The sequence below is a fragment of the Pinus tabuliformis genome, chromosome 1_2, assembly GCF_031772625.1.
Source record: "Pinus tabuliformis cultivar Carrire ecotype Pingquan chromosome 1_2, CPIR1, whole genome shotgun sequence".
In the NCBI taxonomy this organism is placed as follows: domain Eukaryota; kingdom Viridiplantae; phylum Streptophyta; class Pinopsida; order Pinales; family Pinaceae; genus Pinus; species Pinus tabuliformis.
This window is the reverse complement of record NC_142298.1, coordinates 869959883-870031971: the sequence shown is the minus strand read 5'-3', so window position 1 is coordinate 870031971 and position 72089 is coordinate 869959883. Positions and strand designations below refer to the sequence as shown.

At 40.2% G+C, this 72089-nt stretch overlaps 1 pseudogene; it reads left to right on the top strand.

Annotated features, from left to right (window-relative positions):
• The first annotated feature begins 37853 nt into the window (after positions 1–37853).
• Positions 37854–38906, top strand: LOC149208704 (putative receptor-like serine/threonine-protein kinase At5g57670 pseudogene; annotated as a pseudogene).
• Positions 38907–72089: the final 33183 nt, after the last annotated feature.

Genomic DNA, 72089 nt, shown 5'->3' with positions numbered 1-72089 from the left:
TTTCTGAGGAGCTTGGGAAACTTTAAAAATGTCAGGAACTTCAGGGATTTAGGACATTTGAGGGTCCCTCGAGGTAATGGAAGACAACCACCTCACACTAGTGAAGGATCTAGCTCAGGCATTGAAAGTGATTATGAAGGAATCTCCAACCACGTCATATTCCCTCCACTGCTAAGAGCTAAGCATTGACAAATTTTAGCCTAGATGGCCTAGTCCCCTTTAGGCATCCGCGATACCCTTCACGACATGCCCCGTCACCTTGAGAAACACCTCCCAAAGTTTGACCCTGAAAAGGGAACCACGAATGAACATCATATCTGTAACTTCTACTTAGCCTTGCAAATGATGAAGGTGCAGTATGATGATGTTGCTTGTAGGATATTTCCAAACACCCTAGAGGATAAAGTCGCAACATGGTACCACTTCTTGTCAGTGGCCTCCATACGCAGTTGGGATGAGTTCCGAAAGACCTTCCTCAAAAAGTTCTCAGATGATAAGACCCCATTTATGCTCCTCACTACATTAAGCATTTTAAAGTTCCATAAGAAGGAGAAGGTAAAGGACTTTAATCAACTATTCACCACCATTTTGAATAAATTCCAAATGGATGTGGCTCTTGATGATTCTATCACTGTCGATTATTACACCATATCCCTCCCGCACGATATTGCCGTGTTTTTCAAACAAGAGGCTAAAGCTACTTTAGTGGAAAACTTCATTGAAGCTCTCACCATAGAAAAGGATTTGTTGTCCATAGGGGCACTGGAACATGATAACTGAGAAGAGTCTAAGTTGACATGTAAGAAGGATCAGGCTTCAACTGGCAAGTCTAGTGATAAGGATAAGGATATTTTTGATTTTGAGGGGTTAGCCAAATCCTTGAAGCAGTTAACCAACAAAGTCTCTGAAATGAAGAGGAAGTCAAGCGAGGACTCATCAGGTAGTAAATAAATTTAACCTTTATTTAGGAAGAACACCAATTCGCCCCCAAAATCAACTCAAATCTCTAATTCGAACTTCAGTGTAGAAGTTCTAGGTAGGAAAAATACTGCACCTTTCACCAATATGCTCATTCGGAAAAAATCTGTCCGTAATGGTTACAAAATATGATTGCAATAGTTTCCAAGGTGCTTGATGAGTAGATCATTAGAGCTAACAAGGAAGAATCCAACGACCCTCAAGAAAAAACCACTCCCCCTGATGAAAATTCAGGTTCTGCTATTCTAGATTTCAAGGTCGTTCGCGTAGGGTAAGTCCAATATGTCCAAGAAGTCAACATAGGACACACCCCTCCCCCAAAGCCACCGAAGACCTATAACTTGAGGAGTAAGGGGCCAATACTAGATCCTACACTGGAAGAGAAGAAGAATGCATTCTTAAGGTGAATTATTCCCTCGAATAACTCAAATCAACCCTCAGTATCCACCCCCAGGAATTCGTTGAGCCAAACTCCCAAAGATGCTTCAGTTAGTAGTAAGGACACCTCCTCAATTCTTGAAACCTTAGCCAAGTATGCGTAGACCCCTTCCATCTCGCAAGCATCTATAGAAGGCAATGATAAGTCACACCTCGGGTACAACATCATTGAAAATATGAAGAAAACATGGGATGATATTTCGTTGTATGAGCTTGACAAGATAGCCAACCAACGTGAGTTAATTGTTAAAACCTCAGCTACCTAGCCTTACACCAACAATTCCACTTAATCCTCGAAATTTAACTCACCAGGCCAGTCCTAGACCTTGGTTAACCTCTAGTCCATTGTTAATGCCGTTAATGCAAATCCGAGAGGCTCAACCTCCCTATTTCTCCTAATGTTTCAGATCTTTTACTACAACATGCACAACTGTCTTGTTGATTGCGGCGCATCAACTAATGTCATGCCTTTATCGGTCTGTAAAAGGTTGAACATCTAGCCTAAGAAGACAGATGCCAAAATCATTCAATTGTATAGATCTCAAATTCCCACAATCAGAGAATTAAACAATGTGATAATTAGGCTATCTTCTAATTCTAGGGTGCATCAATGCATTGACATAGTGGTAGTTGACATCCCATAGGCGTATGGGTTATTTCTTAGTAGAGATTGGTCGAGTAAGATCTAGGGATATTTTACGAATGACTAGTCCCACTTTTGGCTGCCTTATAAAGGTAAGAAAAAACAGATCATAGTCAACAGCAAGCCATACATAAAGCATACGATCACTGATTTGGAAGCCTCAAACGGGCCAATTAGTTTCACTTAGGAAGAGATAGGAATGTGATTTTTGGAAACAAGTACTAGGTGCTATGAAGCCATGTTATCGCCTATTCGACTTGACACGCAGTTGGAACTCTTTCCTTGCCTTCCAGTTGATGCAATTAACCCTGTATTATAAATGTAAATACTCTTAACATTGATGTAACTAAGAATGAAATTTGAACTTTATATTATGAAGGATCTAAACCTCATGATGAAGCCGGTGCCCACTGTATCCTTATGAACCCTCCAAAAAATAAATTTTTAATTTCTTGTAGGTTAAAATTTCAGTGCACTAACAACACTATAGAGTATGAGGCGCTGATCCTTGGGCTAGAAAAGGATATTGACCTAAAAGTTGAATGTTTAAGGTGATCGATGATTCTAATATTATAACAAGGTAGGTACTAAATACTATTCATTCTTTGTCACCACATCTAAAAAATTACCTGCAGGAGGTATGGCACTTAATTTATTCTTTTAAAGATTTTGGTATCAATTCTGTCCTTAGGGTCAATAATGTCGTCGCTGTCACTTTGCTAATGTCACAACTAGGTTTACACCTTTAAGAGATGATTTTTCTATTGAGATTGTTTATAAGCTTGCTATCTCAGGTAATGTAACTAATCTACATGTTTTCAATGATGATAAACAGATACTTGATTTTATGGATAACACCGAGGTTTTCAAGGATGCGGCAATAGATGAGGAAGAGCACGAAAAAAAATTACAAGGATAAGCAGAAGAGTGCAAGGGAAATCCCATGGCCAAAGGTGTTCTTATGCTGGAGAAGTTATTCGATCTGCATAACCATTTCAACGGTCCCCTGAATACCAAGACTCAAAGCTCCACACTCTCTCATGAAAAAATTAATCTCGGAACTAAAGCTGACTCTAAGTTTATCAACCTTGGTATTGGATGTTCGCCTGACGAGAGGAAATAATTATTAGCTTGTTCAGAAAGTATCGGGATGTGTTTGCTTAGACGTATGATGACCTAAAGACGTATGAAACCCACATCATTCAACATGTTATACCTATAAAGGAAGGAGTCAAACCATTCCGACAAACGCTAAGAACAGTACACCCTATGCTAGACCTCTTATTCAGAAGGAGTTGAAGAAGCTATTGGATGCACACATCATTTTTAGAGTCAGGCACTCCACTCAGGTCTTGAATTCGGTTCTTGTATGGAAGAAGTTAGGTGAAATCTAGTCATGCATCGACTTTTAGAACTTAAACCAAGCTTCAGATAAAGATAACTACCCGGTCCCCTCCATGGAATAGATTCTTCAGACGATATTTGGTTTGGAAATGTTTTCCATGCTTAATGGATTCTCTAGATACAACCAGGCGCTGGTCACCAAACCAAATTGTTTAAAGACAACTTTCAAGACCAAGTGGGGGACATTTTAATTTTGGCACATGCCTTTTAGCCTTATCAACGCTGGAGAAACATTCCAGAGGGCAATGGACATCAATTTTAGAGGACTAATGGGTTAGAGCATAGTGGTGTCTTTGGACAATGTCACTGTGTTTTCGAAGAAGAGATCAGATAAACTCCACCATCTGAAGAAGATATTCGAGCGTGGATTTCATAGTATCAAAAGGGAACCTCCTCGGGCATATCATAACCAAAGGTGGAATCACTGTGGATCCTAAATGCTTAAAAGCTATCACGGAAATTCCGCTCCCCAGTAGCAAGAAAAGTATGCAATCTTTCCTGGGTAAAATCAACTTTCTCCACAAATTTATTTCCGAATTTTCCTAGATTGTTAAGCCCTTGCAAAACATAATGAAGAAGGATGCAATATTTAAATGGAACCATGAATAGAAGGAAGTATTTGACTATCACTAAAGCCCCCTGTCTGCACATCCTAGACTTCGAAAAAGATTTCATCCTGTACACTTTCGCCTCAGACTTATCCCTGGCTACTGTGCTTACTAAGAAGGATGGTAATAATGATGAGCAACCTATATCCTTCATGAGCATGAGATTGTAAGGTCTGGAACTTAACTAACCAGACATGGATAAGGAGGCATACATGATTTACAAAGTGGTTAAACATTTCAAACCCCACATTCTAAAAAAACAACGTGACGGTGTTCGTCCCTCATCTGAATGTTAGGTAACTATTCATCTAATAGGAGTTGGGTGAACGAAGAGCTAATTGGATGACTTGCCTCTAGGAGTATGACTTGAAATTCAAGCTGGCTCACACAATTAAAGGGTATGGATTATGTAAATTGGACGCTCAAGCTGCAAATCAACAAGATGAAGAGCAATAAGGTTGGAACCATGAAATCAAGATGTGCCAAAACAACTTGCTCACGACTTCTCAACCTGGAATGCCAACCTAAAACAATTTTTAGGAAAGGGGAGCTTGCCTCCTACCTTGTCCACGAAACAAAAGAAGGTTGTGAGACTCAAAGTCACATCTTACCAATTGATAGAAGGTAACTTGTTTCGCAAACACCACAATGGCGTATTACTCAAATGTTTGGAATTTGACAAAGCCCAATAGGTGTTAATGGAGCTACATGAGGGGATGGCAGGATGTCATTATGTTGATGATACCACAACACATAAGATCACGAGGGAAAGTTTTTAGCGACATACCCTTTTCAAGAACGCACATGTGTACGCTAAAAAATGCCCCATTTTCCAAAAGTATGATGGAAGAGAATCTCGGTTGGCCGCTCCACTCCAGTCTATAGTAGTAGAAGAACCATTTCAATAGTGGGGGCTATATGTCATTAGAGGGATCGTGCCACACTCATCGAAACAACATGGGTATATCCTCATCACTACAAACTATTTCACAAGGTGGGTGGAAGCCTTTCCATTACGACAAATCAACGATGAAGAGGAAATATATTTTGTCAATCAATACATCGTGATCAGGTTCAGTGTTCCAGCGACCCTTGTTTTTTATAATGCTACTTATTTCTTGTCTTTAAGGTTATATGATTTTTCTTTGGAAAATGGAATTGTTTTGAAACATTTAACTAACTTTTATCCCCAGGAAATGGCCTAGCAGAGTCCACCAACAAAAACTTGATCCGGATTATCAAGAAAACCTTGCTGTCACACCAAAGGAATTGGAACAATGCCCTGAACAATGCATTGTGGGAGGATCCTGTCACCCCGAAACGCTCTCTTGGAACATCCCCTTATTTCCTAGTCTATTGGAAAGAAGCCATTTTACTGCCGAACTTGTACCTACCTGCTCTCCAGTTGTTGCAAGAGTCGCGAGGAATGCCTTGCCCTACTATGCAAAACCGAATCGATACCCTTCACAAACCTGAGGAGGAAAGAAAAAATGCTAGGGTGAAGTTTTCCGTTCACCAACGTTGAATCAAGAGGTGGTTTGATAAAAATTCTGCTGGGAGTAATGAGTTTAACATGGGTAACCTAGTCCTCAAATGGGATAAGGCTCATGAGGACAAAGGTAAACACACCAAATGTCAAGCCTTGTGTATTGGTCCCTTTCAGGTTAAGGAAAAGATTGGCCAGCATACCTACAAACTGCAAAACTTAAACGAGAGGGTCAAACACCTCCCCGTGAATGGACATGACCTCAAATTTTACTTCACCTAGCAGCGCATGCAGCTACTTTTCCACCCTCATACTATAATTTATTTTCTCTTTGTTTTCCACATTTTTATTAGCTTAATCCCTCCTTTTGCCTTTGCATTTCCACCTTATTTACACTTTTTGATCATTGTATGTATGTTCTTTAATAAAGATTATGCCCTGAATAAAATATTCCGGAACATTGCCTGAGTCAAACACCCTAGGGTCGAGGTAGCCTCTACGCCAATGACTGAGTTGTACATATTTATGTGCCTGCACTTGATCATCCCTAAAGTCACTACCAAGGTGAAGTGTGGAGATATATTTCAATAGGTAAATTTGGTCATCCATAACACACTATCTTTCAACAGTTAAACCCTACTATTGAATTGGATATATAGCTTGAATGAATTGGTTTATCCAGCTGGCTTGAGAAGGGGGAAGGAAAAATTTAATGATCAACACATATTTCGGGAAAACAATAGTCTCTGAAAAATAAGAAACAACCTCTCTTGCAAAATAAAATAAGTCGAGATCCCTTAACTTCCCAGGGAAATAAGTACCTAAGAAATAAGTGCCAATGAGCACATGAATAAGAGAATCAAATAAGGGAAAAATGACTAAGAAAGGCTTCATGCATAGAGAGGCGATGCAACGACTCCGTCGAGGTACTGTCCAAGCTCGCTGGTAGTGGAGCAATGTTTGTGATTTCTAGGTAGTGACTCCGCCGAGGTACTTTTTAGGCTCGCTAGTAGTAGAGTAACACTGGAGACCTATAACCACAATACTAAAAACCTTTACAGCTCATATCATTATCAGACCCCTATTTCGAGCTATCATAAATGTCTTTTCTCTTTGTGGTAACAAGCTGAGTCAAAGTAGAAAGGGACTTCTGATTAATATTAATGTTAACCTGGAGGTGTCACTGGGACCTGTGATCTTGGAACGATGCACTCACAAAGGTCCACTTCATCTTGACATTAAGTGTAGGTAGAGATACTAAGGTTCTACTAGCGAATTGCCAATTGTTGTAGCCGCTGTAATAACCCTCCAAAATTCTCGACCTTTTGAAAATTTTTGGCCCCCTACACTAATTTCATACCTGTCACTCACTTCCAAAGCTCTGTATTGACATTTCTATAGTAAGTCGTGCCCCCTAGGTCCCTTCACAAGTCTAACTTTCGGGGACTCAAAGTTCCTTTTCTTTAGGTCGCAGGTCACATGAAGTAAGCTTTAATGTGCTTAAAATTTGCGACCCTGCGACTTGCCTCCTTTTGACTAAGTAAAGTTGTTAGGTTACAATGAATATTTTGCGACCTCTCACTAATCAATCGAATACATGACCTCGTGACTTTGCCCTAATGGGGTCACTGGGTCACAAGGTCGCAGACTCTCCTCCTCGACTAGTCTTGCGACTTTGAACTTAGAAATCTCATTGCTGGAGTTCGCTAGGTCGCTAAATCACAAAGGAATGAATACACACCCCTTGCGACCTATTCGATGCCACTTAGACCTAGCACGTGTGAATTTTTATATAGAGAGGTTGCCCGACTAGTCATTTGGCAATTGTATTTGGGCGTTCACGTGACAAAGGAGCTTGGTGACTCAGAGAGGTGCACGACCCTTCCAAGTAAGTGACCTTTCTGCTCCCCTAATATCATTATTCATTGCCACTTTCCCTTTTATACCCCCTGACTCTGCACCTTCCCTGATTTGGGGGCTTTTATCCGCCTTTCATGACCCCCCATAACTTATTTCAACCTTGCAACCCTCTAGTCAAGTATTCACCCATCTGAACTCCTTTTTCTCGAATTTCAAGTCCCATATCTCTCCCAAATATGCTTCCCCTCTCAGTGACTTAGAATTTAGGCCAAGTAAATCCCTAAGGCCCCATTTTGATCCTTGTCCCTTTCACCAAGCCGCCCTGAAGAACCAGTCACACGACCAAAATCTGCGATCAAAAAAATTATGTGACCTCGCGACTAAAGCGACCTTGTGACCTCCCTTACCTCGTAACCCATCGACCTTCGTGACCTAATGATCCTTGTGACTTCAGCGACTCACCCATACTTGGGACCATGCGACCTACCTAAAGCTACAATCTAACCTACCCTAGTCTCTAAGTTACACATCTTACATTCTCAATTCCAGCGACCCCTGACCTATGTGACCTAATGACCTCTCCTCCCCGGGACCTTTTCAGGAGCTCTAAAGCATTGATTTGTGTTTTTATTCTAGTTTTAAATTATTCATGCCATCTCTCTCATCGTCGGATTGTTTGTTTGACATAGGTGACGTCGATCTCGAGTGCATTTCAATCTCCTCTTTCTCTAGTGATATGGAACGTCTGGTAGTCAAGCATTCCCAAAGAACACCAAAAGAAACATATAGGAGAGCTATCAACGTCCACCACCTCCTATTTACTGGGACACATCATGTAACCTCAACAATACCACCAAGATCTTCTGGTTCAAAATTTAAGCAGTTTTCTAAGATGGACATCCCTGAGGACCAGGAAGAATTCTAGGTATATATCAATGTCAAGAGGTCTTAGCTCCAGCAAGTGGTCTCGCATCCGCCTATCTTCCCATGCACAAAGACCATCGATTAGATTATACAAAACACAAACACATATTGATCGGTAGTAAGAAATCATACAGGTGAACTTTTCACAGCCATCTCTTCGGTAGACATTGCGGCTTATTACAGGTTACCGAAGAAGGAGGAATCATTCAATACCATATGGCTGTCAGATTTCTCGGTTCCAACTAAGGACATTTTAATGACTTGGTTGAAAGACCCTTCTAAGTTCTGGGTAAGGAATAACCAAGTATACAGAATATAAGGTCTGAAGAAAGTCTACCAACTCATTTCCGCAATGATGAATCGATTGTACGATAGGACTGACATCGATACCTTCCACGGGACATGGGTCCCTATCATGTATGCCATTGCCACTAGAGGTACAATCTTCAACTTGGCCAGTATCATGGTTTCCGAATTAAGGACTAACTTAAATGAAACAAAACATCCTGAGGCAGACCAACCATTAGAATCATACATGGCCTCATACGTATTGGATGCAGTCTATGCGAGATGTCAGTTTGACCATTGGAGCTACAACCAGACTACAACTACAACAAAACCTCTACACCAACACTATAAGATCTTTTGGGACCCAGGTTATAAAAGTGTACATGAGTTCGCCTCTGAGACATTCATCGCCCCATTATACCAGTTTCTTTTCGGAGAGGATCCTCCTTGCATGTCGAAGAGGGCCATGGAAACTATCACTAAAGTGGCAGATTGGTTCCCTATCTAGGAGGGCACATTCATCAGGGTCTTTGGCTCATACAAAACCCCTCACACACTTCCCAGGTTTGCCATAGACAAATTATTGTTGTAGGAGGTATGTTATCAAATGACTACAAGTTTTTCAAAGACGATGAGTAAGGGGAAGAAGAAGCCTTGAACTTCCCTCCCTCTCACTATTAGGGCATATACTATTGAAAATTTCAAGTTGAGGTGGAAGCTAAGGAGATAAAGGGATGCCATTTTGTGACCTTAAATCACCATACCTATTGTTGTAGGGATTAATGCATAGGTGGTTGTAGACAAAAAAACCCTCTTGGGTCTCTTGGGACCCAAGGCAGACGAAATCAGATGACTTGAAACTGTTCAAAGATACATGCATATATTCATGTTTCTCTTATAATAAAAAAAGCAAAAGAGAAGAGTTACCTCTTTGTCTCGAGTGTAGCTTCGCCAAAGATCTTAGTGTGGTAAAGGGAGGACCGCTTCACCCACTCCTTGGAGGAGAACCTGCACATAGACAAGAAAAGTAGTAACATTCACAACATATACATCTCAATGATTAAAATAATTTAACATATAGGAATATACAAAGCCAACATGCATATAAGATAAACATCAATTTTGAATCCGCATCAACATATACATAAAAGAATTTTCAACATCATAAAGTAGTCAAAACTGGAGAAGATCTATATTATTAGACGAAAGAAGAATGATTACAACCATGGTTGCTGAATCAAGTCTTCCCTTAGCTCCTTGGCTCCTTTCGCTCTCTCTCTCTCAACTCTTTGACAACATAACAATACTAATCTCAAAAATTTTGATCCTGGTTACAATGGCCAAGCCTCTAATTTATAGATGAGGAGAGGCTCTCTGTTTTCCAATTCCTTTATGAGTTCCAATTAGGAAAAAACTTAGATGTTTCTTCGATGTATTTTTCTTTCCCTTCTTGTGAAGCTTTGTTAGGAATAACAATGTCCTTAGTTAGGCCTAAGGCGGATGTTTCCTGCTTTTCGAGTCAACATTTGAGTGAAAAGAGAGTGTCAGTTAGTAACCTTGTGCTTTGAGCCGCGTAATCTCATAAATACATAGTAATGCTTTCCTTTAGGCAAAACAATGCATTAACCTAGGGACTAACTCCCTCTGCTAAGTTACAGGGAGCATTATAACTCCTTTTGTTTGTTTATGGGGTGCATTACACTGGAAAATAGGCCTGTAACTTACAAGGAGGTCATTTTGTGTATAACAGATGCCCCCTAAAGTGTGAGGTCAGAGATGGAGACGATGGCCGAAATACTTTATATAAGAGAGAGGATTGGAGCTTAAGAACCACAAGATGTTAATTTTTGAAACTTCGGTAAAATTCCACCCTGGACAACTCAAATGACAAAAATAATGATTTCATTAGATTCCTCTTTTCTAGAGGACCTAAACCGACCTAAAGTTTACCCAATTTGGTCAAGAGGAAGTTGAGTTATGAATTATTTTATTCATACATGTATTATGTAATGGGTCAGCCCTAACCACTTGAGTAATTGCTTAGGTCATCCTTAACCCGATGTGAACCCTCAAGAAAGCCTATAAATAGAAGAGACCTCAAGATCATTTGGACACATCTTCTCTTCTCGTTTTTCTTGGTTCACACAAGTTTGATGGAAGGAGTTCGCTCAAGGGTTCGAAGTCACAGGAAAATGGTTCGCTCTAGGTTAGGGTCTTTTGGATCTCAGTCATTGACACATAACCGAAATTTTCCGTCCACTGTCACAGGCACAAAGTAGGAAAGAGAGCGACTCTGGCTCTTTGGTCGCTTAGAGGTAGTTCAGTTAGAGCGAATCTAGGTTCAGAGGCAAATCAAAAGGTTCCAGTCCCTGGTCAATCGTACAAAGTAGCCCTGGGAGCGACCCTGACATCTCAATCACTCGCATAATAACAATAAGGGAGAAACTTTGGGTTTTACATGTTCAGTGCCATAGTCACTCGCATCAAGACCTCATGAGAGCAATCCTATAGTCACAGTCGCTCGCATACAGTGACAAAGAGAGCGACCAAGGAGTTTCAATCGCACACAGTCAGTCGTGATGAGGGCGACCAAAGTTCAAATCTCAGATTTGACATCTTAGATTCAGTTGACTTCAGTGATATGGTAGATTTGGGTTTCTATCCTGTCATAACAGATCTGTAGATCCGGTTTGTTAGTTTCCTCTGCAAACATATGTATTGGGCTCATTGACAGTGACAATAGTTCTCAACAATGTTCGACATAGTGACAACAATATACAGCAATTGACATCAGTTTGTGATAGCATATTACAACCATCAGTATGAGGGTTCTGATTCCTAACATGATTAGATCTATTTCATAGATATCATTATTGTTTTTCTGCATAGACAAAGTTATGGATCATTGTACTCTGTTTTGCTGCATCATTTGATGACGATCTAAGAAGAAGAAGATTTGCAAGGGTTTCCCCATAGTGGGTTTTTCCCTAGTCTTGGACCAATCCTGGTGTCTCTATATGTGTGCATGCTTTTCTTCTATTGTTCCTTTTATGTTCTGTTGCATTGATGATGTTGGTGATGTTGTTTCTTTCTATGTAATTGCATATGCTGATGTATTATGGTGTAGATCTAAACAATGCAATGATGATATGGGGTGAAATTAATGTATTAATGATGAAATGAAACTATCATAGCAAAGAACAATGTCGCCCTAAGAAAATTTAATAGAGGAGACATGAAAACAACAACATATGTCAGAAATATATAAATCTGTCCCGAGTCAGACATTCCCATGCTCAGTAGCTATATTGGAGTGATTTCCCAGAAGAGGTATGACTGTCATGTTCACCAATAAGCAAATGTGGAAGTTGAGTCATAATATGATCAATCTGAAGAGTTGCCTCCGAAAACAATATATCCAACTTGGGAGAGGAATCAACACTAAGTGATGTAAGCCTCTACCCAAGGTCTTGGTCATCGCCTCTTTAAATGAAATATTTATGCACATGTGAATAAAGGAGTTGAAGTCGAACATGTGAGACATCGTTTGATTACCAATCAATAATGAAACTATTAACAGATGCGAGGATGGCCACCGATAAGGATGATGGTGATCTACAAATGAGATCTAAGACAATAATAAGGTATTACAGACTTATGTGCATGGATTTGTCTATGTCATTTTATGAAATGGATTGATAAGATTGCGAAATGCACAGACAATGAAGCAGTAAACAAAACATAATAGACAACACATAAAACATCAAATTTAATGAGGAGTTCACCCAGTACTCCTGGGCTACATCTCCTGGTCTAGCCTTCAGTGGTGGCCTCTCTATTATGTCTTCAAGCAGAGTTCTTTTTACAACAGTGAGCTTAATTTGAGTCTCACACACAACATAATACAATAACAAGAGCTTTACTTGAACCTCTCAAGTTTTCTCTGAGTAACCTACTCCTTCAATGCTCTCCGTCTCTATCCTAATTTTGTCTCAGCATTTGCCTGCGATACTGCCTCCTCTATTGCGCTCTCTGTCTGTGGCTTTAAAGCCAAAGCTACGCTGCCTGTTCGTTTCAGATTCTCATCTCTTGGTCTCCCCGACCTCTGTCTGCTTTGAATCCCTCTTCCAGCGTTATACAATCATTGCTTAACGCACAGAGAGGAGGTGGCCACCCATTCTATAACGTAAGAGTGCCTCGGGCCTCTGCAACTCCTAAAACAACCACACTCTATTTTCATAGTGAAAATGTATTTTAATAGAGAAAATCCACCAACACTCAATGTATTGGACTTCAAAAGTCCTTAAATCCACCCTATTCTCCCATTAGGTCCACCTATTGGTTGTTGTCGCTTATCGCAATGGCTCTGTCCCTTTGTGTTTCGTAAATATATTAAAAACTACGAAAACACATTAGAAATGGCTTTCCTTCGTACTTGAAACTATATATAATAGCCTTAAGGTACCCTTTTGGGTCCAACTTATTGCATCGACGTTTTCTCCTTCGCATTTCGTTTAACAAATGAAATTGCGAAAATACATTAAAAATGGTGTTTGTCGGATCTCAAGATCCATACTATTATCGGGTTTGGTCCATTGGATCACATATATACATAAACCTCGCTCCTTTGTATTTTCCAATGGCGATTTGGCAATGCAACGTGGGCTGTCGATCTACGCGCTTGATCGACGCTCCTCGTTGACCCCGCCAATCACCATCGCATCTCCTATGAGGTCTCCGCTGATCGCCGTCACAAGCCTTATGTGGATCTCGCTGATATCCGCTGATCACTGTCGCAAGTCTTATGTGGATCTCGCCGATCTCTGCCAAAGGTCACTGCCGATTGCGATCCACCACTCAGATCTGGACCGTTGATCGGCCATATTTGACGGCTACTGTGCATTACTTGTTCCACCTCCGATACTCTGTTTTTTCACTGATTTCACGAGGTTTTGCCTCCCGATAGTGTTTTGAAAGGCTGCCTTATGCGATTTTATTTGGTCTTTGGCATGATTTTTTAGTTTTTGAAGACAAAGAGAGTGTTTCTTGGATCCATTTGGATCAGATGGTCTCCAAGATGTCCAGTACAAACTAGCGAGTGTGAAAAGTTTGTTGTTGTCGAACACTCATAGAATCGTTCAATTGGGATCTAATAATGAAAACCCCCAATCAAACACAGGGTAACCTGCCACTGAGGACTGCAAGTTCCAGGGTATTGATATGTTTATGGATCTGCTTCCTAGATAGGATGTTGAAGTTGATAGGAAGAGATCTTTCAAAAGGTAGGCAATAAGGTGTCCTACATCAGTTGACATGAAACGGGACAAGAATGATTGTTTTGGAGATAAATTAGAGCAATGGGTCAAACAGACGGAGGGAAATTTCAAGCATATGATGGTATGGTTGATACATGAAGCAGAGGATAGATGAATCCCTTGAACAATAGAAGGCACGACATCAAGGTTACAAGACAACTTACACTCATGAACACCAAAGAGTGTTAGGATACAGGGATGCAGGAACATCAAAGTATGAAGGCTAAACTCATAGGATGGTAAGGTTCGATGAGAAGCTGACAAAGAGGTTTGCTGAGGGGGTACCATGTTCAAGGGATTGATTGCTGCCAAAAGATGCTTCACAATATATATATTGAGCCACTGTTTTGTCCAATTTTCCCCCATCTGATTAAGTTTAACAAGTCCAGACGGGTAAACTCGGTGGTATTTTCATATTTAAAAATTATGAAAAGATCGTAAAAACAACTCCAAGGGGGTGCCTTTGTCATGGTTGATGACCAGGTGCGAAAAAGGGTTAATAGTATACCCGACATAGTTACTTTTTGATAAGTTAGTCCATTGAGTTCGGATAAAGTGATAAACCTATGCTCAATGGACGTCTACCTCATTTTGTTATGAGTACGAGGAGACAAAGTGAACTTGATTTTATTCGTGAAATTTTAACGAGTTAGACGTGGAAAAACTCAATAGATCTTCATAAAATTTTAATGAGTTAGATGAGGAAAACTTGATAAATCTTCATAAAATTTTAACGAGTCAGATGAAGAAAAATCGATATATCTTTTTTCAGTTTAAGGAGCGAGAAAAAGAGATAAAAAGAACTGCTTAGGTCTTCTTCGTAGGATTTTTACGAGCCCAAAGAAGATAACTCAGGGGTTTTTTAGTTCAAGAGCGAAAAAAATCTCCAAAAAAGGATGTGCTCATATCTTCTTCATAGGCGTTTTACGAGCCCGAAGAAGGTAAATCGGGGGATTTTCAGTTCAAGCGAGAAAAAGTCCCCAAAAAGAATGTGCTCATCTGGAGTCAAACTTGGTCAACTCTGCATAAAGACACTTAAAATATCATCAGAGCATAAGTAAAATTTGACAGAATATCAATATGGTGCATGTTTAAACAAGATAGGAATGAAAAGCTTCAATTTAAATGACTAGCTAGAGTGAGCCATACCTCGAGAGTGACTATAAGAAGGGTGACAGGCCCTTATTTTCACTATTTGAAGTTTGTGAGAGTGCTCTAGAGAGCAAAAGGAACATAACTTTCTTGAGAAATTGCGAGAAATCCTGGCGACCTTTTGACGTTTCGTTAGTTCCAAGTAGGTGGCTTGATCCCTAACTTGCATTTAAATACTCAATTTAGGTAGTTTGATGGTCAAATTTACAGTTTTGAGCAAGCCCTAGGTGGCTTGGCTAACTAACGTGGTTGCCTTGGCTATGGAGCACGTTAAAACGACCTGCCCATGAAAGGGATGAGCGTTAGCATGCCCTATGGGCACTGGAGGGTCGCGTTAGCCGACCAAGCGCAAGTTGAGCTTGGTTTTCTTGATTTCCTAGGGCTTTCTGCTAGCTAGAGTTCGATCAAGGGTTGTGTTATGTAGGAATCAAGCTTGCAATATGAGTTTGTGGAGATAAAGAGATCATGATACCAAGGAACTACAAATGATAAATGATCCGGTATGTTTGGCTTATTTGAGATGATGTGGGATGCTCAAAGTATTCTAGACTTGACCTGATGAAGGGTCAGGAAGATCTTTTGAGTTGGATTATCTAATGGTGGGATGAATGACAGGGTGTGTTCAAGATTGGGGACCATGAGCTCTCAATCGAGAGAGGCGACATATATTTCTTTACTAGTTTATCCTACAGAGGTGCACACATAAACTTGACAGGAGGGAGAGAAGATCCTATTACCACCATGGAGTTGATCCAAACATATTGCAGAGATGGTAGTTGATAAGTGGGAAACATAATTCCCATAGATCAGATCAGAATAATACCATTGAGGTCTATTCTATGGATGATCGTGCGTCTAGCAAGGTCTAAGTGTCAGCACGTGGCTAGAAATATCTAGTTGTTACTGGCATTACATTGCTTGCAACCGCAAGTGTTCAACTGGTGTGAGGGAGTCCTCCGTGAGGTGAAAGCAGAGTTGATAACGTGTAAGACTCAGGCCCAAAGAGAGTTTAGGTATGGAAATTTGATCGTATCCTTCATACTAGATAGGGTGCCCGTGATGAGACCTTGTATGAGTCTTGGTATAGTCGGTACCAGGGAGCATAGACAGTAGCGATGGAAAAAACAATGTAAACTTTGAAACGGGAATTGATACTGTTACCTGTTTTGTAGAGGTGGCAAAAAAATGACCCGATTTTCAAAAATGTTGATGTAGAATACACATGTTTTTTTAAGAACATGCTTTTTGGAACTTTAATTTTTTTCATGTGCATTAAGTGGGTGAGGCTCGGTGAATGGTAGTGATTTTCATCCTGATTTTAAAAAGTGTGTATTCTGCATCATACCCTTTTTTTAAAAGACCTATTTTTTGACTTTAAATTTTCTAGTGTGTGAAATGTAAAAAATTATTTTCTAAATTTGATAGTTTTTGAAGTCGTCATTGTATTCATATTTTCTTGTTCTCTATCTTATTTTTTTTTTTTTTTAGTGGGCTTTTTATTGTTTTGCGTTTTTAAATTATAAAGTCGATAGTTTGAATTTTAGATAATCTACATATTTAGACATCTTTTCAACCCCCTTAATTAATTTTTCAATCCACATGAAATAATTGTTTCTAAAAAACAACATTTTTTAACAATGGACATAAAAAATAACCATTTTTAACATAAATATAACAAAAAAACTAAACGTTTTGATAATTTTTTGCTAGAATTAACATGTCAAAATCACAATTTTTATACAAAAATATTAACTAAAAATGGTCAAATAATAGTTTTTTTTTATGAATTTCATGTCAAAAAGATAATAATAACTACTTTTTTTTCAAAAAAAAGTGATTAACTTAAAAATCAATGCAAAAATCACATATTACCAATATTGAACGTATAACAACCCTAATTGAGTGTTTATTCTTCTCATAAAATGTCAAAGTCAAAACATTGCAAAGCTTGAGTTACAAGCATAACTTAAATTTAATCAAGAATGTCACGTAATCCAAACTCTTCGTCCTCTAGAGTTTCATCATTGTCCTCTTCCACAATATTTTCTGTTTCATTTTGCTCATTTTGCTCATTTTCCTCTTCTAATGGGTCTTTCATGTCTGCAAATCCCCCAATATGTGTCTTTCCATACATTCCATGTAATGGTGGTTGGGGTTCCTTTGCCTTTTTTGCCACACGTGATTCACTAAAGTCCCCTTTCTTCAACCCAATTTCTTGCATTGCATCTGGAAGAAATTGAAGAGCATTAATTCTTTGCTGAATGAAATTGCATTGTAATGGATCTTTCTCAATTGCAATGCAATTTCTTCCTTTTTGAAGGCAGCATGCTAGTGTTGTACCTAATTATCAAGCACAAAAAAATAATGAAGTAAATTAGTACAATGACATATTAATTAAAAAAAAGAACATATTGAAATTCAATTCCATGTGGCAAAACGTACCTGAGCCAGAAAATAAATCCAGAACCCAATCTCCTTCATTTGAACATATGTCTATAAGATAGTTAATCAATAATTGTGGTTTCTGATAAATGTTAACTATCTCTCCTTTCATTTCTTTGTCTTCATATGTTAGTTTTCTCACAACAGCATCATAAGTCAGTATTTGGCTATGACTCTTTTTGTCCACCCGATTAAAAATCATAGACATATGGCTATCATCTTTTGCCCAACTATCAATATGAATGAACTCACAGTCATTTATAAATTGTTGATCTTCATTGTCAAGAAGATTTGACTTTTGCCTGTAACATAAAATAGTAAAATTTCAATTAACTTGTACATAAATTAATTTTTCAACATTAATCAAATATACCTTTAAACATCTTACCATGTAAGCTGCATCCTTGAATTTGTTTTCCCCTTGAAGCTTGACAATAACATTGCCAACTGTGTGTCTGAATGAAATGTCACAAATCTCCATAATGGTGATGACGTCACTTCCTTAAATCCCGCCACCACTTTATTAAAAGCTTGATAAGTATAAGGGTCATTATCATAGCAAATGTTTGGAATATTGAAACCATGGGGAATATCTGCAATAACGAGGGCATAATCCCTTTTTGGTATGAGTTTCGCAATGTCTTCACAGTCGCCTTGTATTACTTGATATTGAATAGTGTCTAGCCCATTCCAAATGAAATGATTAAGAGTTGGATCAAGTTCAACATTCTTAATACGTTGCTTTCTTAGTCTTTCAATCTTTATTTTTTCAATAAAAGTCTTGAAACTGTCTGGTGCTCCATTATCTTCTTTCTTCATCTTTTACCAAACAAACAAATGTATGTGTAAGTTTTAATTTAAATTAAAAATAGTACACAGATGATTAAAACTGAATGTATAAATCAAGTTACCTTTTTAAATGCAAGATAAAAAGCTTTCAATGTTGATGTAGAACTTGAATCTGGATAGTTGCGTACAACATCATCCCAACTATCTTCATTCAACAATTTAACCATTTGTTCTTGAATTTTCATGTAAACTTTGTGACTGCATAGATAAAGTAAGAAAAAGTTAATATACTGATATGTATAACAAATACTACCAATAACAACATGTTTTAGTTAAAAGATAACTATAATCCTGGAAATAAGTAAAAATAATTCAGAAAACTTACTTTTGAAATTCTTCAGACATTTCTTCCAATGATAATTCCCCCGACTTCACACGAGATAATATTGTTTTGACAATTTTTTCATCTTTCACTCCTTGCATCGCCCTCCAAGGCGTGATGGTCATATCGTCTGGAAGTTGCTTCAGTTCAGGCGCTGATTTATTGTTGCTACATATCAATGGCTTAGACTTTCTGACCTTCTGGTTTTTAATGCCAATGTCTTCCCACATGCTAAAAATGTCATCAATCAAATTCCAAATATCTCCAGTTCTAAATGCCAATTGGAAAATGTTATCAACACCTCTGAATAAATCGCTAGATCTGTTGTCTTTTCCATTTTTTGAATTGCCTTTATCTTCAATTTGATAGCCTATTTCCATACAACATTCCTTTCGGAAATCTGTAGTAATATTGATCTTATCCCCACCACATTTTTCTAGGAATTCACTATGAATAAATCTAACCTTTTGGACCAAAGTCATAGACATCCTATATTCATTATCTGAATTATGATCGCATGCCACTAGCTTTGCTTCTGTTTCATTTAAACCAGCATAAATGATACATTTCATCGTTTCAAAACGTGGGTTATTAGGATATTCCTCCATCAATTGTCTTTGAGCTTCAACAGAATGGTTCCCCCCAAGCACATAATAATTGTATTCAAAACATTTTGACTTATCAAATGCTTCTTTGTTGGGAACTTGAAGTGGATCAACAAGAAGCACATAACTAACCACATGAGCATATGGATTGTACCTCATCAATGTCTTCAAGTTGTGAACATGCAGATGGTGCGGCTTTCTGACTTGATATTGGCATTGTCCTTCACTTGCCTTATAGGTTTGTGTCACATTTAACTGAAATGTACGACCACCATCAACTAAGTTTCTCTTTGTCAAATTCTGTCGAATGGCATTTTGTTTTGTTTTGATAATGCCATCACCTAAATCAGCTCCTGGTGTAATGATTTCTCTGCTTTCTTTTGAAGTTTCACTAGGTTCTTGACTGCTGGTAATGACTACTTCAAGATCTTCAACTCTACTTTTTTTCGTCTTAACATTCTGAAGAGATCTATTCTTGGCCATTGTTACTTTTGGTCTTTTACGACCTTCCACAATTTCAATGTCATCTTCAGTAATGGCAACATATGCTTCATTGTCAACTTCATCGTCCTCAAAAGTAACTTGTTTACCCTTGCTAGATTTATCCACCAGAGGCCTTTTTTTCTGATTCTTTGGATGTAGTTTTGTAACATCATCAATTACTACATTTTCCATGTTTTGCATATCTTCCTCTGACACTGAGTAAAAATCGCTGACAACGTTCATGATATCATTCTCTATGTAATGAATGCCTCCCACCATAATTGAACAGCTTTCAACAAAATTCTGCCAAACAAAATATCATATGTTAATATAATCAAAGTTAAAAAATATAGCGAGACATTTTCAAAACGCAAAATAAAAATACAAATAACAATACTTACCGTGTTTTGTGTCATATCATTTACGATTTGTTTACACAACTTTGTAGATACCTCTCTCCTATCATATAATGAATATGATAGTCGGTATTTAATCCTTTCATGTGACTTGGTAGTTTTTGTAAGTACGTAAACAACTTCAGTGTTTGGTACCGAACACATATCTATGACTTTTCCCATCACCTCCAAATTTTCATTATTATTGCGTGTATCAATGTATAGATATATATTCACAGTTGTGCTCTCTCTTTCTTTCACATACCAGGCTCTTGATGGAAATTTCACCTCTTTTGAACTTTTCCAATCTGAGATTAGCTTCTTATCACTTAAAACAGTTGACATATTTGTAGGTATGAGCTCAGGTGGAGTTCGTTCACCAACGTTTTTTGAAGATACACCTTTAAGACTCCTTGCTCCAGAAAGATTCACAGAAATTTTTCTTGATGCCATTTTCCTAAAAAAAAAACACATAAATTAGTAAATAAAAAAATTGCTGGGCGGGGTGGGCTGGGCGGGCGGGGTGGCTGGGTGGGGTGGGCGGGCGGGCGGGGTGGGCTGGGAGGGGTGGGCGGGGTGGGCTGGGCGGGTGGGCTGGGAGGGGCGGGCGGGGTGGGCTGGGCGGGGCGGGCGGGGTGGGCTGGGCGGGGCGGGCGAGGCGGGCTGGGTGGGCTGGGCGGGGCGGGCGGGCCGGGTGGGCTGGGCGGGGCGGGCGGGTGGGCTGGGCGGGGCGGGGCGGGTGGGCTGGCCGGGTGGGCTGGGCGGGGCGGGCCGGGTGGGCTGGGCGGGGTGGGCGGGGCGGGCGGGGTGGGGCAGGCGGGTGGGCTGGGCGGGGTGGGCGGGTGGGATGGGCGGGCGGGGTGGGGTGGGGTGGGCGGGCCGGGTGGGCTGGGCGGGGCGGACGGGTGGGATGGGCGGGGCGGGCAGGGTGGGCGGGTGGGCTGGGCGGGGCGGGTGGGATGGGCGGGGCGGGCGGGGTGGGCGGGTGGGCGGGTGGGATGGGCGGGGCGGGCGGGGTGGCCCATCCCACCCGCCCGCCCCGCCCATCCCACCCGCCCACCCCGCCCACCCCGCCCAGCCCACCCGCCCACCTCGCCCAGCCCACCCGCCCACCCCACCCGGCCCGCCCGCCCCGCCCAGCCCACCCGCCCACCCACCCCGCCCGCCCCGCCCAGCTCACCCGCCCACCCTGCCCGCCCCGCCCAACCCACCCGCCCGCCCCGCCCAGCCCACCCGCCCACCCGCCCACCCCGCCCAGCCCACCCGGCCCGCCCCGCCCAGCCCACCCGCCCACCCGCCCGCCCCTCCCAGCCCACCCGGCCCGCCCGCCCCGCCCACCCACCCCGCCTGCCCCGCCCAGCCCACCCGCCCACCCCGCCTGCCCCGCCCAGCCCACCCGGCCCGGCCCGCCCCGCCCAGCCCAGCCCACCCGCCCGCCCCGCCCACCCCGCCCGCACAGGGCCACCCCCGGGCCGCCCCGCCCCGCCCGAGGGCGGAGCGTCGATTCCAGGAATCGATGCTCCGCCCTCGGGCGGGGCAGGGCGACCCGGGATGGCGCTGCGTGGGCGGCGCGGTGGGCTGGGCGGGTGGGCTGGGCGGGGCGGGGTGGGCGGGGCGGGCGGGGTAGGTTGGGCGGGGCGGGCGGGTGGGCTGGGCGGGGTGGGCGGGTGGGCTGGGCGGGCGGGCGGGCCGGGTGGGCTGGGCGGGGCGGGCGGGGTGGGCGGGTGGGCTGGGCGGGGCGGGCGGGGTGGGCTGGGCGGGGCGGGTGGGTTGGGCGGGTGGGCTGGGCAGGGCGGGTGGGGCGGGTGGGTTGGGCGGGTGGGCTGGGCGGGGCGGGCGGGGGAGAGCGGGAGAGGGGGATGGGGAGGGGGGAGGGGCGGGCGGGGGAGAGCGGGGGAGGAGGATGGGGAGGGGGGAGGGGCGGGAGAGCAGGAGAGGGGGATGGGGAGAGGGGAGGGGCGGGAGAGGGGGGGAGGGGGGAGGGGGAGGGGGGATGGCCGGGCGGGGGAGGGACGGCTGGGCGGGGTGGGCGGGGTGGGTGAGGGGGAGGGGGGAGGGGCGGGGGAGGGGGGATGGCCGGGCGGGGGAGGGAGGGGGATGGGGAGGGGGAGGGGGCGGGGGTGGCGGCGGCCCGGGTGGGGGGTGGGGCGGCCCGGGCGGGGGAGAGGGTGGGGCGGCCCGGTGGGAGGGAGAGGGTCGGGCGGCCCGGGGGTCAGAGGGGCAGGGGTGGGGGGGTGTGCCGGGCGGGGGGAGGGGGGTCGGGGCGGCCCGTGGGGCCGGAGGGGGAGGGGGGCGTGGCGGCCCGGGCGGGGGACCTAGGGGTCGGCCCGGTGCCGGGTGGGCCCGGGGTGGAGTGTGGGATGGGCAGGGGGCCGGGGTGCGGTGGGGTTGGAAATTTTTTTTGGCTGGGGTGGGGGCGGGTGCCGGGTGGGGTTGGAAATTTTTTTTTTTTAAATTTAAAAAATGGGGGGGGGGGGAAGGAGTTAGGGGGGCAGGGGTTGGAGAAGGGGGGAGGTGTGGCGGGCGGGGTGGGGTAAATAGCAAGATTAGGCTAGACAGTTACCGATTCACCATGTGGTATAAAAAAAAATATTTGGCTTGGAAAATTTTTTAATTTAAAAAAAAATATATTTTTCATTAACGTAATTTAATATGAAAATTTCGAAAAAATAATTGTACTTGCCTTTCAATTGCGACAATTCTTCGTTGTATATATTGTTGATAGCAATATCGTTGCTCCACAAATTCACGAGTCTTTCAAGGAATTTCAGAAAACCTAGATGTGAGGCGAGTAATAGTGATAGCGAAATTTATTATATAAGTGAAATTACGAAGATGTTTTTCCATACGATTAATGTGGGATAATTTGTTTTACATTATTATAGAGAGAATATTGTAGAGTTGTTTTACAACGGATTGAATGTGGGATTAATATGTTTGAGAATATATTATAAAAATTAGAAAAAAAAGAAATTGTTAAGTAAATATGATATACTTTAACTATTAGAATAATTAATGTACAAGTTGTGATTTACAATTGGAATTTTAGTGATTTATTTCATAAAAATAAATTAGTTTATGTTTTTCAATCAATTGTAGAATAAAATAATAAAGGTAAATAAATCTAACAAACTTTTGGAGGGAAATATTTTCGCGAAAATTTTTGGAGGGAAATATTTTCGCGAAATTTTTTGGAGGGAATAACTTTGGAGGGAATATTTCATTCTTTAAGCTATATAATACTCTCAGGAGACTCCATTTGTGTCATTCAACATTTTCTATTTGAAAGTGATGGATTGCTCTGATGGTGAAGTTTCGGTTTATACACCATCAACATCTTCATCGCGTAACAACTCTATTCATATTGATGAATATAGTGGGAATCCTTCCACTATGAATAGAAAGTCAATTCTTCCACTTAGTCCCGATTCTAAGGACTACGAGAGCAACACTGATGAAAGAGGGGATGGAGAATTTAAAGAGTCACAGATTCCACTTAGTCCAAATTCTAAGGACTATGAAAGCAGCGGTGATGAGGAGCATGATGGTGAAGTTCAAAAGAATGGGGTGTCACAATGTCCACTTAGTCCTAATTCTGAGGACTATGAGAGTAGCAGTTTTGAAGAATGTGATGGTGAAGTTCAAAAGAATGGAGGGTCACGATGTCCACTTAGTCCTAATTCTGAAGACTATGAGAGCAGCAGTTTTGAGGTGCATGATGGAAAATTTCAAAATAATGGAGTGTCAAAGTGTCCACTTAGTCCTAATTCTAAGGACTATGAGAGCAGCAGTGATGATGAGCATGATGATGAATTTCAAAAGTATGGATTGTCACAGTGTCCAGTTAGTCCTGATTCTAAGGACTATGAGAGTAGCGGTGATGAAGCGCGGGATGATAAAAAGAACTGCTTAGGTCTTCTTCGTAGGATTTTTACGAGCCCAAAGAAGATAACTCAGGGGTTTTTTAGTTCAAGAGCGAAAAAAATCTCCAAAAAAGGATGTGCTCATATCTTCTTCATAGGCGTTTTACGAGCCCGAAGAAGGTAAATCGGGGGATTTTCAGTTCAAGCGAGAAAAAGTCCCCAAAAAGAATGTGCTCATCTGGAGTCAAACTTAATCAACTCTGCATAAAGACACTTAAAATATCATCAGAGCATAAGTAAAATTTGACAGAATATCAATATGGTGCATGTTTAAACAAGATAGGAATGAAAAGCTTCAATTTAAATGACTAGCTAGAGTGAGCCATACCTCGAGAGTGACTATAAGAAGGGTGACAGGCCCTTATTTTCACTATTTGAAGTTTGTGAGAGTGCTCTAGAGAGCAAAGGAACATAACTTTCTTGAGAAATTGCGAGAAATCCTGGTGACCTTTTGACGTTTCGTTAGTTCCAAGTAGGTGGCTTGATCCCTAACTTGCATTTAAATACTCAATTTAGGTAGTTTGATGGTCAAATTTACAGTTTTGAGCAAGCCCTAGGTGGCTTGGCTAACTAACGTGGTTGCCTTGGCTATGGAGCACGTTAAACGACCTGCCCATGAAAGGGATGAGCGTTAGCATGCCCTATGGGCACTGGAGGGTCGCGTTAGCCGACCAAGCGCAAGTTGAGCTTGGTTTTCTTGATTTCCTAGGGCTTTCTGCTAGCTAGAGTTCGATCAAGGGTTGTGTTATGTAGGAATCAAGCTTGCAATATGAGTTTGTGGAGATAAAGAGATCATGATACCAAGGAACTACAAATGATAAATGATCCGGTATGTTTGGCTTATTTGAGATGATGTGGGATGCTCAAAGTATTCTAGACTTGACCTGATGAAGGGTCAGGAAGATCTTTTGAGTTGGATTATCTAATGGTGGGATGAATGACAGGGTGTGTTCAAGATTGGGGACCATGAGCTCTCAATCGAGAGAGGCGACATATATTTCTTTACTAGTTTATCCTACAGAGGTGCACACATAAACTTGACAGGAGGGAGAGAAGATCCTATTACCACCATGGAGTTGATCCAAACATATTGCAGAGATGGTAGTTGATAAGTGGGAAACATAATTCCCATAGATCAGATCAGAATAATACCATTGAGGTCTATTCTATGGATGATCGTGCGTCTAGCAAGGTCTAAGTGTCAGCACGTGGCTAGAAATATCTAGTTGTTACTGGCATTACATTGCTTGCAACCGCAAGTGTTCAACTGGTGTGAGGGAGTCCTCCGTGAGGTGAAAGCAGAGTTGATAACGTGTAAGACTCAGGCCCAAAGAGAGTTTAGGTATGGAAATTTGATCGTATCCTTCATACTAGATAGGGTGCCCGTGATGAGACCTTGTATGAGTCTTGGTATAGTCGGTACCAGGGAGCATAGACAGTAGCGATGGAAAAAACAATGTAAACTTTGAAACGGGAATTGATACTGTTACCTGTTTTGTAGAGGTGGCAAAAAAATGACCCGATTTTCAAAATGTTGATGTAGAATACACATGTTTTTTTAAGAACATGCTTTTTGGAACTTTAATTTTTTTCATGTGCATTAAGTGGGTGAGGCTCGGTGAATGGTAGTGATTTTCATCCTGATTTTAAAAAGTGTGTATTCTGCATCATACCCTTTTTTTAAAAGACCTATTTTTTGACTTTAAATTTTCTAGTGTGTGAAATGTAAAAAATTATTTTCTAAATTTGATAGTTTTTGAAGTCGTCATTGTATTCATATTTTCTTGTTCTCTATCTTAATTTTTTTTTTTTTTTTAGTGGGCTTTTTATTGTTTTGAGTTTTTAAATTATAAAGTCGATAGTTTGAATTTTAGATAATCTACATATTTAGACATCTTTTCAACCCCCTTAATTAATTTTTCAATCCACATGAAATAATTGTTTCTAAAAAACAACATTTTTTAACAATGGACATAAAAAATAACCATTTTTAACATAAATATAACAAAAAAACTAAACGTTTTGATAATTTTTTGCTAGAATTAACATGTCAAAATCACAATTTTTATACAAAAATATTAACTAAAAATGGTCAAATAATAGTTTTTTTTTATGAATTTCATGTCAAAAAGATAATAATAACTACTTTTTTTTCAAAAAAAAGTGATTAACTTAAAAATCAATGCAAAAATCACATATTACCAATATTGAACGTATAACAACCCTAATTGAGTGTTTATTCTTCTCATAAAATGTCAAAGTCAAAACATTGCAAAGCTTGAGTTACAAGCATAACTTAAATTTAATCAAGAATGTCACGTAATCCAAACTCTTCGTCCTCTAGAGTTTCATCATTGTCCTCTTCCACAATATTTTCTGTTTCATTTTGCTCATTTTGCTCATTTTCCTCTTCTAATGGGTCTTTCATGTCTGCAAATCCCCCAATATGTGTCTTTCCATACATTCCATGTAATGGTGGTTGGGGTTCCTTTGCCTTTTTTGCCACACGTGATTCACTAAAGTCCCCTTTCTTCAACCCAATTTCTTGCATTGCATCTGGAAGAAATTGAAGAGCATTAATTCTTTGCTGAATGAAATTGCATTGTAATGGATCTTTCTCAATTGCAATGCAATTTCTTCCTTTTTGAAGGCAGCATGCTAGTGTTGTACCTAATTATCAAGCACAAAAAAATAATGAAGTAAATTAGTACAATGACATATTAATTAAAAAAAAGAACATATTGAAATTCAATTCCATGTGGCAAAACGTACCTGAGCCAGAAAATAAATCCAGAACCCAATCTCCTTCATTTGAACATATGTCTATAAGATAGTTAATCAATAATTGTGGTTTCTGATAAATGTTAACTATCTCTCCTTTCATTTCTTTGTCTTCATATGTTAGTTTTCTCACAACAGCATCATAAGTCAGTATTTGGCTATGACTCTTTTTGTCCACCCGATTAAAAATCATAGACATATGGCTATCATCTTTTGCCCAACTATCAATATGAATGAACTCACAGTCATTTATAAATTGTTGATCTTCATTGTCAAGAAGATTTGACTTTTGCCTGTAACATAAAATAGTAAAATTTCAATTAACTTGTACATAAATTAATTTTTCAACATTAATCAAATATACCTTTAAACATCTTACCATGTAAGCTGCATCCTTGAATTTGTTTTCCCCTTGAAGCTTGACAATAACATTGCCAATTGTGTGTCTGAATGAAATGTCACAAATCTCCATAATGGTGATGACGTCACTTCCTTAAATCCCGCCACCACTTTATTAAAAGCTTGATAAGTATAAGGGTCATTATCATAGCAAATGTTTGGAATATTGAAACCATGGGGAATATCTGCAATAACGAGGGCATAATCCCTTTTTGGTATGAGTTTCGCAATGTCTTCACAGTCGCCTTGTATTACTTGATATTGAATAGTGTCTAGCCCATTCCAAATGAAATGATTAAGAGTTGGATCAAGTTCAACATTCTTAATACGTTGCTTTCTTAGTCTTTCAATCTTTATTTTTTCAATAAAAGTCTTGAAACTGTCTGGTGCTCCATTATCTTCTTTCTTCATCTTTTACCAAACAAACAAATGTATGTGTAAGTTTTAATTTAAATTAAAAATAGTACACAGATGATTAAAACTGAATGTATAAATCAAGTTACCTTTTTAAATGCAAGATAAAAAGCTTTCAATGTTGATGTAGAACTTGAATCTGGATAGTTGCGTACAACATCATCCCAACTATCTTCATTCAACAATTTAACCATTTGTTCTTGAATTTTCATGTAAACTTTGTGACTGCATAGATAAAGTAAGAAAAAGTTAATATACTGATATGTATAACAAATACTACCAATAACAACATGTTTTAGTTAAAAGATAACTATAATCCTGGAAATAAGTAAAAATAATTCAGAAAACTTACTTTTGAAATTCTTCAGACATTTCTTCCAATGATAATTCCCCCGACTTCACACGAGATAATATTGTTTTGACAATTTTTTCATCTTTCACTCCTTGCATCGCCCTCCAAGGCGTGATGGTCATATCGTCTGGAAGTTGCTTCAGTTCAGGCGCTGATTTATTGTTGCTACATATCAATGGCTTAGACTTTCTGACCTTCTGGTTTTTAATGCCAATGTCTTCCCACATGCTAAAAATGTCATCAATCAAATTCCAAATATCTCCAGTTCTAAATGCCAATTGGAAAATGTTATCAACACCTCTGAATAAATCGCTAGATCTGTTGTCTTTTCCATTTTTTGAATTGCCTTTATCTTCAATTTGATAGCCTATTTCCATACAACATTCCTTTCGGAAATCTGTAGTAATATTGATCTTATCCCCACCACATTTTTCTAGGAATTCACTATGAATAAATCTAACCTTTTGGACCAAAGTCATAGACATCCTATATTCATTATCTGAATTATGATCGCATGCCACTAGCTTTGCTTCTGTTTCATTTAAACCAGCATAAATGATACATTTCATCGTTTCAAAACGTGGGTTATTAGGATATTCCTCCATCAATTGTCTTTGAGCTTCAACAGAATGGTTCCCCCCAAGCACATAATAATTGTATTCAAAACATTTTGACTTATCAAATGCTTCTTTGTTGGGAACTTGAAGTGGATCAACAAGAAGCACATAACTAACCACATGAGCATATGGATTGTACCTCATCAATGTCTTCAAGTTGTGAACATGCAGATGGTGCGGCTTTCTGACTTGATATTGGCATTGTCCTTCACTTGCCTTATAGGTTTGTGTCACATTTAACTGAAATGTACGACCACCATCAACTAAGTTTCTCTTTGTCAAATTCTGTCGAATGGCATTTTGTTTTGTTTTGATAATGCCATCACCTAAATCAGCTCCTGGTGTAATGATTTCTCTGCTTTCTTTTGAAGTTTCACTAGGTTCTTGACTGCTGGTAATGACTACTTCAAGATCTTCAACTCTACTTTTTTTCGTCTTAACATTCTGAAGAGATCTATTCTTGGCCATTGTTACTTTTGGTCTTTTACGACCTTCCACAATTTCAATGTCATCTTCAGTAATGGCAACATATGCTTCATTGTCAACTTCATCGTCCTCAAAAGTAACTTGTTTACCCTTGCTAGATTTATCCACCAGAGGCCTTTTTTTCTGATTCTTTGGATGTAGTTTTGTAACATCATCAATTACTACATTTTCCATGTTTTGCATATCTTCCTCTGACACTGAGTAAAAATCGCTGACAACGTTCATGATATCATTCTCTATGTAATGAATGCCTCCCACCATAATTGAACAGCTTTCAACAAAATTCTGCCAAACAAAATATCATATGTTAATATAATCAAAGTTAAAAAATATAGCGAGACATTTTCAAAACGCAAAATAAAAATACAAATAACAATACTTACCGTGTTTTGTGTCATATCATTTACGATTTGTTTACACAACTTTGTAGATACCTCTCTCCTATCATATAATGAATATGATAGTCGGTATTTAATCCTTTCATGTGACTTGGTAGTTTTTGTAAGTACGTAAACAACTTCAGTGTTTGGTACCGAACACATATCTATGACTTTTCCCATCACCTCCAAATTTTCATTATTATTGCGTGTATCAATGTATAGATATATATTCACAGTTGTGCTCTCTCTTTCTTTCACATACCAGGCTCTTGATGGAAATTTCACCTCTTTTGAACTTTTCCAATCTGAGATTAGCTTCTTATCACTTAAAACAGTTGACATATTTGTAGGTATGAGCTCAGGTGGAGTTCGTTCACCAACGTTTTTTGAAGATACACCTTTAAGACTCCTTGCTCCAGAAAGATTCACAGAAATTTTTCTTGATGCCATTTTCCTAAAAAAAAAAACACATAAATTAGTAAATAAAAAAATTGCTGGGCGGGGTGGGCTGGGCGGGCGGGGTGGCTGGGTGGGGTGGGCGGGCGGGGCGGGTGGGCTGGGAGGGGCGGGCGGGGTGGGCTGGGCGGGTGGGCTGGGGGGGGGGCGGGCGGGGTGGGCTGGGCGGGGCGGGCGGGGTGGGCTGGGCGGGGCGGGCGAGGCGGGCCGGGTGGGCTGGGCGGGGCGGGCGGGTGGGCTGGGCGGGGCGGGGCGGGTGGGCTGGGCGGGGCGGGGCGGGTGGGCTGGCCGGGTGGGCTGGGCGGGGCGCGGCCGGGTGGGCTGGGCGGGGTGGGCGGGGCGGGCGGGGTGGGGCAGGCGGGGGGGGCTGGGCGGGGTGGGCGGGTGGGATGGGCGGGCGGGGTGGGGTGGGGTGGGGCGGGGCGGGTGGGCTGGGCGGGGCGGGCGGGTGGGATGGGCGGGGCGGGCAGGGTGGGCGGGGGTGGGCGGGGCGGGGCGGGCGGGGTGGGCGGGTGGGCTGGGCGGGGGGGCGGGTGGGATGGGCGGGGCGGGCGGGGTGGCCCATCCCACCCGCCCGCCCCGCCCATCCCACCCGCCCACCCCGCCCGCCCGCCCAGCCCACCCGCCCCGCCCACCCGCCCAGCCCACCCGCCCACCTCGCCCAGCCCACCCGCCCACCACCCGGCCCGCCCGCCCCGCCCAGCCCACCGCCCACCCACCCCGCCCACCCCGCCCAGCTCACCCGCCCACCCTGCCCGCCCGCCCAACCCACCCGCCCGCCCGCCCAGCCCACCCGCCCACCCCGCCCGCCCCGCCCAGCCCACCCGGCCCGCCCCGCCCAGCCCACCCGCCCACCCGCCCGCCCCTCCCAGCCCACCCGGCCCGCCGCCCCGCCCACCCACCCCGCCTGCCCCGCCCAGCCCACCCGCCACCCCGCCCAGCCCACCCGCCCGCCCCGCCCAACCTACCCCGCCCGCCCCGCCCACCCGCCCCGCCCAGCCCACCCGCCCCGGGGTGGGCGGGTGGCTGGGCGGGGCGGGGCGGGGGGGGCGGGCGGGGTGGGCGGGTGGGCGGGTGGGCTGGGCAGGGCGGGCGGGGCGGGTGGGTTGGGCGGGTGGGCTGGGCGGGGCGGGCGGGGGAGGCGGGAGAGGGGGATGGGGAGGGGGGAGGGGCGGGCGGGGCGGGCGGGGAGGCGGGGGAGGGGGAGGGGGGGGGGGGGAGGCGGGGGGAGGGGGGGAGGGGGGGGATGGGGAGGGGGGAGGGGCGGGAGAGGGGGGGGAGGGGGGAGGGGGAGGGGGGATGGCGGGCGGGGGAGGGAGGGCTGGGCGGGGTGGGCGGGGTGGGTGAGGGGGAGGGGGGAGGGGCGGGGGAGGGGGGATGGCCGGGCGGGGGAGGGAGGGGGATGGGGGAGGGGGGAGGGGGCGGGGGTGCGGCGGCCCGGGTGGGGGGTGGGGCGGCCGGGCGGGGAGAGGGTGGGGGGCGGCCCGGTGGGAGGGAGAGGGTCGGGCGGCCCGGGGGTCGGAGGGGCAGGGGTGGGGGGGTGTGCGGGCGGGGGAGGGGGGTCGGGGCGGCCCGTGGGGCCGGAGGGGGGAGGGGGGCGTGGCGGCCCGGGGGGGGGACCTAGGGGTCGGCCGGTGCGGGTGGGCCCGGGGTGGAGTGTGGGATGGGCAGGGGGCCGGGGTGCGGTGGGGTTGGAAATTTTTTTTGGCTGGGGTGGGGGCGGGTGCCGGGTGGGGTTGGAAATTTTTTTTTTTTTAAATTAAAAAATGGGGGGGGGGGGAGGGAGTTAGGGGGGCAGGGGTTGGAGAAGGGGGGAGGTGTGGCGGGCGGGGTGGGGTAAATAGCAAGATTAGGCTAGACAGTTACCGATTCACCATGTGGTATAAAAAAAAAAATTTGGCTTGGAAAATTTTTTAATTTAAAAAAAATATATTTTTCATTAACGTAATTTAATATGAAAATTTCGAAAAAATAATTGTACTTGCCTTTCAATTGCGACAATTCTTCGTTGTATATATTGTTGATAGCAATATCGTTGCTCCACAAATTCACGAGTCTTTCAAGGAATTTCAGAAAACCTAGATGTGAGGCGAGTAATAGTGATAGCGAAATTTATTATATAAGTGAAATTACGAAGATGTTTTTCCATACGATTAATGTGGGATAATTTGTTTTACATTATTATAGAGAGAATATTGTAGAGTTGTTTTACAACGGATTGAATGTGGGATTAATATGTTTGAGAATATATTATAAAAATTAGAAAAAAAAGAAATTGTTAAGTAAATATGATATACTTTAACTATTAGAATAATTAATGTACAAGTTGTGATTTACAATTTGAATTTTAGTGATTTATTTCATAAAAATAAATTAGTTTATGTTTTTCAATCAATTGTAGAATAAAATAATAAAGGTAAATAAATCTAACAAACTTTTGGAGGGAAATATTTTCGCGAAATTTTTTGGAGGGAATAACTTTGGAGGGAATATTTCATTCTTTAAGCTATATAATACTCTCAGGAGACTCCATTTGTGTCATTCAACATTTTCTATTTGAAAGTGATGGATTGCTCTGATGGTGAAGTTTCGGTTTATACACCATCAACATCTTCATCGCGTAACAACTCTATTCATATTGATGAATATAGTGGGAATCCTTCCACTATGAATAGAAAGTCAATTCTTCCACTTAGTCCCGATTCTAAGGACTACGAGAGCAACACTGATGAAAGAGGAGATGGAGAATTTAAAGAGTCACAGATTCCACTTAGTCCAAATTCTAAGGACTATGAAAGCAGCGGTGATGAGGAGCATGATGGTGAAGTTCAAAAGAATGGGGTGTCACAATGTCCACTTAGTCCTAATTCTGAGGACTATGAGAGTAGCAGTTTTGAAGAATGTGATGGTGAAGTTCAAAAGAATGGAGGGTCACGATGTCCACTTAGTCCTAATTCTGAAGACTATGAGAGCAGCAGTTTTGAGGTGCATGATGGAAAATTTCAAAATAATGGAGTGTCAAAGTGTCCACTTAGTCCTAATTCTAAGGACTATGAGAGCAGCAGTGATGATGAGCATGATGATGAATTTCAAAAGTATGGATTGTCACAGTGTCCAGTTAGTCCTGATTCTAAGGACTATGAGAGCAGCGGTGATGAAGCGCGGGATGATAATTTTCAAAAGATTGGAGTATCACAATGTCCTCTTAGTCCTAATTCTATGGACTATGAGAGCAGCGGTGATGAAGCGCGGGATGATGATTTTCAAAAGATTGGAGTATCACAATGTCCTCTTACTCCTAATTCTAAGGACTATGAGAGCAGCGGTGATGAAGCGCGGGATGATGATTTTCAAAAGATTGGATTATCACAATGTCCTCTTAGTCCTAATTCTAAGGACTATGAGAGCAGCGATGATGAAGCACGAGATGATGATTTTCAAAAGATTGGATTATCACAATGTCCTCTTAGTCCTAATTCTAAGGACTATGAGAGCAGCGGTGATGAAGCACGGGATGATGATTTTCAAAAGATTGGAGTATCACAATGTCCTCTTAGTCCTGATTCTAAGGACTATGAGAGCAGCGGTGATGAAGCGCAGGATGATGATTCTCAAAACATTGGAGTATCACAATGTCCTCTTAGTCCTGATTCTAAGGACTATGAGAGCAACAGTGATGAAGAACAGGATGATCCAGTTTGTCCTAATTCTAATCAGTATAAAGGTAGCAGTGACAAAGGACAAGATGTAGCATCTTCAATAAGTAAACAACCACATTTTCAACATAGTCCTAATTCTATGGACTATGAGAGCAGCACTGACAATGTACATGAGGAAGAATATCCATTAAACATCGAGTCAGATTTTCCATTTAGTCTGAATTCTAAGGACTATGATAGTAGCATTGAAGAAGGGGAAGATGAAGGGTATCCTCTCAGTCAAAATTTGAAAATCAGAGCAGATCATAGTGTGGATAACGTTCCTCTTAATGATGAAAGTCCTTATAAAAATGAAGATCCAATGATGGAGATGTTGCCAAGAAATATTGTATCAAGGAGTAGGAGTAGACCTTTTCGTATCAATGAAAGCTATTCTAGTTATACAAGGGGTAGAGCAGAATATCTGACGAGAAGAAGTTCTATCAGCGCTCTCATTTCAAGTGAATGTTGCCAAAAAAATTGCTTGAAACGTATGGATTTCACATTTGCATTAGAAAGCAGGAAGAGATATTTGTCAATGAATAAAAGCATGCAAAACTCATATTTAGTTGGCTGCATGCAATCTACATTGTCAGGTTATGATTATCATATTAGGAATTTTTTATTGTGTAGAAAAGCTTTCAAAATGTTTCATTCACTTGGGAATTTTCGTCTCTCGAGAATTCAAGAAAATTTGGAAAAGGATCCCACATTTTATTCAGAAGTACGTTATAAAAGACAGTTTGGGCCATTATCAAATACTGCAATGTCATGGATGAAAGATTTCTTTTCAAAGCATGGAGAGTGTATGCCAAATAGAGAGACAATACATATTCCAGATAATTTTTCAAGACGAGAAATCTACAACTTATACAAAGAATATGCAGAAAGTGCTGAGGGACAGGGCCACTTTATTACATATCAATATTTTGTGAAGCTATGGAAGAAAGAATTCAATAATGTTCGTATTCCTAAGAAGACAAGGATGGGGATTTGCAGTACATGTGCTTCTCTTAAATAAAAAAGGGACAAATGTGAAGGCTCAGAAAGAGGTAAGTGTTCATAACTTTTACTTTTAAAATTGTATAGTCATCAACTATGAAAACATATTTCTTAATGAATTTCTTTTATGTTGTGTAGATTTAATTGTCAAAGAACTTCAGGAGCATCACGAACAACAAACAAATGAAAGGAAGAAGTTGTACAAGCATCGAAAGAAGTGTTATGATAATCCAAATAAATATTTGGGTTTGATAATTGATGGTATGGACCAGAAGAAAACACTTTTACCACATTTTGTTCGCACACCCAAAAATCTACAAGAGGAAAATTTTATTGAGTTTCACTTGGTCAGTTGTATGGTCTTCAATGGGAAAATGTAGCCAAGGGTGTACTTCACAGCTCCAAATATTCATAATGATGCAAATCTGACCATAACCATAATTCATGATGTCATTTCTCATTGGTCTGGTAATCTTCCTGAAGTTTTGTATCTACAATTGGACAACACTTGCCGTGAAAACAAAAATCAGATTGTTTTTGGGTATCTGAACATGCTTGTTGAATTGAGAATTTTTCAAAAGGTAAAGGTTGGTTTCCTTCTTGTTGGGCACACTCATGACCATATTGATCAGATGTTCAGTCGTTTTTCAGTCACATTGAGGAGGAAGGAAGTTGGGAGCTTGCCATCACTAATTGAATGTATTAAGAAATCATACATGCCAGAGCCTGCTTTTGAAGTGTTGGAAGAAACTGTTGACATGCGAAGGTTTATTCTGGGATCATATGGTGAGGGGAAATGCATTGAACAACTTAATGACATTAGCTTCCAACATCAATTTCGTATCAAAAAAATTGATGGGAAAACACTAATATGGGGCAAGAAGTATTCAACTACTACAGAGTGGGCACCGTCATCAGGATTGCAATTTTTGAAGTTCATTCTAGATCATCCAATATTTGCATCAAAAATATTGTCATTACAATCAGTTGGTGAAGTTCAGAATGCACGTAGACAAAACAGGGCTATAAATTATTCTGATTGCCTGGAAGAAATTAAAAAATGTATTAGATATACATATGAGTACTTTGACATTGCTGATTCAGTTTGGTGGGAGTCGTTTTTCAATAATCAAAGTGATCTCATTTTGACAATAATAAATGAAGATATACCTTTGAAAAATCCATTTATTTGGCCACAAAATGTGTCGAATGAACATGAGGAAGTAAACATTGTTGAACAACAACAATCTTAGGGTATTATTAATTCTTCACAGGCAGAGGAAAGAGAGATGTATATAGGTTCCAGAAGATCTCGTGCACAACGTGAAGCCATGGAAGACCTTTATAGGGGTTCAGTACAGGATATTAAGGAGGGTTGCATGATTGCAGTGCTAGCAGATGGAGATCCCAATGGCTATCCATTTTGGGTTGCTAAAGTTTTAAAGGTCTTTACAATAAATGAGGATGTTACAGGTGTTGAAGTACATTGGTATGCCACAAATACACACCCATTCAATGGTGTGTATAAGCCAGAGATGGTAGTTGACAAAAAAAATGGTGGAAAAAGAAAAAGAAAGGGTACAAATATAAATCGCCGCCGCACAGACATATTACAATTGAAGGATGTTGACATACTTGTTTATGACTTCAATTTAACAAAGAGAGGAACTCTTCGCTTCAAGACGACAGAGATTCTGAAAAGGTTGTTACCAGAAGGAACAGTGTTGACATGGGACTCTGCTGAAACCAGTCGTAGATCTAGAAGACTTTTGAAACCTGGAATCTTGGGCATGCATGTGGACTCAGATGGGGCACTAGTTGATGACAGAGAAGAATATGGAACATCTTCGTCAGCATCCAGTCACTCATCTGAAGATGTGAATTCTGATGGTGTGCAAGAAAATATGAGTGATTTTGAATAATTGTTTAAGACAGTTTATATAACTGATGTATGCATCGTATCTTCAAATAAAATGGATGTTTTCCATATTTTGTTAAATGAGAAGTTATGAAGCATTTTTATGTTGTTGGATTATGTCTTAAGTATGATAAATCTTATTGTTTAAATATCTACAATGCAATATCAAATTAGAGATATAATGTCTCTTTTATTCAGTGTACAAATAAAGACTTTTGAATTCATTCAGTGAAATAATTTGTTCATAATGTCATGTTTTTTTAGTTTTGTGGTTGAAAACATGTTAAATTTATACTTAAGAAAGAAAAATGATATTCTACCAGAAACATTAATGTGTTTTTCCTTAAAAGTTAACTTTGTTTGAGACATAAAAAATTGGTTTTATTAGCATTGTTTAAAAAGTATGAAAATTGACCCTAAAAAAAAAATCATTATTCCAGTATCAACGCTTTTTTTCTGAAGCTATATTTTGCAGGAAAATTTCGTAGTCGCTGCCATTTTTAAAACAACCGCAAAATTGACACCTAAAAAAAAAAACATCGTTCCAGTATACACACTTTTCGTTTTGAGCACTGTTTTTGTGGTTTTTTTGGGGTTTTTGGGCCAGAGTTCTCGTTTTGAGTTTATAGTTCCCGTTTCAAAGTTTACATTGTTAAAACCCTATCACCTCGTATAGGAGGGGGACCGATTAGACACTTCTTTGAGTGGTTTAGTGGCCAAATCCTGATGATTGAGGATTATCCGTATGCCGACATGAACTACTTAGGGGATTTGTTGAGCTGCCTTTTTGTCCAGATTTTTACAAAATTTATCAAATAATTCTATGCTTGTGACTAATGTTTTTAATCATTATTATCTTATTAAGCTGATAGTAGAGGCATTTAGAGACAATATTTATTAAATTAACAAATTCTTCTTGAAGGATGTTTTCTGTGTAAATTTCATTAATAATATGTCTTCTTGGTGGCAGATGAATAAGTCTAGCACCAACAGTGCATAAATGCTTCTTAAAATGAATTTGAGTAAGGAATGAAATTACTGTAGGTGACAATATGAATTTTGTGATAGAATGGTGAAGAATATTGAAATTACAACACGTCGGTGTTTTTCAGAGCACCCTCATTCAGATAACCCAGAAACAGTTTGGCAAAATTCGACATTATGAGGAAGTTTTGGTCATGGGAATATTACAACACAAGTTAAGAATAGAATCCAGGTATTTTGCTGTGCATTGAATGTTTCGATGCTACATAGAGAACGGTCTTCATCTCATATTCAATTTCAATGTGCATGGTATTTTGGCTTTACTCCTTCATGGTACCAAGAATAGGGTGCTAGAATGGTCAATTAGGTACAAGTTAGCAATTGGAACAACATGGGGGTTACATTATCTACACAAATGCTGCCAACAATGCATCATCCATAGAGATATAAAGTCTTCAAATGTCTTGGCTAGGCACAGATTTTGAACCACAGATTTCATATTTTGGATTTTCAAAATGGCTTCCAAAACAATAAAGCTTCATCTTACTGGGTAGTTTGAGAATAAATACGAGCCTACCATTGGTGTTGAAGTCCATCCTCTTGTTTTTTACACACTATGGGAAAATTCGCTTTTATTGTTGGGACATTGCTAGGCAAGAGAACCCAACAACGATATGAAGAAGAACATGTAGCAGCTACGACCCAACCTTTTCCAGATAACGATGATGATGTTTTTGAATAACTTTGTTAAGATGCTTTTGCATATTTAGGGACTGGCGGATTTAATTAGTTTTGTATCATTGGAGTTTGCTCTTTAGTTCCGACATTTAATTATGATTTGTATTTGGGGCTTAGAATAACATTGTTGCATCTCTATGTGCTTTGGGTACTTGGCAGCCGAGTATTTCCGGCATGGGATTGTCTATGAGGAAACTGATGTCTTTTCATTTGGGGTGTTGTTTCTTGAGATTATCTCAAATCGTAGATCAATGGATGCTTCTGAGCAGAACATATTGTCTTGGGCTAAACCCTTAATGGAGTCTGGAAACATTCATGAACTAATAGATCCACGACTTCAAGGTCAATATGAAACTCATTAGATGAAGAGAATTGTGTTAATTGCTTCACTATGCATAAGACATTTAGTTATATGGCAGCCATCAATGAATGAGGTGTTACAGTTATTGATAAAAGGTCAAAGTAATGAGCAAGTGGATTATTGGAAAATGCCAACATCCTTGATAAACAAAGATGATGATGACGGACTGGAGCTCGCCAGCTGTGCGTTGCCTCTTCCAGCATGAAATCGAAATTGAAAGAAAATCTTCTTGTTCTGATTTTAATTAATTTATATTAACCAAAAATCCTAAATTTATATTCAATGTAACCATCGATCCATTTAATTAGAGCAGCATTGCTGCTATATAATAGAGATTGTTGTGCACGCATAAAAAGGATGGGGTCACATAGAAGTAGGTTGAGGCTAGGATCACACAGGAAATCAAACATGTACATTGTATTATTTGCAGAGTCTAGATTTCAATTGCGCCATGTGAGGAATCCGAGCCCAGTGGAATGATCCCTGGAGGAGACCACTGGAGCCCAACATTTAATTATTTAGCATTCATGTAATTTGGTTTGATATTTTTCAATTAATTTATATTTTCCAGGCTAATTCAAATTTCTAAGATGGGTTGTTGATTTGATTTTTATAGTGAGATCGAGCTGGTTGTTCAGGTCCATCAACAAGTTCGTTAACTAAATTTCTAAGGATTTATTTCTTTCACTGCATTTATTTCTTATTACTATGATTTAATTACATGCTTGTGTAATTCATTTTCCTGCGTTTTATTTTTATTCCCTGAATAGTGTAGTGTGATTTAAACTCTGCTTTGCCATTTCATGATTTCTTAATTGCACACGTTTGATAAATTTAATGCCAATGTCATTTTAGGATTTATTTTTGTTTGAGTGATTAGATTAAAAATAGAGTAAACTTAACAAGTGCTTCTTTCTCACTTTCACTAATTGCCCTGTTCTCCTTATTATATAAAAGAACATATTTTTAGTCTGCAGGTATTCAAGACGGGGACAAAAATAGTATAAGAGTAATAAGGATTTCATTTGATTCACCATTCATATTTTTTGGCACTTATAAGAAACTTAAATCATTACATGGAATTTATCTTGGTGTTTTAAGAAAACAACATTTATTCAAATATCAAGATTAGTTTGAGTACATTTTTAACATAATTAAAGTCCAACAACACTCTTGAAGATATCCTCATTCGATGATTTTAAATTTTGGGTTGAATACTGTCATGCACACATAATTTCTTTCCAACATAATTTGAAAGAAGTATTTTAAGTACATATTTTAAAATAGTTTGAAAATGAATTTGTTTCATGCTTTCATATTTGCAGCGTAGCTGTAGGTTTATTTAGAAGCTTTGCATTCTTGATTTGTTGCAGTGTGTTTACTTTGGAATGCCTTTTCTTGAATGATTTCCTTTTCAAATTATTTTTAGGATTTTGATCCCTGAGGTCGTATTCTGGCATATATTGTGCTACGTCTCTAAGTCTTATGACCTTGGATTAACAATTTAAATGTGGGTGTATATATAGCATTTATACCTCCCAACAAGATCCAGAACTGATAGCGCCACTCGACACTCTGTGGGGGCCACTAGGTAAGAGGATAGATCAAAGTGCAAAAGTATTTTTTGTCTTTCGGAGTTTATGCAAATTTTTTATTATTTATGGGTGAAATTTTTGACATGAATTGTTTTCTTGACAAAGATGTGGCACCGGTGCATCCTGTAGGTATGCCTTGCCATGCTAGGCGAGGTGATCAACTACCTGGGGTTGGAGCAGCAACACAGGGTGTGGCAACTGTTGAAGAGGGATATGAAACACAGAGTTTGCACGAGGTTGCTAGGAACCTCGAAGGTTTGAGCATGTGTGTGCCGCCTCTTCCCATGAGAGAGATACCGATCAATATGCAACGACACAAAGTGGGTTTCCCAAAGCAATTTTTGGTGCCTCTGAGGAGGTTAGATAGAGATTTTTTCAGTTAGCATGAGTAACATGTGATGAGCTCTAGTATTGCAGCAAGGATGCTACAACTCCTAGGGCTACCAACTTTACTTCCTCTACCGGGGGTTCGTACAAACTTGGAGGTGACAATGCTGTATACATAGTAGATGCAATGGTCTACTCTTGTCACTTTTCAACTGGGTGATAGACCACTAGGGTTTTTCAAAACAATATTCTATTGACTAGGAGTCTAACAAACAAATAATAAAGGGAAAACTATTCTTAATGCTAAAAGGAAATTCTACCTACTCTAGGAAAAGAAAATGTTGAATTGGAAAGTGTTATAAAGTGACATGAATTCATCTAGCTAAGCATCTACACATATTGCTTGCACAAGAGACCTAATGTAACGTTGCATCTAAAATCTATTTATATTGACTAAATAAGCATGGAAATTATCCTAAAACTATTGTGACTGTTGCATGCATGTACTAACTAGAAATTGCAGAAAAACTTTTTTGATTTTCAATTTTATGAATGTAAATGCTAATTGAACCAATTTGATCTTTGGCAGGGGAGACAGGTATGAGGAAACAATTCCAGAATGATGTTGAGGGTATGGAAGCCAAGTGGAGGTGTAATCTAAGCTCAAATGATGATTTATCCTCAATTCTGTTTTAAACCAGGCTGTTATAGGGTTTCTTGTAGTACTACAGGATGTCCTAGTTCTACTACAAGATGCCCAATTTTACTATAGGAAACAAGCTGAAAGCTATGAGGAGGTACAAAAGGTGGAATAAAGTGTGGGAAAGGTGTCTGATGGGGGAACAAGGAACCGAGGAGGTTCACACTATGCAAGGCCCAACCCAAGCCTTCAAGATGGTTGGACTTACTCAAGGAAGATGTCCACTTTGCTACAAAACATAAATTCGAATTAGGGTTTGGTGGAGTTTGGTAGCGTAGGTGGAGAAGACTTGGATGAGGTTGGTGAGATGAGGTCTCCTAGAAGATCAGAAACTCCTGCAACGACATACATTATTTTCTTCATTTATGCACAACTTCATTTATATATGGAAAATATGAGTTGAATTTAGGAAAAACAGAGTTATTAATGGCTAATGACTAAGTCTATGAATGGAAGTTCTTCTAAACCATAACAAACTCGTGAAACCAAAATGAAAATTATAGGTACTTCTAAGGATTTGAGAAACAATGATCTATTCAACAAGAAATCCTAAGTTATGCAGTGATCAAACAATAAATCTGTTTTTGGGTTGTGAGAATGGAACCCTCAAGCCATGATCCCATCAGGGAGATGAGGCAGAGGCCACTACCACAAGATTTTCTGAATTATTTACTTTCACTATTGTACCACTGATCTATCTGTTCACTAATGGAGGAAAACTAAGTAATCATCCAAATACTTGCAGATTAAACAAAACAAAAATCACTTCAAAAACTAACTATGAATATAATCTAAGTACATATACAAAAAGAGGAACCTCTGCTACTAGGGTTGGGCCCTAACCCAAGAGCTTTAGCCCTCTGATTCAACTCAGTGCTAGATTAAGGGAATTCTTCTCACTCTCATAAAAAATTCAAAAATACATAAGAGTAATCATTCACAATGTCTTAGCTTGAAAATGCCTCTTGGCTACAACAAAAAAAGTCAAATCCTAATGAGGCCATAGGCCTTCTTATTTATACAATTGAAGCTACCAACTTCCTTAAAATTAGGGAGGCTTGGATCCAAAACTCGAGACTAACTTGTCTTCAACTATCACTAGCTTGGCTTCCAATGACCTTAGTGGGCTTTGATGCTTGTAACCGATCTGATGAGATCTGGTGGAGGAATCTTCAAGTGATTGAGGAGTTAAGGAGGAAGATCCAATCTCCTAAAATCTCTCTTGCTTGTCTACTTCGAGTTCTTGCACTTAAATTAGCCAAAAACTGCTCCAAGTCTTGAAATTAATGCACATTAGGCCACATGACATAACATCTCATCTTTACCCTTCTCACTAAGCAAAATATAATAAAATATGTAAATAAATGTGAGAAAAGTTGATTTTAATAAGATGGAGAGTGGCATTAAAGTCCATATAATTTACCTATTTATGCACCTCATCATCACCCCTTACTAAAAGTGTTGCTCATCCTCTGAGAAACTTAATCTATGTCCATGCCTTTCATTGCACTTGTGGCCTCTCTAACATCCCAAGCTTTTGTTGATATAGTCTCCTCTTATGGATAAAATCGCACATGCTTCTTTATTTCCTCCCAATGCTTTATTTCCTCTTCTTCCTTTCTTCCTTCTAACATACCTAATAGCAATGGTGGACTGAGTTTCAAACCAATCCAGTTGATTTTGAGTCTCTGTAGTGCCTTCTTATATAGTGGGGTCCTTTCTAGTGCCTCTCTCATTCTTTCAGGGGAATGATACTCCCTGATCCTTAGGCTATATTGTAGGGTCCCCCATCTCCTCTGACATGCTTGATGGATTTCATCCCCTAACAATCTCAATGTGTCTTCAAAATGAGTGACTACTTTCTCTTGTGTAGTTAGGTATCTTGGTGCAATTTGGGATCATTAGCTATGATGTTGTGGGTGATAATGACAACCATGGAATTGATCTGTTCTGCACTTCTCTTTCCAATACCCTCTTTACTTAGCCCTGGCCTCCTCATGACTCATCCATGATGCAACGACCATTAGTTGTATGTCCCCCATTTTTGCATTGGTATCCCACACATTCAAGTCTGTTAAGGCCAAGTTGTGTAAGTAGAATTTAGATATATTGGCCTTATTCTATAGGGTGCTTTGGTGACATAGCTCAATGATCTACTTATAGTATTGGAAAGGCATAGTCCCCCATTGTGCTATTGTCTTTATATGAAATTGAAACCATTGATCTTTTAGGTACAAGGCATATGACTTTGGTGGCATCCTACACTAGAGTGCCTCCATATAGAGGCTTGCCATAGTGGCCAATTGGTTCTCTTTTTCCTGTACCTGCCTCCTTAGCCACATGTTTTCAGCCTCTAGTTGAGATTTCATAACTCGTTCCCTGCCTCTTATCCTACTAAACTCTCTGTCCATTTCTAGTAGCTTCTCTTCCATATGGCCAACATCCTCTACATTCTTTGATTTAGCAATTTGCATCCAACAATGTGTCTTTCCTCTCTCCTGAAGCTCAAAGAAGAGAGGGATGGAAAATTTTTGTGGTATTACTCTGACTCCCTCAATGAATCTGTAATACGAGCTGAGATTAGGCTGTGGGCTAGGTTCCTACAGATCTTGGGATTCCCCCTTTAATGTCTTTGGAGCATCTACCTCCTCCTGTAATTGTGTTGCTGCTTCCTTGCCTTTCTTCTATCCTTTTTGTCCTTCCTTTTGCTTTTTCTGTGTTTCCTGTAGTGTCGACATAGTTTCCTGTAGGAGGCTTTTTTATTTCTGAAATGGGGTCAAGGGTTCTTTGATTTGTGTTGTTGAGGCTGACCTGGTAACAGGGATCCTAACATAGGTGATTGAAAACTTTGGGTAAGCCTGTTTTGATGTTCCCTCTTTACCTTTCATTTCTGGGAGACGAGTTTTTCTTATCCTTTTGGTGAGTCTTCAATGATGATAAGAGTCTTGGTAGCTGTTTGTGGTCTCCCCTGTTTGATCCTAGTGCTCCTCATTTTTTTGAAATATAGGGGAGTCTGCCTCTACCTTTTCTTGTTGACTTTATGGGTGTGCTTAGGGTAGTCAAGGGAACAATTGCCTCCTTCTCTGTGGGTTTAGGAGACACTCTTGGAGATTCCTCCCCTTCCTTGGTATGTTTTTAAGGGCCTGCCTCATCCTTCTATTCTTGTTCCCTACTGTTCTCTTCTCCTTCCTCTTCTTCCTATGTTTTATTTGTCTGTACCTCCTCTTCTTCCTCTAGTTCTTCCTCTTCTTCTTCAGGTTATTCCTCTTCTTCTTCCTCACGTCCACTAGAGGTTGGGTCCCTCTCATATTCAATTGCTTCAATTACAACCTCCCTGTTCATGTCCCTAAATGTGGACCATAGAATAGGGACTCTTAACTGGCTCAAGGCATCTTCTAGTATGAGCTTGATTAGTCCATGATGTGCCAACTGCTGATGTTTTCCTTCCTGTACCTTTATGATCATGTCTATTATTGATTGCAACAAGAATTAGGGCACACTAAGTCTTCTGTTAAGGGGTAACTCCTCTCCAAATCTCAGCTCATGGAGGAGTCTAAATTGGTAACCATAGATTATACTGAGCCTTCCTTCACAAGAAATATATTTGAGAATGTGATAGCTTACTTCATCCCAAGGATAGGGAAGAATCTCCCTTCTAATCCCATTTTTGTTATCAATTGGCTCTTCATCCCTCAAGAAAAATTTCTTCTTAACACAAATGCTGCTATCTTCATCCTTCTTTCTCCATTGCATGTATAGAGGAAGTGTAGTGATTCTGCTAATGATTTCAGGGGTAATTGTTACTGACAATCCTCTTACCACAAAAGTAGAACTAACTCTAGCCTAAGGGGTGAGTGACATGGAAAATTCTCAAGCTACATCATCATCATATCCTCTAAGCAGCTCGAAGATTCCCAACCATTGATTCCTTCTAACTATCTCTACCACAGGGGCATGGAGGTGTATTTCGGATGTCCCTGTGGGCTCCCTTTTGTTGAAACCTCCTGTCATTTTCTCCTCTCTGACAAGCTGACTGTAGGGAGTTTGGTGGCTTAGCTCTAGAGATTTCCATGGCAACTATGGGTTTAGAGTTTAGGAGGGTGACTACAATTTTCTCTTTATCCCCACACAATTCTGTCTATCCCCAGGCCCACTGTAATTACTAGAAAAAAAGGCAGATTTATTTTTCTTTTTATCTTTCCTAGCTATCAAGTCAAAAAACATAGGAAATGAGCCACCTATCTTTCACTGTGATTCCCAGAGTGAGGAGAATTTCTAAATATCTTGGCCCTAGGAACACCCTTGCAAATTTTTTTGATAATTCCCACTATTTCATGTAGTTCTTTGCATTTCTTGTAGGTGTTCCCTATAGGATGGCCAGGAACTGGTTTGCTTCTTTAATGGCTCTTCCAGGTGGTCCCGGTTTTCTTAATCTCAAAATGAACGATTTGTGCAAGAAAGTTATGAATTTTTGCTATTTATGGTCGATTCCTTGGAGCGTTGTGCTAGCTGGCAGTGTATGTGATTAACCCTATTGGACTGTTGGCCCACCGTGAGTTATCATGCAGCTTTCCCTCGTAATCATCACCCACTCCTGTACAACTTAATTGGACCATATTTTCAATTTGTTTGCTTTGATGTGACCTTGTCACGTGGCCTACTGACTAGGAGTTTACATTTTGTTTTCGAACTGAGGGTGGCCAAGTTAATTGGCCACCTTTAGCTTATAAAATCAACTTTTTTCATATCCTACACTTTTATCATATTCATACTTGGGAAAGAGTGTGGATGAGGTGCCATACCTGTGCCTTTCTTCGCTTGGTCGATGCATGCTAGAGGGTGGCTCTACTGTGCTTCTTCTTGTTCAGGTACATGTTTTCCTTGGCTCTTGTTTTGTTGATTTGACCCAGCTGATATATTTGTATTCTTTGTTGTGGTGTGCAGGTGCTTGGCCTCTTCTATTGCTACTGAGCTCTAGATAGGTGCCATAGTGCCTACAGGGGTGCTGATACTCTTTTTCTGCATGGATGCTGAAGGAGGAGGCATGGAGAATGCTGCTGTCATAACACAAGCTGCTACATGGTTTCGTGTAGTACTACAAGAAATCTTGTAGCTTCCTCTTTCACAGTTTTCTTTTTTTTACTTGGAGGAGGAACAAGTGGTGAGGTAGGAGTGGAAGGTGTGGCAATGGGGATATGGAGTGGTAGGTGAGTGAGGTACTAATGGTATGGCCCTTGGACTTTTTGTTTTTTCTATATATCTTTATTTTTGAGTGGTTTTTTTGATGGACACAGAGGGTGGCATGGTCATGAGTTGGTGTTGGGTGAGATGTGGTGAGGTGAATTGTCCCCTCTTTCAACCCAAAATAGGCATGCATCATCATTTCTCAATCGAAATTCCATTCTTGTAGAGTTTCAGGACATCCTGTAGTACTACAGGAAACTCTTGTAGTAACTACAAGAAATCCTGTAGAAGTCAGAAAATTTCCTACAAACTGGTTTTTGATGCTGGGAAATGAGGATGGATAATGGGGACATGGTAGGGATGGGAGATATGAATTGAATGAAGGAAGAATGTGGTGTTTCTTGGTTTGCTTCCCTCTGAAATTGGTGTCCTTTGTTTCCTTGAAAACTTGCAAAAATCACAAAATTTTATTAGTGGGCAGGTTTGAGGTCCCTACCATAGCATTTTGTTTTTTGAAAGAAACACAGGTGGCCTCAAAGGAGGCTTTCAACATGTTTGCCTACCCTAGGCGCCTCAAGGGAGGTTTTCACCCAGGGATATTTTATTTTTCTCTTTTCACTCTTGGTCTACCTCAAGGAGGTTTTCAACCCAAAATTTGGCCTCAGGTGCCTCATGGAGGTTCTCCCCTAGGCCCCTTATTGTTTTTTCTCCTTTTTCATTTTTTTTCTTCAAAAATAAAACAATATTAAAGAATTCGGTGAGAGCTGAGATACTTCCAACCATATTCACTTCCTTACTGATAGTACTAATAAAATCTTCCATTGACAAAGGTATTTTATAGGCTTTCAATATGTACCCATTGATAAGCAAGGGGATACCTTCTTCATCAATGGTTCTTATCTGAACAACCCCATTGTCATGGCACTTTTCTATCACATATGGGCCCAACCATCTGGTCATCAATTTGCCTTTGAAATCCTTGAACCTGGAGTCATATAGCAGAGCCCAATCACCCTCTTGAAAAACTTTGTCTTTGATGTTTTTGTCATGCCAAATATTTCTTTGTACTTGAGTCACCTCTGTGTGTAGGAGGGTCTGCATCCTGAATTCATCTAACCCATTGAGCTGGAGCAACCTCTCTTGTTGTGCCCTTGTAACATCCAAATCTAACTGTACTGCCATTCTCAAAGTGTTGTACTCAAACTCAATGGAGAGCATAACCTTCTTCCCATAGACCAAATCATAAGGGGTGAAGCTAGTGGTTGTCTTCCAAGTTGTATTATAGGCCCAAGTGGCCTCCACTAGTCTGTCATCCCAATATTTCCTGCTGCTGCTCACCACCTTTGTGAGAATTCTTTCCAATTCTTTGTTGGTAACCTCTACTTATCCATTGGCTTGAGGATGGTAAGAAGTTGACTTCATGTGATTGATCTTATGCTGACTCAATAGATTCTAAATCAGGTGTGAGGTGAATTGAGCGCCCTGATCAGGACTAGCTCTCTAGGGTACTCAAACTTGTAAAACATATTCTCCCTTAAGAAATTTACCACTTTCTCTTCTATTGCTACCATGACAGCCCTGGTTTCAACCCACTTTGTCAAGTAACCAATGCACACAATTATGTACTTTTTCTGCCCCGATGGTGGACCAATGGGCCCAATGAAATCCATGCCCCACTTGTTAAATGGCTCAAGAGTCAATTGAGGTTGCAAAGGCATTTCATCCCTGGGAGTAGGTTTCCCATCCTTTGGCATTGATTACATTGACTCGTATATCTTCTTGCATCTTGGTGGAGAGTCAGCCAGTAGTAGCTAGCTTGTAGTATCTTGAAGGTTGTCCTCTTGGCTGCAAAGTGACCTTCACAAGGCCCATCATGACATTCCAGAAGGATGTCAAAAAATTCCTCCTTCCTAACACATCTCAAAATTTGATCTAGGCATAGCTTGAATAGATTGCCCCCAATCTAAGTGAATGGTGTGTTTTTTATTATAATTCTTCTATTTTCCTTGGAGGATAGATTTGGAGGGAACTGTGCAGCCACTAAGTAGTTGGCTATGTCAGCAAACCACAAAGAGAGAACTGAAATAACGAATAAATGCTCATCTAGCAACTGATCATCAACCATTCCTTCCTCACCTGTAGGCAAAGCCAGTCTAGACAAAAAATATGCAACTACATTTTTTCTACCAGGCTTATCAATGATAGTTACATCAAATTTTTGTAACAAAAGCAACCATCTAATAATTTTGACATTCACATCAGGCTTGTTCATCAAATATTTAATAGCAACATGGTTAGTATGTACAAAGGTTTGGTAACCAGTGATGTAATGTCTAAATTTATTCAAGGAATGGACAACAACTAGGAGCTCTTTTTCAGTCAGATTATAGTTCAAATTAGCATTGGAAATATTTTTGTTGATGAAGTAAATGGCATAAGGTAAATTTTCATCTATCTAGGCTAGTGCTACTCCTATAGCTTTGTCAGAGGCATCAACATGGATGTGGAAAGGAAGAGCCCAATTTGGGCCTCAGCGTATAGGTGCAATAGTCAACTTGCCCTTTAGGGTTTCTAGGGCCTCTTGGTAGCTTTCTGACCATAAACATTTGGAGTCCTTGGCTAATAGTCCAAACAAAGGTGAGGCTACTTTGCTGAAATCCTTTATGAATCTCCTATAGTATCTAGCTAAGCCCAAGAAAATTTTGACATCCCTCTGCTTCTGAGGAGTAGGGACCCTCTTTATGATACAATTTTATTTGGCATTAGGGGAATTTTGAGGTCTAAAATGGGCCTCCTAAGGAAATAATAAAATAATAGTGGAAATAATAAAATAAGATTAGATTACATCATCAAAATTTAGAGGGAAAAAAGGAAAAATTATTTTTTAACTCGTATTTTCAACTTATCTCCCTATGGGTTTACTCAAATTTGGAGCGAAAATGATCGTTGGATGAAAAATTTGATTCCTCATCCAAGGAGTACCCATGTTGCATACTTTCGATGGACCCTACTACACGAAAAATGAGAAATACATGAAAAACGTGATTGCAATAACATTTTTTCATGTATTTCTCATTTTTCGTGTAGCAGGGTCTATCGAAAGTATGCAACATGGGTACTCCTTGGATGAGGAATTAAATTTTGCATCTTATGAGTACTCCTGCTCGAAATTTGAGTAAACCCTTGGGGAGATAAGTTGAAAATACGAGTTGGAAAAGTTATTTTATTATTTTTTAATATTTTTACTTTCTTACTTTGAAAATGGTGAATCATCCCCCATGGTTGAAATCATCATCTTGAATCCTATTGGTTCTTATGAAGTTTATTTTGTTTGTACATTTTTCTTAGGAGGCCCATTTTAGACCTAAAAATACCCCTAATGGGTTCACTTGCTGTCCTTCCTGGGATATTGAGTGACCTAGAACAATCTCTTCATTCATCAAGAACTCACACTTCTCAGGACTAACGGATAAGTTCATTTCAATGAATTTTTTTAATACTTTTTCCAATTTAGAGAGAGCCTCTAAGAAATCACACGCATAAGGGGTGAAATCATCCATATAAATTCCATGTGGTCATGGACTAGCTCTACAAATATGCTCAAGGTTGTCCTTTGAAAAGTGGCAGGGACATTGCATAATCCAAAAGGAAGGGCCCTATAAGACAAGGTACCCCAAGGACAGGTGAAGGTGGTTTTATCTTGGTCCTCTTGGCTGATCTGGATCTGATTGTAAACACTTAATACATCCAGGAAAGAGAAGAACTTATTTCCTGCCAGACCATCTAATACTTGGTCAATGAAAGGTAGAGGGAAATGGTCTTTTTTGTGGCTTTGTTTAGCTCTCTATAGTCCACACAGATCCTCCACTTCCCATTCTTCTTTGGGACTAGAACTAGAGGAGACACCCACTGACTATCTGAGATGGTGTAAATGAACCCTGCATCCAACAACTTCTATAGTTCTTCTTTAACTATATCTTTGAGGGTTGGGTTCATTCTCCTATGAGGTTGGTGCATTGGTTGGAAACCTTCCTTGATGTAAATGTGGTGAGTACACACCGAAGGGTGCAGTCCCTTCATTTCCTTATAACTCCAAGAAAAGGCATGCAGATGCTCTCTTAGCATGTCACATAACTCCTTTTCTTGATGTGTGGAGAGAGGGGTTCATTTTCAATGTTCTTTATAGACCAAATTATATCATCTTGACATGAGTAGGACTTGAGTCGGCTAGGCACAAATTAGTCCAAGGGTTATCTTAAGCTTTCTTTATTAACTCCTCAAGAGACATGGTGTTGGGGGGCTGATTCTGGAGGATTTTCTCAATTAGGTCGTCTTCATCAATTTGCCCCTCTCCTATAGTAACATGTAGGGTACAGATTGGGCAAGAGTAGACTTCATCTTCCTCCTCCTCTTCTAACCATAAAGGTAAGTCATGCTCTAGAGATGGTTGAGCAAGAGGGTACAAGACCAATTGTTTGGACAAATGCCCATTTTTAATGGTCATATTCCCAACCCTGCAACTTATGTAAGTATCATCAATGGATAACCATGGCCTTTCAAGGATGAGAGGATAACGATTGAAATTGGTATTAGGTTAGAGAACTAAGAAGTCAACAGGGTATTCATAAGAATCGATGGAGACCATCACATCCTCAAGAACTCCCTCAGGAGCTACTGTGGATCTGTATGCAAGTTGCAAGATTGTTGTGGTCTTCCTTAATGATCCATGGAGATTTATTTTAAGCATAGTCTCCTTAGTCATCACATTGATGGAAACCCCAAGATCAATCAAGGTATGGGGACAATGATACCATCGATGTGCACATCTACCACATGACTTCCAAGATCTAGATACTTCGGGAAAATAACTCGCCCCAAAATTAAGTCAGACAATTTTCCAATGAAATTAATGGTAGGGGTGTCTTTCTTTCACCTCCCAGGATATTTGAAGCATTTCTCCTTGATTAACTTGTTGTATATGGGGACATCCTTGATATCTTGGAGGAGAGGGATTTCAACACACAAGTTTTTCAATTCACCTAGAATTTCTATCTCTTATCGGGTGTGCTGGATAGGATGAATTAATCTCTCAGGAAAAGGAGGTGGATTGGCTTGAGGAACACTCTCCTGTCCTCTTCAAGTTCCTCAGGTGGAGATGGAGGTTGATTATCTGGAAGCAATCTTCCAAACTTGAGGTTGATTTCTTGAATTTCCACAACATAGGCAGAGTAAGATGTTTCCCCACTATAGCCCTGCTATGCCAGTTTGTTATTCGAGTTCAGATTTGGTTGAGCAGGCATCTGAGGTTGCTTATGTGGAGCATGGTGAAGGTGTTGTGGTTGATATGGAGGTGGAGGTAGTAAGGTTGGATATTGGTTATATGGGGGCCTCCACACCAGGGATGGTGTATTCAAATGAGGTTATGGAGGAGCATATGGCTAAAATGATTGATTGGCAGGTTCAGAATGGTATTGAGGTGCAAAAGACTAGGGAGGAGGTGTGGACTGTAAAGGATGAGCAGGAGGACACCAAGGAGGAATGGATGCATTATGGTTGGGGTTGTAATATGAATAGGATGCCCCTTGCATGCCTTGTTGGTATGGTTGAGGTCTGAGGCCTTCTTTGGTTGATATAATAGAGTTGTTTAGTTAACTCTTCAGTTCCTTGATACACAACTTTCAATCTAGGCAGAGAATGACACTTGTCTTTAGAGTGGTTCTCCTCACAAACCAAGCATATCTCTATAAGATTCAATGGACATTCATTTCTAGGGTGCCTTCTGGTGCATCTAGGGCAAAACATAGCTAAGGCTCTGCCAGCTTCCTCCTGCTTCCACTTGATCTGCATGGTGTCCATTTGCAGAGAAAGGGTATGCAACATTTCATGGTTGAAGTCTTCCAACATGTTCCCAACTTCACTTTTGATGGATGTGTTAGAGGAGGATGAACTAGCCAAAGCCTTACTAGCCCTACCCTTTTTTCTGGTTTCCCTAGAATCATTTTTGAAAACTGTCTTGATATCATAATAGGATAACTGGTAGGTGTCCCCTCCTAACAACATGTTTAGGGTTTCTAGGAGATCTTCCTTGATCCTCCTAAGAAGGACCATCTTGAGTGATTTAGGATCGAGGGTGCATTTGGCCCTTTTGTAAATGATTTGGAACCTTTCTTGATAATCTTCCAAAGACTCATCATGTCCCAATGTCATTCTAATGATTTCCTCTTTGGTATATTTGGACCTGTAATAATCCCTGTACTAATTGTCGAAGGCTTGTTGCATTTGAGCCTAGGTAGTGATGTTGTCCCCAGGTAAACCCATGAACCAGCACAAGGCTACATCTTTGAGGGTGGATGGGAACAATTTCAACTTCTGGTTGTCAGAGGTATAATCATAAGTTCTGCATATAACAACAAACTTAAACAAAAATGTATCTAGGTCCTTTGAGGTTAATCCATGGAAGTGAGGAAGGAAAAAGAGGCTTATGTTTTTCATCCTAGCATCTCCATTAGTTTCTCTGATGGGAAAAACACCGTCAGTTCTATTTTCAGCTCCATCTCTGTTTTTAATCCCATTTCTATTTTCTGCCATGGTGTAGGTTGGTGGAATGGTTTCTTCTTCTTCTTCCCCAATAGGCTCTTCAAGGATCTCTGGTTGTTCACCTAATGGGTCCTCTAGGTCACAACCATCAAATAAGATGGAAGGTTGGTTGTTAGATGCGGCGGGGGTATTTGGCAAAAGGTTTTCTAAGTTGTCTCTACTCCTATGAGGCATGAAAGGAATTTGTTTTTTATTTTTGTAGGGTTTTTCAAAATTACTTGCAGAATGGAAAGAAAGCAGGATTTGAAACTATTTACTGAATGGAACTACTTGCAGAATGGAAAGAAATCAAAGATTTGCAACTATTTGCTGAATGAAACTACTTGAAAAATGGAAAGAAAGCAAATATTGCAACTATCTGTTGAATGCAAAATAAAAAGGAAAGCATAAATCACATGTAATTAGACACCTTCTTGACAATGGCACCAAAAAGTGATGAGTTCCATTATTGCAGCAAGGATGTTGCAACACCTAGGGCTATGATCCAAGTAGAAAATGGCATCAACCCATGGTATTCATCCACCCATGGAATTTACCCATGGTATTGTAAGTGGCATACATCATGGTATTCATTCCCCATGGTATTTTCCCATGGTATTGTGACATCCACCCATGGTATTCATTCACCCATGAAATTTACCTATGGTATTGTAACCAAAAAAGGCTATAAGTAACAAGTTGCATTTTGTAAAAGGACAGATTTTCCACCACAATGTAGCTTTTACAATTATTATCTGTCTTAATTAAAAAAATTCATTTCTTTCTGGCATTGCAATTTTTCAGTATCACAATTGGTCACAAGCATTATAGGGTATCTCTATCCTCGGATCTTCGTTCATCATGGTTATGGGTTAACCACATAAAACCCTTCTCTTCAGTGACTCTTCATATTCAACAAAGACTTCGTAGGAGGGAACTTCACACAATGGGGACCATTGCTTCTTAAGGAGGGAGGAATGATCTGAATAGAAAATGGCATCAACCCATGGTATTCATCCACCCATGTTATTCATACACCCATGGTATTGTATGTGGCATCCACCCATGGTATTTGCCCATGGTATTGTGACATCCACCCATGGTATTCATTCACCCATGGAATTTACCCGTGGTATTGTAACTGAAAAAGGCTATAAGTAACAAATCACATTTTGTAAAAGGATAGATTGTCCACCACAATGTAGCTTTTACAGTTATTATCTGTTTTAATAAAAAAGGTTCATTTGTGGTTTCATTTACTGTGTGTTCTCTCCTTTTCTTTCTGGAATTGCAATTTTTTCAATTCTTGGGGGCCTCCCCCCAAGATCCATTTAAAATTTTTAGATCTTAGGGACCTCCCCCCAAGATCCATTTCAAATTTTTAGATCTTAGGGGCCTCCCCCAAGATTCGGATCAGGCTACCAACTTTACTTCATCAATCCGGGGTTAGTACAAACTTGGAGGTGACAGTGCTGTATACACAATAGATGTAATAGTCTACTCTTTCCACTTTTCAACTAGGGCGATATACCACTACGGTTTTTCAAACTAGTCTTCTATTGACTAGAAGGAGTCTGACTACCAAATAGCAAAGGGAAAACTATTCTTAATGTAGAAAGGAAATGCTGCCTACTCTAGGAAATGAAAGTGTTGAATTGGAAAGTGCTATAAAGTGACATGAAATCATCTACACATATTGCTTGCAAAAGAGACATAACTTAACCTTGCATCTAACATCTAGTTATCTAGACTAAATAAGCATGGAAATTATCCTAAAACTATTGTGACTGCTGCATGCATGTACTAACTAGAAATTGCAGAAAAGCCTTTTTGATTTTCAATTTTATGAATGTAAATGCTAATTGAACCAATTTGATCTTTGGCAGGGGAGATGGGTATGGGGAAACATGTCCAGAATGGTGTTGAGAGTATGGAAGCCAGTGCAGGCCTAACCTAAGCTCAAATGATCATTTATGGTCAATTTAGGCTTAAAAGAGGCTGCTATAGGGTTTCCTTCCTTTAGTACTACAAGATGTCTTAGTTCTACTACATGATGTTCTATTTTACTATAGGAAACAAGCTAAAATCTATGGGGAGGTAGGAAAGGTGGAATAAAGTGTGGGAAAGGTGTCTAATGTGGGAATAAGGCACATAGGAGGTGAAAACTACCTAGGGCTTAGCCCAAGTCTTCGAGATGGTTGGACTTGCTCAAGGAAGATGTCCACTTTACTACAAAACATAAATTTCGATTAGGATTTGGTGGACTTTGGCAATGTAGGTGGAGAAGACTTAGATTAGGTTGGTGAGATGAGGTCTTCGAGCAGATCATAAACTCCTGCAACAACATACATTATTTTCTTCATTTATGCATAACTTCATTTATATATGGAAAATATGAGTTGAATTTAGGAAAAACAGAGTTATTAATGGCTAATGGCTAAGTCTATGAATGGAAGTGGTTATAAACCATAAAAAATTCAAGAAACCAAAATGAAAATTGCTAGTACTTCTAAGGAATTGGGAAACATTGATCTATTCAACAAGAAATCCTAAGTTATGCAGTGATCAAACAATAAATATGTTTTTGGGCTATGAGAATGGAACCCTCAAACTATGATCGCATAAGGGAGATGAGACAGAGGCCACTACCAGAAGATTTTCTGAAGCATTTTCTTTCACTATTGTACCATTGATATATCTGTTCACTAATGGAGGCAAACTAAGTAATCATCCAAATACTTGCAGATTAAACAAAACAAAAATCACTTCAACAACTAACTATGAATGTAATCTAAGCATACATATATAAAAAGAGGAACCTCTGCTGCTAGGGTTGGGCCCTAACCCAAGAGCTTCAACCCTCTAAGTCAACTCAATGCCAGATCAAGGGAATGCTTCTCATTCTCATCAAAATGTCAAAAATACATAAGAGTAATTAGTCACAATGTCTTAGCTTGAAAATTCCTCTTGGCTACAACAAAAAAAGTCGAATCCTAATGAGACTCTAGGCCTTATTATTTATACAACTGAAGCTATCAACATCTTCCTTAAAATTATGGAGGTTTGGTTCCCAAAATCGAGATTAACTTGTCTTCAACTATCACTGGCTTGGTTACCAATGGCCTTGGTGGGCTTGGTTGCTTGTAACTCCGAGTTGATGAGATATGGTGGAGGAATCTTCGAGTGATTGAGGAGTTAAGGAGGGAGATCCAATCTCGTAAAATCCCTCTTGCTTGTCTACTTTGAGTTCTCGCACTTAAATTAGCCAAAAAATGCTCCAAATCCCGCAATTTGTAGGAATTTATAGGGTAAATTTCCTCAGATAGAACACCAAAGGACATTGCTCAAAAACATATCATAGATCAATACACCAGTATTCTTGACGTGGTTAAAACTATCAAAGAGGGAAACAATCCACAACCCAAGCCAACACGGCCACTTCAGGCAGTTTATTAATGTAAAAGAAAGAAAATTTACATAGGCTTCACTCATGAACTGTCACCTAACAAATGACCCTCCATGCTATTTAAATAGAGATCATAGACCATTCAGATGTTAAGCCATAGATCAAGTGTTGGTAATATTGATGAGAGAATGAACTGTCAGATCAATTCATGTCTAAAACATATCGTGACCATCAGATTATAAGTTACAAAAAGCACATACTAAAGAAACACACTTTACCTTACTATACACTAGAACAAGTTGTACTTAATTATTTCCTACGTGTCAGAATATCCTAACATCCCCCCTTAAGAACAACTTGGGATAGGATTGAAGGATGTACAAAGATGACAGAGTATGAGAAGGAATGAGGCATTAAAGCCTATCCCCCCTTAGTGACAACTTCCTGAACTCCAGCCATAAATCGAAGTTTAGTAAACTTCTCCTCTGTGAGTGCCTTTGTAAAGATGTCTGCAACTTGATCATCGGTTGAACAATATTGCACTTCAAGAACATGGTTATGAATGAGTTTTGTAATGAAGTGCATGTGTAGTTCAATGTGTTTGCTGCGTTAATGTTGGACTGGATATTTGCATAGTTGAATGGCAGTTTGATTATCACACCAAAGTGTAGTTGGATGCTACTGCTGAAAACCAAACTTTGACAGGATCTGACAAAGCCACAGGGATTCCTTACTAGCTTCAATGGCGCCACGATACTCTGCTTCTATTGAAGAAAAATAAATGGCACTTTGTTTCTTGCAAGCCCATGTAATAGGTCCAGAACTAAGAGTGAAGACATAACCTGCAGTAGACTTCCGATCATCAGGGTCACCAGCCCAATCAAAATCAGTGAAACTAGGCAATAGAGGAGATGCTTCTACACTGTAATGAATCCTAGCCTGAACTGTACCTTGAACATAACAAAGTGTTCTTTTAGCTTCTTTCCAATGACTTTCATGTGGGTTTTTCATAAACTGAGCAATAAGGCCAACAACAAAGGAAAGGTCGGGACGGGTATGGGTCAGATACAAAAGTTTTTCAAGAAGTTGATGGTATAAGGTTGCATCAAGTTCAGGGGAAGTACAAGTGATTGAAAGTTTGGCTCCATACTAAAAGGGAGAAGGGGCTGACTTACAGTCTTCCATGTGAAAGTGGTGTAGAAGGTCACAAACATACTTGGACTGGGAAACGGAAATACCTTCTTTGGATTGCAAGACTTGAAGACCAAGAAAATAATACAAGTGTCCTAAGTCTGTCATTTCAAACTGATTTTTAAGGCTAGACTTCACATGGTTTATAAGGTTGGGATCACTACCAATAAGGATAATATCATCAACATAAAGAACAAGAATGATAAAATACTTACCCACTTTCTTGGTGTAGACAGTATTATCAGAATGTCACCTAGAAAAGCCAGTATCTAAAAGAAAGCTATCCATTTTGGCATACCAAGCTCTAGGGGCTTGCTTGAGACCATAAAGGGATTTATTAAGCCGACATACAAGGCTAGAGTCTGTTTGTATAAAGCCATGAGGTTGTTGCATATAGATTTCTTCATGCAAGTCCCCATGTAAGAAGGCAGATTTAACATCCATTTGATGGACTTCCCATTTGAAAGAGGCAGCAAGGGAAAGAACAAGGGGGATAAAGCCTCTTCTTTACTGGCTCAAGCTTTGGTGAATTATGATCCTGACACCTTCGCAGAAGCTTCAGGCCATCCAGATTGGGACGCATCTATGAATGAAGAATATCGTTCATTATTGCAAATAATACATGGGATCTTGTTCCTCTTCTAAAGGGATGAAAACTTGTTAGATGAAAATGGGTTTACAGAACCAAGTTTGGACTAGATGGAAAAGTTGATAAACATAAAGCTCATCTTGTTGCTAAGGGTTTTTCACAAGTTGAAGGCATTGACTATACTGAAACCTTCTCCGCCATTATCAGATCTTAGCTTAAGAATTTGATTTCCAAATTATTTCTTAACAAAGGCCTTAAAGGCCAAGAACATGTTAAAGACTTCACTCTTGAGTTTTAAGAAGTATACCCAAGTGCATCTGGAGAAATCATCAATGAAAGTTAAGAAATACTTGTAGCTAGAGAATGAAACCACTGGAAGTAGACTACATAAATCACTATGTACAAGATGTAAAGGGGCTGAGGCATGCCAAGAGGCACATTTTTAAAACCATCCCAATGATGTTTTCCAAGTACACATCCGAAACAAACACCATCTCTTCGAGATACCATAGGAAGACCTGTCACCATATTTTCTTTACATAGATTTTGAAGGGAACAATAGTTTAAGTGACCAAATCGCTCATGCCAAAGTTTTCTCACTTCATCATTATGAGCAACATATACCATAGGAAGAGTTGATGACCCAAAGCTATTAAACTTATACAACCTTGTAGAATCATTAGCAATGGCAGTAGCTAAAATCCTTAATTACAAAATCATGAGGTGAAAATTCAACGGTTTTACCCTCACCTGAATGAGTTATCTGATATACAAATAGAAGGTTGTAGGATAAGGTAGGAACACATAATACATCATTAAATTGACCATTGTCTAGATGAATAGTTCCAATCCCTACAACACTAATAGATCTATCATCACCAACATAAATATTTTTGGTGTTACAATTATTTAAAGAAGAAAACATGGCTTTGTTTTTGGCCACGTGATAAGAAGCTCCAGAATCAATGAGCCACTCATGAGAATGAGAAGAAGAAGATACATTTAGTGCATAACCAGACTAAGATGATTGACAACCACATGCAAAAAGAGCTATTCTTGAAGATGAAGTTGAAGTTGAAGAGTGCTCCAAATGGATGTTATGCTTCTTCATGGCTGCTTGCAAGGCTTCCATCTTCTTAAAGCATTTGGATTCTAAGTGGCCATCACTATTACAAAAGTTGCAATGTTTATCAGTCTTCTTCCCTTTGTTTTTATTTTCCTTACCATTTTGTTGAATTGATTTTTCATTTTGAGACTGAAATTGCTTAGGACCCTTGTTTGGTTTGAAACCATTAATTTTAGGATGCTTCTTCTTAGGATTCTTTGAATTTGGTTGTTGCTGGGCTGCTAAGGCTTTCTTAGAATAATTTCTAGTATTAAGAAGACCAAGATGTAAGAGTTTTTCTTGTTCTATTATTAAAGAATCACAAAATACATCAAAAGAGGGGGACTTGTAGTCTTGTCCTTGAGAAATAAAGGCTTCTCTAGTAGAATGGAAGCTAGAAGCAAACACAGAGTAGGCTGGTCCTAACTTAGTAAGAATGGAATAAATAAGGCTACCATCTTGTTTCTTAACCTTAACACCTTCCAAGAGAAATCTAAGGCTCTTGAACTTGGACAAAAAATCTTCAGTGGAAGAAAAATTATTGGGGTCCAACATAAGCAACTCATTTTCAAGTTGATAGGCTTTAATTTCATTTTTAATTCCAAAAACTTTATTGAGTTGTTTCATTTCTTCATCAAGGGTATCATTTTTTGCGATATGGAATCTAAGGTCTAGAGAAATAGACATCCATATCAACCCACGCGTTGTCAAGAATAACTAGGCATGGAATTTCCATTTTAAAATAAATTGAAGCTGTAGATGTTGAAACTAAGTGTTCCAATGGAAAGATCTTGAAAAATTAGGACGATTAAAAAAAACGTCTCTAAAAAGGGCTTCCGGATGAAGAAGTTATGGTTTTTTGAAGAAAAGTTGTTGAAGATGCTGACGAACTACGTGAATGTTGAGAAGTGAATTATAATGTTATATTTAAAAAAACTTCCCCCCTCCCCCCTTTCCAAAGTTAATCTAATTAGCTCACTTTTAAAAAAAACTTTATGTGAGTCATTTTTATAAATAAGTAAAAGTCACTTTTACAATGGTACTTTATGAACTATTCAGTAAATTGTAAGTTAAATAAAAGATAAAGTGACTTTAGAATTATATGTGACTTATAATGGGTGAGAACACTTTTACATAAAGTAACTTTAAAACATAAATTACATGTGCTTTTTGAAAAATCACGTCAACAATAATAAAGACTTGAACCCAAGACCTCTATTCTCATAAAGTAACTTTGGACCAAGTGAGCTAGTTTAAGAGTTTACTTAATTTTTGGAAAAGAGGAAGGTTTTTTTTTTTTTTTTTTTGACTACTTGAAGATTTGGAGGGCATGCCTACTTGAAAAACCCTTTTTTGCCTACAAAGAAAAAAAAATCACACAAACCAAAATGAACATGCAAAAGTAATCCAAGCCTTACAACATAAAGTTAGATTTTGCTGAAAACTATATATTTTTCTCAATGTTTCTAATTTTCTGAGATAACACTAAGGCGCAATGGAAAAGAGCATATGCATGAAAAAAACCCTTTATTTTTATTTCTGATTTGCCCAGATCACATAGAGTCGCAGGGCAAAGATAATATGAAGAAATGAAAGGTATAGATCTGGTAATAAAAAAATTATAGAGTACTATAAACTGAAATAAATAGAGAGATAATTAAATATAACCAAAAATAACGACTGTATACCTCCAGATCTTAAAAATGACATAGCTAGGGCTACCAGAAACCTTTTTGTGTGAATTGAAAGGGGTTACTCACTGGAACAAATCCTTCTAACACAATAGAGCAGTCCTCTCGACCCAAAAGCAGTCAGAAAGAGTAGATCTAGGAAATGACAGTCAGATGCAATTGTACCGACTTCGGATTTGGATCACCAACGAATGAAACCCTTGAATAGCTCTGATACCATGTAGGAATTTACAGGGTAAGTTCCTCAGATAGAACACTGAAGAACACTTCTCACAAACAGATCACAGATCAATAAACCACTATTCTTGACGGTCCTCCCCCTGGGCCTTGGTCAAATCTAGCCGTTAGAAGTCTTTTTTATCTGTTGCCTGGTCAAATATAGCTGTTGGAAGGACCTGCATTCCCTATTTAACTTATCGCTTAGATTTGCTCTTCAACTTGTCTTGACGATGAACCACACTGGTTGGTTCGAAACACGTCGACAAATGATTTTCTATGTGATTTTGCCGAAATTATTCTCAGAAACATGGTTAAAACCCTCAAAGCGGGAAATGGTGCACGACCTAAGCCAACATGATCACTTCAGGAAATTTATTAATGTAAAAGAAAAAAAATTACATAAGATTCTCTCATGAATGGTCATCTAACAAATGACCCTCCATGCTCTTTAAATAGAGATCATGGACCAATTGGGTGTTAAGCCATGAATCAAGTGTAGGTAATACCGATGAGAGAATGAGCTGTCAGATCACTTCATGCCTAGAACATATTGTGATCATCGGATTGTAAGTTACAAAAAGTACGTACTAAAGAAACACACTTTACCTAACTATACACTGGACCAAGTTGTACTTAATTATTTCCTATGTGTCAAAATATCCTAACACAATTAATGCACATTAGGCCACATGACATAACATCTCATTTTTTCCCTTCTCACTAAGCAAAATATAATAAAATATGTAAAGAAATGTGAGAAAAGTTGATTTTAATAAGCTGGAGAGTGGCATTAAGGTCAATATAATTTACCTATTAATGAGCCTCATCAACAGGCTCAACAAGAGTAGGGTATTGCCAGTAGGTGTTAGAGCAAGACTTAACAGAGCAATTTTTTGTATTAAAACACCCAAGTTTTGGGAGTTTTTGATGCAAAAATATCAGACACAATATATATACATATATATATTGATGATTTAATGGTGTACGTTTTTTGTGATTTTTTAAATTTTAAATTATGAAAATTTTACACTCATGCATGTAACTATAATGAATGTGACAGGTGTCAATACAATACATAATTTTCCAACGAATCAACTAATGCATTAGATTCTCTAGGAATGTTTTCATAAGTAATAAACTTGAATTGACGTTCTAAAAGTCGTACCCTTAAAAGGTAACGTAACAAGATTGGATTGTGAATGTGATAATGATTAGTCAATTGCATAACAACAAGTTGAGAGTCTAACCTGACCACCAGATTGGAGATGTCATGAGATGTGGCTTCAGTAAGGAGTTCGATAATGGACATGTACTCAACAATATTGTTGGTGGTAGAACCAAGAAATACTCCCCTAGAACTAAGTAGTTCTAACTCAGGTGTATAAAGAACCCAAACAACTTATGAAATGTGCGGTGTGTGACGACTGACACCATCCACATATTTGACGTATGGTAAGGGTGACAAAGACATCTGTTCAACGAGAGATGTGTATGAGACAAATACCCATTTAAAAGCCAAAAAATCCATACACACCAAAAGAAGCAAAACTTATATACATAAAATTACAAAACTTAAATACTTTTTTCAGATAGAGCTTGTTACGGGGCTCGGTGAGTGGGATTCCATCACAGTCCTGAAGTTCATATGTGCATTTAGAAAGAACCTTAGTAATGAAATATGGACCGACCCATAATGGTTGAAGGGTTCCTACCGCCAAGAGATCATGTTTCTGATCGTAAAATAAAATGAGGTAGCCCTCTTAGTAAGATCAAGGCTTGACATGTTTATCATATTGGGCTTTGAATCATCGTTTATGTGATTCGAGAGCTAGTGCGACATCTCGACGAGTCTCATTCAGTTAATTTAGTGACAACAAGCACTGTTCTTCAACATCGGTGTCGGGTAGGAGTTCAACAACTAGTTTGAGGGAGGGAATCTAACACTCGATAGGAAGAACTGCTTCCAGGCCGTAGGCAAGCTAAAATGGTGTGAAGCCTGTAGTAGTTTTGACTGACATTTAGTATGCCCAAAGAGAAGGATATAACATTTGATGCTAGTGGGTTTTATGATTGCCTACTAACCAGTGGATCATGGTCTTGAGGATGCCATTGATGACTTCCACTTGGCCATTGGCCTGTGGGTAGTAGGAGGAAGAATGTTCTTGCCGAAAACCAAGCAAAGATGTTAAGTCAGACATCATATGGTTCTGAAAGTGGGAGCCATGGTCTGTAATGATCGTGTGGGGTACATCGAAATGACAGATTACCTGATTGAACAAGAATAAAGCAACAGTTTCTCCATCAACCCGAAAGTGGGAATGGCTTCAGCCCATTTCATGAAGTAGTCTACAATGACAACAATGAAGTTGTGTCCGTCAGAGGAAGTGGGATTACACGCGATGAAGTTGAAGCTCCATTTAGAAAAGGGGCCGATGGAGATAACTGGGTGAAGAGGGGTTGGGGGCGCACACATTTTATTTGTATATATTTGACAAGGATGACACTGTTGGACTGCAGTAATACAATCTTTAAACAAGGTTGGCCAGTAGTATCCTGCGTGCAAAATTTTCTAGGCAGTAGCCATGCCAGAAAGATGATCGTCACATGCCCCAACATGATATTCATTAAGAACATGTTCCACCTCGGAAAGTGTAAGACAACGTCGAAGAACTGAGTTAGCACTACGATGATATAAAGTATCGTTCAACATTAAATAGTGCTTTGCTTGGTGGCGAATGTGACGACGATCGTCTGACGATAGATCTGGGTGAAAACATTGTGTTTGGAGGTAGACAAGAATGTCTCCATACCAAGGATTAGTAGAGTCAACTAGATAGACATATTCATCAGGCATAGGATCATGGGCTACCTCATCTGGTTCAACTCTGGGAAGACCTGGCTACAATTCGGCTAAGATTAGGGATTTTTTAGCCTTGGTAGTGGTGAAAACTGAATCAAATTATTGGAGGATTACAATCCATTTGGAATATTTTCCTCCAATAACCTGACGAGATATAATTTGTCTCATGGGATTCTCTAGGGAAATGATAGTAGTCCATCGCAGCAGGATGTAGTGTCAGAAGCAACTGATAGCGAAAACAAATTCTAATGATAGCTTCTCCACATGTGAATATTGGAGTTCGAGCCCAACAGGGCCTTTCGAGGGATAGTAAACCACATGCTCACTGTGATCATCGTGAGTTTGGACCAACATCATGCCAATAGAGGATGGTGAGGATGACATGTATAAGAGAAAGTCACGTGAATAGTCAGAGGACTGAGTAGTGGGGAAGATATTAGTGCCTGTTTCAAGGCATCAAATGACCATTGAGCTTGATCTTCCCACAAGTACAATACTCCTTTCTTGAGTAGGCGCATAAATCATTTCATTAATTTGGCATAATTCATAATGAAATGGCATAAGAAGTTTGCCTTCCCTTGCAAAATTTGGAGTTGTAGGATGGATTATGGTGCGGAAAATTGAGTAATCACCTTTACCTTATCAGGATCAACTCGTATTCCATGTTTTGAGACAATGAAACCAAGTAGGTGTCCACACTCGACAAAAAATATTCACTTATGCGGGTTCATATGGATGCTATAGAACCTACACCCAAGAAATATTGCCTGAAGATGAGCTAGGTGCTGGGCTCGTTTCCTGGAATGAGCCAGAAGATCATCCAAGTAAGCTTGAACAATATGTCTGATATCATGAAATGCATAGTCCATAGCCCTCTGAAAGGTTGCACCCACATTCTTGAGACCAAATGGGAGCTTCCAATATGAAAATGTGCCCCAAGGATAGATGAAGGTGGTTTTGTGCTGGTTCGCAAGTTTTATAGAAATCTGGTTATAGCATGAGAAGCCATCCCTGACAGAGAAGGAATCACAAGTAGCGCAATCATCGATTATTTGGTCAATGAATGGAGTTGGATAGTTGTCTTTTGGACATGCAGTGTTCAAATTGTGGTAGTCGACACAGATGTGGATGGTACCTTGTTTTTTTGTCTATAGGAACCATATTAGAAACCCATTCAGTCAAGGGAATGGGATAGATGAAACCAACACTCAACATTTTTTCGACTTCATTCTTGATACCTGTAGTTTTGCAGGCAGGGACTAGTCGAACTCTTTGCTAGATAGACCTGCATTGTCATAGACCTTGATTTCATGATCGGAAATAGAAGGATCTATGCCAGGCATTTCCTTGTAAGACCAAGTGAAAACATCATGGGATTCCTTGAAAAGTTGGGTGAAGATCACAATTTCCTTAGGATTGTCGTCAAATCCAATCTGAATGTTTTCCACAATACCTGTTTTGACCAAGATATCGATGAGCATAGTCTTTGAAAGATTTCCCAAGTCTCCTTAATCCATATTTTGGGTAGTCGTATAAGTCGAAGGAATGATATCAAGTAGGTCAAAAGGCAGGATTTGTAAAGGTGTTAGGTCCGAATCAGATATCAAAGCACATTGATGAGATTTTTCCCAAGGTTTCTCTTCTAAAGACATGATCTCTTGAATAGGTTCATTCAAAGGTAGGACTTCATTGAGGAGATTGTTAGAAGGATCCATGATGAGAAAGGAAGTGGCACCATTAGCCATAACCAAAGCAAGGAAAGAATTAGATGCAGATTGAATGGCTTGATAATCCAATTCAGTTGGTGAAAGCGACATATGTTCTCCATAGGAGTCAATTTCTGAAGGGGCCAGGAGGATCCAGGAATCGTTTGGAGCATGAGGAATGGTAGAGACCATAGAAATTGTCTATGGAACCTTGGGCGGTAGGAGAGGAAAGAAACCCAATAGGGAGGAACCCTTCAAAAGACCAATACCTACACTGACATAAGAGTCAAGTATACCACCCACTAAGGGTACGGTGCTGCTAGACAATGAGAAGTAATCTCGGGTACAGAAGGACAAATCGTCCACAGTGACTATTTCCACATCCAAAGGGAAGAGGATGAGTTTGAAGACTGAAGAAACAATGGTAGTCATGGCATAAGTCCAACAATGGCCCAAAAGCAGATTATAGTGGAGATGAGGTTCTACGACTTCAATATCCACCGTTATCCACTTCCCACTTAGAGTGATGTGGTAGTTGGAAAGGTATCCTTTCGGGATGAAAGTGTGGCCATCGAATGCTTTAAGGGAATTCGATGACAATGTAAGAGTGGGAGAACCGAGGGCGAGCCAGCATGAAGTGGAAATTTCGCAGGTCAAAGCACCTTCATCAATGACCGTTCTATGGATAGTCATAACTTTCGAGAGGACTTGCACCTGAAATGCAAGTTGGTGGGAAATGTGAGGCTTACTTTACTCCATGTCAAAAATTGCTAGCGTGGAATCCTGAGGGTCAATTCCACCAATGGCCGAAAGAAAAGTTTTCTGTCGCGCTAGACAAGTTTGTAATACTTCGAGGGTAGACATGGTTGATGGTGATTATGCCAAATCTTCTACAATACTATAGTTTTGGGTAGAATGTGTAGAGGTATTGTGTGTTGTGCGACGAAGTGCCCCTTTGGGGGGACAGATCACAAGGTCAGCAACATGCCTTTCGATATGAAGACCATTCGGCGACGGTGGATTCAAACTTGAGACAATGTCCAAAGCATTAGTGAATGGAGTTCCATAATTCTTGGTTCACGTTTTTAGATCAATCGTTTCAAAGGTGTAAATAGTTGATGATCCTTCACCAGAGGAAGGAGGATGTGAACCATCGTTTCTCCCTTTTGGGGTTTGTGGTGGTTTCAAAATAAGATGTTGTTGCTGTTGAGTAGGGAAAGGGTTGTTTAGGACTGCTGGGGTCTGACCAGTGTCCTTTTGAGTAAGAAGATATGTGCATTCCTGAAGACGAGGACATTTGTAAGTCATGTGGTCCTCCGCACAAATCTTTCAAGGGAACTTGAAAGATTTTTATTTTCCACTGTCAGATTTGGCAACAAATTTCTATTTGGGGTTGTTCTGTGTAATAGGATGCTCCTTAGAAGGAGAGGTATTTTTCTTATTCTTCTTGTTCTTACCATTGGGTTTTTGTGTAAACTGCAGAAAGTTTATGACAATGGTTGGAAGAGCAGCTGATTGGGAAGTAGGAGCAGTATTGACAGATAACTGGGTAACTTGCCTATTGACGAGGCCGTCAGCATGCACGCCATGTTGCTGAGTAATGGGAGCATTAGAAGTTAGAGGGGCATGGGGGATTACATCTTAGAGTGTGTCATACTGAGAGTAGATCAAATCTAGATGTTGGGTACAATGAATAGATTGGTGTTTCATGATCACACCACCTAAGGAATTTTGGGGAAGAAGTGATTTGTAGAACCAATCTACTAACGTGTAATCTGGAATGAGGGCTTTGAAAAGCCTCCACCTATGCCTCCATTCATGGATATGATCAGAGATGTGGGTAGAGGTTTCTTGCTGTAGAGTAGTAAGGAGTTCCATTCCAGTTTTGTAGTGGATAGGAAGTTGGAAGTGCTTTAAGAATTCCATTTCCAGGGCACCAAAGATAGTGAATGACCCATGTGGTAATTCAATGTACCACTTGGAAGCATTCTTAGTAAGTGTGTGGGGGACGAATTTGAGACATATATTGACATCAACCATGGAGTTCGATACACACCATAAATGGTAGGTGGTGACATGTGTAGCCAGATCATCCCCTTGTTTCCCTTCAAATTTCGGAATGTCAGGAGGTATCTTGTGTGGGATTTAGGGCTAATGCAAGTTATGATTGATGGGATCATTATTTAATTTATACAAATTGGGTATATCAAGTGTTTCTAGAAAAGGAAAAGCTGTAAGTGCCCCCAAGTCTGACCAAGGTGATGAAGAATGACTTGAAGGACCAAGGGGTCCCCCCATCAAGTTGTTTCCAATAGGATACATAGGATTCATCGGATAATAACCTCTAGGTTGTGGTGGTGAAGTCATATAAGATGGAGGTCCATATGGAATATTAGGATGGGGGGCAAATGGCTGGTTGCCCCTAGGATAAAAAGTCCCCCCCTGACTCAATTGTGGTTGAGGAGGGGGTGCCAAAATGGATGTAGCACGACCGGGTTGAGGGACCTCACTAGCTATATAGTTTGCAGTATGCACATGAATGACACTATACTAATGTCCACTTGGAGGAGGTAAGTCGATTAGCGAAGATCCAGGTTGTCTTATAGGCGGAAGGGGAACAATGATGCCCCCTATTAGTATATGCATGTTGGAAACATTGCCCCCAGGCATTTGGACCCGGGTGTAAGAACTTAGCAAAGGGTTCCAACCAAAAGGGTTACTAAAGGAAACCATACTAACAACACTACTAGGAGCGATAGTTGGATGTCCAGGAGCTAACACGAAAGGGGAAGAAATCGATATGTGTTGCATTCCACTCATAGCTGGTGTAACTAGGTTGCTTGGACTAGGCATAGTCTTAATAGCAGGGTAACCAGTCAGCTGTGTAGTACTAACCATAGGCGGGGGGAAGTGATGGTGGACAAAAATTATCCCAAAGGACCACAACCCATTTGTCGTCAGAGGAATATTGGATGTGGAAACTGACGAAGACATGATAGGTATAGGTGCCATCTGAAGCAACACTGGTCCAAGAGGATCAATGATAGGAGGATTATAAGGAGGTATTACTCCTTTGTTAAAGAAGTCCTCAGGTAGTATGGTTTCTTAGGAAGTGTTATGTGATTCAACGTTAGACACTAGAGGCTGATTTCCCGAAGAGGGAAAATCTAGATCACCAAGGCTCGACAGATCCTCCAAGGTTAGTGGAGGACGACTTCTTTGTTGTCTATATAGATGATAACGACCAATGTAGCCACAATGACAAATATATTTTATCAAATTTTTTTAAAGTGATATTTATTATAGTCTTAGTGATAAAAAACCAACACCTAAAAATAAAAAAATACTCTAAAAGACAATCAACAAGCATCCATGGGATATAACGAATATAACTCTTTTTGACAACCACCACCCGCTAGAGATGAAACCCAATATCATAGTGGCTAAAAGAGAGAGCCACCAAAATGTAAAGTTATGATTACTCTTGAGCTTTGCCCGAACCTTAGATTAAGGGGCTAAGTACTCTCGTGAAGACGAACACCCTACCAAAACCGAATATGAAATCTGTTCGTTTGTTTAAGTACCAGGGCAACCCGCCCTAGTCACCTTGTGTTTGTCCTTAGAAAATTTGGCCATTAAGGTTACCTCAAATCACAGACACCATCGGGGGGGTCATGGTCGTAGATAGAATGCTGTGTGGGTAGGATACTCGAGTCCCCAACTCAGATTCGATATCCCTGAGGGGATCCCCAGTACACAAAATACCCACTGGAAATGAAATTGAAGGAGGGCTACCTTCTCTCACACTCCAATGTTGTCTCATATTTAACTCCTTTGTGAGGGGAGCAGTCCCGAATGATATGAGTGCAACATGATTTTACTCTCATTAATGACACTAGTCTCTATTTTGTGATCTTGGGTAGTTTACTCACCATTGCCTAGCCCAAGACCCTAGCCTAGACTAATCTATGTGTAAGCTCAAAAAAGAGAGTTGCTGATTATTTTTATTAAGCGTTGATTTTATGTGAACTTGTATTAATGTCTCTGGAGGGGGTGTTGACATATGGAGTTTAGTGAGACTCTGACTCAAACCATGCAAGAAAATGCTTTAAGTTTTTCATTCGATGAAAGAGCTTCTTATAGGGAGATATTTATACATCATTTCAGCAAGATACATCCAAATGCAGTAAACACATGCAAAAAATGCATACATACAATGCTCTAACAACTAACCCAATATAAACAAAAAACAAACCAGCTAAAATAGAAAACTAAAGTAATTTTTTTCATTTTCCTTTTTCTTGAAAATAAAATGCAATTAAGCTATTTTTCTAAAAATAAAAATGAGCATGCAAACAACCAACCAAGCAAACTTCATAGTTGTAGATCCCAAGGGCCAGACCACAAACAACCTATCAACCTAAGAATCCATAGAATTAGGTGGATATCAAGCTATTGGTTTAGTAACGCTCCTCAGAAGGAAAAGCAAAGCGTTAATAGCGGAACTAACGCTCTGTGCAACACACGGGGGTGCGTTATAGCGCTCTGGATTGTACAAGGAAGTGCGTTACATAAAAATAGGATGCAGAAAGTGTCTAATCAGGGTCTGATAAGAAGCTGTGAGTAGCAGAAGAGTTTGGGAAGCACATAGGGTGATCAGAATGAGAATCTAGAAGAACAAGAAGGCCTGGAGAGAAAGAGAGATCTAGGAACAAGGAGAGAAAAGCTGGGAACTAAGAGCGATCCCCAGCGGAGTCGCCAATTATGCCGTAGGGATTAATACACAGGTGGTTGTAGACAGAAAAACCCCCTCGGGTCTCTCGGAACCCAAGGAAGATGGAATCAAATAACCTACAATTGTTCAAATATACATGCATATATTCATGTTACTCTTATAATCAACAAAGTAAAAGAGAAGAGTTACCTCTTTGTCTCAGTAGCACCGCTAAAGATCTCAGTGTGGTAAAGGGAGGATTGCTTCACCCGCTCCTTAGAGGAGAACCCACATAGACAAGACAAGTAATAACCTTCACATCATATACATCTCTATGATTAAAATCATTTAAAATATAGGAATATACAAAGCTAGCATGCATCTAAGATAAATATCAATTTCAAATCCGCATCAACATATACAAAAAATAGTTTTCAACATCATCAAGTAGACAAAATAGGAGCATATCTATATTATCAGATGAGAGAAGAATGATTACAACCATGGTTGCTAAATCAATTCTTCCCTTAGCTCCTTGGCTCCTTTCCCTCTCTCAACTCTTTGACAACATAACAATACTGATCTAAAAAAATTTGATCCTTGTTACAATGGCCAAGCCTCTAATTTATAGATGAGGAGAGGCTCTCTCCTTGCCAATTCCTTCATGAGTTCCAATTAGGAAAAATATTGGATGTTTCCTCACTTTATTTCTCTTTCCCTTCCTGTGAAGCTATGTTAGGAATAACAATGTCCTTAGTTAGGCCTGAGGCAGATGTTTCCTTCTTTTCGAGCTGGCATTTGAGTGAAAAGAAAAGTGTTAGTTAGTCAACTTGTGCTTTGAACTCTAGAATCTCATAAATATATAGTAACACTACCCTTTAGGTAAAATAGTGCATTAACCTAGGGATGAAATCCCTCTGCTAAGTCACGGGGAGCATTATAATTCCTTCTGTCTATTTCTGGGGTGCATTACCTTGGAAAATAAGCCTGTAAATTTAGTTTTTTCTTCTAGTCAAAGTGTCCTTCTCCTCTAAACCAACGAGGAGGTAATTTTGTGTATAACACCTATGACCTCAAAAGAGTGTTAGAAAATCATTGCAAGAAGTCCAATTTTAAATGGTCATACTCGCATACTAGGTAATCTCACGAGGATAAAGTAAAAATTTGGTACAATGCGGCTAGGGATTTAAGCCCAAGCAAACAACAATAAAAGGAGGATGAGCAAGTTGAGCATTACCAAGAGAATGCAAGCCTACAATAAAGGTCAACCTCACTTAAGAGAAAGAAATAAGAACAAAGGACAAAAGGGAAAATGAAGCGCAAATGTGAAGAAACAAAAGATCCTACAAGTGAGAAAGTGAGGGTGAAGATGAAGAAACTTTAGAGGAGAACAATGCGACCTTAGCTAGGCAAAAGCAGGAGCTCAAGAAAAAGAGAAGAAATAAGAGGGTCACATAAATCAGGAGACCAACAACCCGAAGACCAGCCTAAGAAAAAAAGATAGGAGCAAGAAAGAAGAAAGAAA